The following is a 69,224-nucleotide window of genomic DNA, read 5'->3' on the forward strand; positions in this document are numbered from 1 at the left end:
GCGGGGCATACCTCCAATGTATGCTGCGCCGAGTCCTCCTCCGCGCCACAGTGGTGGCACACCGTCGTCGCTTCCCGACCGATGCGACACAGGTACACACCGAAGCAGCCATGCCCGGTGAACACCTGCGTCGCACGGTAGGTGAGCCTGCCAAACCGCCTCTCCCGCCACGAGGTGAAGTGCGGCAGGAGAGCCCCAGGGGCGCGCTCGCCGGCATGGGAACAAAGTTCCGCATGCCATCTGGCGAGCGCAAGTCCCCGAGCCTGGAGCTCGAAGCACTGGACCGCCTCCTGCTCCGGCGGGTCCCCCCGAGCCCGGCCAGCGATGCATATGCGCCTATAAACATAGGCGCGCATCGCCGCCTGCAGCTCGAAGGGAATTTCTCCCGCCAGAGCAAGCGCCGCCACGGTAGACGCGGTGCGGTAACCCCGTATGAGGCGAAGGGCCATTTGCCTCTGAAGCCGGCGCAACAACAAGGTGATGCGCCGGCTTGCCCTCGCGGACGGCGCCCAGATCGGGGCGCCGTACAAGGCCATGGACCGCACCACGCCTAGGTATAGGCGACGCACCATATTATCCGGTCCCCCGAGATTGGGCAACAGGCGGCCGAGCGAGGCCGCCGCCCTCTCAACCCGGGGGACGAGGCGGCCGAAATGCGCCCCGAATCTCCAGTGGCTGTCGAGGATCAGTCCGAGATACTTGATATCGGACTTCACCTCGACGCAGGCTCCTCCAACCCAGATCCACGATCCGGCCGGTGGCCGCGACCGAGGCCGTCCAAACCAGACGGCCTCGGCCTTCTCCGGGGCCATCTTCAGCCCCAGATCGTGGATCTTCGCGACGACGGCTGCCACCGCAACCTCCGCTCGTCGGATGGTCCTCTCGAAGGTGTCCCCGACGGTGACCACCAACGTGTCGTCCGCATAGCAGACAAGGGTGGCACCGTCGGGCAGGGAGGCCTTCTCCAGGACTGCGTTATATCCCAGGTCCCACAGGAGTGGTCCTAACACGGACCCCTGTGGGACCCCGCAGTCCACTTCCCTCCGTATCGTCCCGTACCGGCTCGGGTATTCCACCCACCTGTCCCGCAGGTAGGCCCCGATCACCCGCCTCAGATAGGGAGGCACCTGGTGTTCAACCAGGGCGATGTCGATCGACACCGCCAAGCACACCCCGCCCCGTGCCACGGCATTGTCCGAGAGGGACTTTAGACGGTCGATTGCGTCGACCGTCGATCGCCCCTCCCGGAAGCCGAACTGGCAGTCCGCCAGATCGGGGCCGACGCGGGACAGGTGCCTGGCGAGGCGGGCAGCAATGATCTTCTCAAAGATCTTGCCCACCTCGTCCAGGAGGCAAATGGGCCGGTACGCGGAGGGAGAATCCGCAGGCCTCCCATCCTTCCTTAAGAGGACCATCCGACTTCTCCTCCAGAGGTCCGGGAACACCCCGGACCTCAGGAGCCCGGAGAAGAGGCTTCTGAGCCTCCCGCCCAGGACGCTCATGGCAAGCAACCAGACCCGGCCGGGGATACCGTCCGGCCCCGGGGCAGTATTCTTGCCCCGAAGCCATTTGACTACCCCGGCCATTTCCTCCGGCGCGACCTCCAGATCCGGGGACCACTCATGTCCCTCTAGCTGAGGGACGGGCCGGGACGCCTCCCCGCTGACGGGGAATAGCGCGTCCACGACCCGTCCGAGCATCCCCGGATCCAGGCTTTCCGTCAGAGGGGACGCCCAGGGACGTAAACGTCCCATCGCCATTTTGTATGGGCGCCCCCACGGATCTCGGTTCAGAGACCCGAGAAAGTCGCGCCAGGCCTGGCTCTTCGCCTGCCTGATGGCCAGCTGCAGGGCGACCACCTTCTCCCTGTATCGCCCATACAGCTGGATAGCCAGCTCCACGTCGGAACGTCGTCGTCGACGGGCGCGGGCGTACTGGCGTCACGCGCGGACGCACTCTGTGCGTAAATCCGCTATCGCGCGCGACCACCAGTACACCGCCTTCCTCGGGAAGGCCCTGGCCCGGGGCATGGCGACGTCGCAAATCGACGTCATTACGCCCCGGAACCAATGGGCCTCCCTTGTCCCGTCGACTGGCCCGGCCGATGTTGCCGGCCAGGCCACGACGTGGGCTGCCGCCATCAGAGCGTCCTGGTCGAGGCGCTTCAGCGCCCACCGCGGCTGAGGGGCGTCGATGGGGCGGCGGAGAGGCCGAGAACAATGTATCTGTATTGTATTTGTCCTGCCTTCTTGATATTCGACAATACGTTGACCGATATGAATATATCATTGATGATTGATACGTTAATGCGGGGGGAGGGGATTTATATTCGGATCGGTTTGGGAACTGTTTTCGTTCGTGTTTGTATTGTTAGGACATTGCTTATAGCTTGATTGATTACAATTGAAGCAGATCTGTTTCTCTGAAGTGGTGAATATTCAGAGACTTGTTATAAACAAGTTTGTAGACTTGTCTTCTTCTGAAACTTAATATGTTTGCAAAATCTGGGTCTGTGATTACTGCTTTCAAGTACAGTGACTCGCATTAATATTCGGACACGATATTATTATAAAAATTATTACTCCCTTTTATTATTTATGATAGTATTATTGAATCAATAGTTATCTCATATAATAAAGCACGTCTTATAGTTAGTAGAAACATAAATTTTGTTTATTTATTGCGCATATTCTTTTGTATAATAAGCAAATCTGTTTGTCAGTAGAGGCACAAATTCTGTGTAGGGTATCGTCAAAATTAATTAAGAATGTGCTTGGAAATTTGTTCAGGACGTCGATATCGACGTATACTTGACGTCTGAAGCTGCACAAATTTAGGGTCAGATATCTCTGCTCTCAGGTCGGTTATTCTTGAGCAGAGTTTGATGTTATTGGTTCTAAATGCATTTTCAATTACTGAATTTGGGATGATCGATGCTACATTTGACAGCTCGATACGTTGGGTCGGCGAAATCATAGGACGGATTTCAATATTTGTGTTGCTGATGGTAATTGATTTAAATATTGCTGTTATGTTGCTGACAGTTTCTTTGTTATCTAGGTATGTGCATACCCTACTGTTTGAAATTCTCGATATGTATTTTATAGATCTGGGGCCTATTATTTTTCTTATGGCTAATGCATAGTCCCTGACGGTAATACCATCTACAGCATGCAGTATTATGGCTTGGTCCTTGGTTGGGGCGTATTCTCGTTTGGCATTTTCGTAGGAGGTGACTGATATAGTTTTGTTGTTAGCTCGGTTTCTTGAACTATTGGGGAGTTGGGAAGGATTCCTGTAGTCAGGATCTCATCCCAGATCTGGTCGCTCGACATTTGTATCATGATACTGTAGGAAATGAATCGGCAAATTTATTATTCTGAGTCGAAGTTTTAAATTGTTTATTTCACAAAGGCTCGGCTCGCATAAACATCGTAATGTATTAAACAATCTTCTTATCGATCGCATCTCACAGCTAACACGATTCATTCTACAGTTCGGCCAATCCTGAACTATAGAATGACCATCCATGGTCACCAAAGAATCACAACTTTATTTCCAAGAGTTAGATCTTAAAAAATATACAATTCATATTACACAAAACGTAAATAAGAAATAATAAAAATAAGTCTTACGGAATGCAACAAATACGCATACAAACACACACAAACTTAAACTTATTCACAATGCGGTATCGTTTTAGTTTTCGAAAAATCTGACACAATGTTTCATTTCAAACTCTGTCAAATTTCGAATCACTTCTGCAGATCTTGTCGATCTACAAGCAAACACTCTAACGAATTTGGTGTAAACCCATCCACTACTGCCAAAACATATATAAAACCTTTTCCACACTTCTCCGTAATGATCCACATGAATTGTCTGAAATGGTAGGTCACCTTTAGGTAAACTATGCAAAAACCTCTCCTGTCTACCACTAATTAGCTAAAATTCAATACATTTCAAACAATTGTTAATATATTGTTTAATCTTTTGTCGCATTTCCGGAAACCAGTATATTTGTCTTATGTCATCGATGACTTTGTCAATACTTACATGCCCCAAATTGTCATGAGCCTAATAATTTATATATATTTATATATATTTATATAATATATATATTGTCATTAGCCTAATAATATTATTTTCTAAACACGCGGGTACGTAAAATAACAATTTATCATTATTAATTTTTCTATTTTCCTATAAACTAACCGTCCCTTAATTCATAATGTTTTTCCTCGCTTGTTTCCAATCTATTTCTTAATCCACGAATCGAATGGTCTTGATATTGTTTAATTGACAATGTCTCTTCTAAAGTATTAGGTTCCAATACTGCGTCAAGATATCTTAGCTCGCAACTCATTTAAGTCGCTCGAACGTCCCGGTGAAATGTCGGGACGCACATTGTTGTTGTTAATCCTGAGCTCCTTAAACCGGTGGAACACGCAAACGTTCGTGAGTAATATCCTATCACTAAGCTTGTTCGACCACGGACCGTAAGTCCACAATGTTGAATCCTTCGGCGATGATGGATCGTGCACGTGATTTCTTCTGCATCCCTGCCTCGATGATGAAATGCTTTCTGACAATGAATATGGGTTTGAGATTTTTCGAGCATTTCTTGCATAATCTTCATTTCGTCGACTCCTGCGTTGCGCATCATTTTTGTTCCTACAGCTTGTTTACTTCTGAAAAAATACAAACATGCAAAATATATAAACATGTGCTAGAAAAGAACGATGTATTGCGTAGCAATTTTTAAAAAATGCGGATCTATCAGGGGCGGTGGTGGATTGTTGTTATACTAATTGACCGCGAACTAATTCGTAGCACACGATCCATTTTTTTATTCGATTGGATTTCACACCTCGTACCCAATTCATAATCGATTCGATTTCATCAAAATTCAATTCATGGCCGATATAGGTGTACTCTATTATTATCACTTTTCTTTTACTCATTATATCATTACCAAGTGTATTCAGAGTTAATAGTACATATATTTATTAAAAGGACAACCAATAGTAGTAGTAGTAGTAATAGTTGTAATCTAAAATTGTTGAAAAAGTAACTGTAGCCTCGGACAAAAATTAATTTATACTTTACTTGGGACTGAAGTTCGAAATTATCATATTTCATTGCGCCGGTTTCTTAAGCGAGCACAGGCGATAATATAAACTGTAACTTATAAATACACACCGCGATACACACCCATTATCGCCGGTGTCGTTAGAGCACACCAGCGGTAGCATACAATGTAAAACGCGATAAATGACCGTCTTTAATTGGTGGAGAGGATCACATCAAAAAGGTATATACGGGGACGATATTCAGTCGCAGTTTGTTAGTTGAAATTGGGCGATCAGTCGTTCGTGCATAACGTACATATATCTTCTTTAAAATAAAAATTATAATAAAAGTTTTAGTAAAACTTTGTACAGTAAATAAATAATCCAAGCCATAATCCCAATAAAAATAAATAATTAAATAATTAATTTTTAAAAACAAAGTTACAATTTTCTTCCTCTGTCATAATTCTTCGTCATCCTTATTATACAATAAATAATCATCTTTTCAAAAAATTTGTGTTTCCTCCTCCTCTAACATAACCCAGCTTCATCCCTTCCATGTGTTATTCATTTCTGTTCGGGGCTGGAACTATCCCAGAATGGGAGACTGTTAGTCGGAATGGTTGAACCTAAATAAACGATTAAATACATGTAAATACGTCGAGTCTTTATTACAGAATCGCAGACGCGATCAACAAATAAATGGTTTTAAGTATACTTGATGAGAAAAATTCTCGGTCTACGTGGATGGCACAAGGTGGAAAAAAACAATTGGTCCCAAATGGTAGTAGCTACTTTAGCATAAACGAAGTACATATAGGGGAGGGGGAGGATACTGGCCTAATTATTGGCACACGTGTATTGTACTGTGATCAGCGAATTATGCCCTCGTATTTGCATGTTACTTGCGCGGTTTTATTCAGTAATTTACGTATGTTAGCCGTGGCGTAATAATACAGAGCTAATAAGTAAGGTAAGAAATGTATTATGCTTGATTACCAATGAACGACTGTTTTATTACTCTTTTATACCTTTTGTCATTGTGGCGTACGTGATCGAATGCATGTACAATTATAACGGCGTACATGATAGCGCAGGTAAAAGGGATCGGATGTCCGAAAGATAGGCTGATCGAATGCGTCTCAGGTGGGCTCGCCTGGCACTCTACCCGAACTAATTTTCCTGCGTCATGAATCGAATTCCCGAATATCATGCATTATGTCGGATGGTCTGCCTAGGAGCCTGTAAAATCCCGGAGTTGGCCTCATTTTCCAGCTTGACCACCGGTCAAAACGGGAACAACGTCAAAGCATTTTTGTTTCATATTTAAAGTGCCTTATCATTTCGTCCACACAAAATTTCACTTTATTTCATTTCTTCATGTATTACGTCAAAAATACTACCATATTGTGACGTGTATTCATTTTCCATGTATATGAACAAATAGGTGTTCATGCTCAGAAATATTGAGGTTCCTTATCATTTTGTCCGCCAGAGTATTTGTAGGATTGGGATGGGCGTATTCGAAGTATAACTTTAATGACGAAATAATTTAATAAAAATGTAAAAATGTAAAGATATAAAAATGGTACAATGGTCATGTGTACATTCACGATCGAAACTGATACATATCTGCGGTGTCTCCGCGATCTTCTTTTATTTCTTCCTGGACACGTTCCTGGAATGCTGGAGAATGATCGCGACGTTCTGTTTCTTTCGGTTCAATATTTCGGAAGCTCTCGATCCTCCGGGATGCTTCGTTGCAGCATCGGTATCGCCGGTCTCGTTACCCAATATCAGCCGATTACGATGCATCTGAAACAATAGTGTAAGAATGCCCGTAAGGATACCAAATGAAAGGTAACGTAACGACCTTTGAGGTCCATTTATACAAACGTCACCGCGGTTACATCGTAAAACTCACACCAACAGATCAGTACGGTCCACAGACATGGCCTCACCGTAAGACGGCCGGGCTGACGGAAAAGTGTTGTTCTGAACTACATCTGACCGTTACCAGACCGGATGACGAGGTCCTAACCTCGCTATTAAACTAAAAGAAGAATGGATTCTACTCAGCTACATCGGAAGCTAGGCTAATCCTCACGACTTGTTTTTATAGTTGTTGACAATCGACGACTATAATTCCGTATCGGTACACGGCTGGCGACGTTTTCATCGGCGAAGTTTGCTGTACACGTGAAAATAGTAAAAGAATAAAGTCATTTCCAGGCTTATAAACATCAGGGAAGATATTTCTCACCTAATCCATGACATCTGAAAGCAGACAGTTCGAATGGATATTTGATCGCCGACCGTGTGTCGCTGCAAGGCATTCCTGTTTCTTATAAGTTTCTTGATAAACTATTTTTCGCTTGTAGACATTTAAATTACAGACAGGCTGTGGATATTATTTCTCACAAACCAGGTATGTATTGTGAAAGGGATGACTGATATGCTATTTTTGAATGTATCACTTTACGAATGGAATGGAGCCGTTCTTCATTGAATAAGAATTTCATTGGCAGAAGTTGACGTTCCCATTACGACAGTTCTAGGTACTAAGTATTTTTTTACAATAGCAGTTAATGGTGGCTGTATCATATGATTCTAGGTAACTCATATTTAACAGACATTTTATATTTTTAGGTCAATAACTCGCAGGGTACCTTATCACTTTAACAGCTATCCTAACAGCTACCTGCGATGAATGCTCAGTCAAGTGTTTCAGTGCATTGTACAATAATTAAATGTAGAGCTCGAAATGTCGACTAAAAAGTCGCTTACATGTTAAGTGGCCGCGACATTTTGAAGTCGGAAACGATTGTCCTCGTTACTGCAACATGGCTACTTTGGGGTACTGCCGATCTTACGATAATTTCTTATGTTTATTCTCAATTGATCTAATATATTCAAGATATATAACAGAATGCTTCAGGAAACATAGTGTCACAGAACGAAAACCATTTTATTTGACTAGTTCCCTTCACCTGTAATTTTCACAACCGAATCAAAAGTTTAACATCCTAAGATTTATGAAATGCGGAAACTAGCTTCTTAAATTTCTAATAATGGTTTGACGTCATTTTGCCCTATGAATCAGGTTGCAAATAAAGACGAAAAAGATACAAAAATCATGCTTTCCAAAACAAAAGAATAAACTATTATATCTATAAAACTCGACAAAATTACAGAAAAATAATAAATAATCCACTGCCTAGATACATTTACGTCTTGTTTTAAGTTTTCATGTCTTTTTTTATGCGTGCGTTGTGATTACAGAGCCCTCTTATGACAAACTGCGTATTGCATTTAACGTTAATTTCTTGGTCTGTGAAATGTATGGACACTGCACGTAATTTTCTTTCCTTTTTTAAAATAATATTGCAAGTACTGAAACATGTATAATAAGTTATGATACCTAAAGCTCATACAATTTTCGAAGTTTAGTATTTACCTAGAACTGATTACATCAAATTAGATCTAATTAGATCAGTGCACAGAAATCGACACACGGTAACTAGATGAGTGATCAGAAATTGGCACATGGTAATTAGAAAAGGCTCAGTTACTGACACATAGTAATTATCTTTTCATTTTTTAAGAGCGCAGTAATTCGATCGAAAACTGATTTTTATATTAGATTTTGTTAATTATTTTGTGTTCTTTATATATTTCGGTTATCATAAAATTTGTGTATGTATATTATATAATAGACATCAATGTTAGAGGTGTGCGAGTACGGATCAGGACGGGATCTTGAAACTTTCGAGTTTTCCGAAAATGTTTAGGACTTCTTAAAATACTGGGAGAGCGTCTTTTTTTTTTAATACGGTCCTAGTTAAAAATTTTTGATTTCCATTGTTGCAGTTTATTTTGCAAAATTTTATATTTTTTATCAAACCAGAAAAGTAAGATATGTATAGTTTGATTTAAAATTCTCTACGTATGACAGTATGTAATAGCTTGATTCTCTCGATTGCAACGATATTTCCAATTGTTGAAAACATCTTTTCGCTAGTCAATTTTGTACTAGGTACGGCGATGTGTCGTTTTGTAATAATTGGTAGCATAGGAAATCGAATGTTTTCAGGAATCTTGAATATTGTCGTCCCGATCTCGTCCCGACCCGATACACATCTTTTCATCCCGTTCCAAGCATCGGGTTTCGGGAAATCCCGAGTTCACGCACACCACTAATCAACATATATTTTAAATATTTTAAGAATTGCGATAAGGGTTAAGAAAACCATTTAATTTGTCGAAAACTTAGGACGACACTTTAATGAACACTGTTGCGCACGGCACAAAATAACCGCCGGAAGTCGTGAGGAGACGACAACGATTTATTTGTTGGACTCCGCAGTCCTCGTTTACAATTCTTGGAGCACGGCTCCGTTCGACGTATAAATTGCAGCACGGCTACGAATTTGTTACGAAGTGAAGCACGGCTTCACTGAGACTATGAAATGGAAGCACAGCTTCGTATGGGCGCATGGGCGCTGAATAATACTGGTCTATAAGCGATAACGTTGTCTACCAAAAATCCCCCGTTATCAAATTTGCGGCAGTATATATATAGACACCCCCCCGTGTCCGCTACCTTGTCGTGGTGGGGGGGCTTCGTGCCCCAATGATCCTCAAGGCTGTGCCGGCGGGGATTTTATTCCCTGGCAGGTTCTACCTAGCCGGAGTGGCTTGAGGTGAGGGGCCAACTAAAGTCGGACACATACCGTAAACCTGTGGTCATGTTTTACAGGAACGGGGGTCTTGCCTTAACCGGCCGGACCGCGAGGATGACAACCTCTCTAAAAAATCCCTAGCCCCAAGCAGCGTTGCGCGGTGAAGAGGGCGTAGCTGGAGTAAGCGCCAGCTATGGTTGGTGGGTGCACCAATCTTTAGCGGACAACCCCGGGGTACCTGGCGACCCCCCGGGCGTATTAGCCTTCCCCGGGTATGGCGGCTCTACCCGGGGTGACCTCCTTTCCGACCACACTCGTGGGAATAAGTATGGAGTCTATTTTTTCAACAACAACCGGGGAGGGGGGTAACGAGAGAGAGGGAGAGGCGTGCGACCCAGTCGTGCGCCTAGAGCGATTTGTAGAGCCGGTGTCGCGGAGGCATTCTGCCACACGCGGCACAAAGAGGCCTGCGGAGGGCCCTGGCGACTGCGACGGGGGGGAGGAGTCGGACTTCTCCGTCTCCTCCCATCACTCGTCGCAGAACGTCCCGGGCACCTCCACGAGGAAACGGGGCCGGCCACCGACGACCGGGCAATACGTTGGCCTCCAAGAGGCCAAACGTAGACAGGCTGAGGCTGAAAGAAGCCTCATAGCGGGCATTTTCGACCCGGCTGCCCCGGGGCCGAGGCCTGAGAGAACAAGCGACCCGCTTCCGGACGAGGTTGAGGTCGCTGCGGATTTCCGGGGCCGCCCGACGCGTGACGTTGCGGCAGCAGTGATGGAGTGCCTGGGCGACGTGGCCAGAATCTCCAGCGCTGCGACGGGACTGAAGGCCAGTGCGGTGCGGTCCCTCCGGACGGCGGCCCTGAACAGCCGGGTGGGCGTAGCGGAGCTGGCAGTTCGGTCGGCTCCCAGCGCCACCCGGCTGTTGGAAGCCGAAAATGCTCAACTGCGAGAGCAATTGGCGGAGTTGCGGGCGGAAGTCGCCCGACTCCGTCAAGCGGTGGAGGCGGGGCCGGCTGTTGCCGGGATGGCTCCGCCGCTGCCCCCTGGGGGGGGGGGCAAGGGGTTGCTGCCGGTTGTCGGCGCACGGGGGCCCCAGTCCCCTGGGCGAGGAGGGTCCTCGCCCCCACCCGCGGCTGTGCCAGCCGACTTGCTGGCACAGATCGGTTCCCTTATCGATGCCAAATTGGCATCGTTCAGAAGGGAGCTGGTCCAGCGGGTGCGAGGCCCACGATCGGCGGCACTCGTGCCGTCCGCCCCCTCCCTGCCGATGGACAGGAGGGGGGGAAAGAAAAAGGGTGGCAGTGGGGGAGGGACTGTGGTCGCTAAGGCGACGCAATTGTAGCCCGCCCCCACTGTTGCGCCGCCCTCCACCACACCTCCAACTGAGGTGTGGTCAAAAGTAGTTGGCCGGAAGGCCAAAAGGGCGGCTGCCGCAGATAAACCTGCGGCAGCTGCCAAGGCTGCTTTGAACCAGAAGGCGGCGAGGCGGGTGGCACCGGCTGCTCCAAAAAGGGCTCCCCTGCCGCCGCGTCCGCCCCGCACGGCTGCCGTTACTCTAACGGTACCGGCCGGCGGGGCGATGAGTTACGCCGAGGCGATGGCCACTGCCAGGTCCAAAATAGACCTGGCAGAAATTGGCATCGCCTCGCTGAAGCCCAGGAGAGCGGTGACGGGGGCAATAATTTTGGAGGTCCCCGGAGCCGATGGAGCAGCCAAGGCCACTGCCCTGGCCTCTAAGATGGCTGACGCGCTGGCAGGGACCGGCGTGAAGGTCGCGCGCCCAATAAAAAAGGCCGACCTTAGGGTGCGCGGCCTGGTCGACTCGACCACGCCGGTGGAGGTCGCCGCAGCTGTCGCCCGTGTGGGAGGGTGCGACCGGGGGGATGTGAGGACCGGCGAAATCCGGTCTTCCCCCTCTGGTTTGGGCACCCTCTGGGTTCAGTGCCCTGCTGCGGCCGCGCGCAAAGTTGCGGTCGCTGGCAAGCTGACAGTGGGCTGGACCCAGGCGACGGTGGAGGCCCTCAGCGCCCGCCCCTTGCAGTGCTACCGCTGCTTTGGCTTAGGCCACACAAGGCAGCGGTGCACTGCAGCCGAGGATCGGTCCGGCTGCTGTTTTGGGTGCGGCAGTCAGGACCACAAGGTGGCTGGCTGCACTGAACAGCCAAAGTGCCCGCTTTGCGCGGGTGCTGGCAAGCCGGCCGGCCACCGCCTCGGCAGCCGGGCGTGCCCTGCCAGCGCGAGACGCGGCAGAGGGAGGGGAACCACGACGGCCAAGGCGGCAGCCGCCGTGGCAGCTACTAATTCAAAAGATCCGGCACCCAAGGATGCCACCGTCGCGCCCGCGGGGGCGGTTGGGGCTGAAAAAACCCCAGACGCCACCGCTCCCGCGGCGGCGATGGAGATTGAGGCGTCGGAGTAATGGGGCCTACTGGCCCTATTATTCAGGCCAACCTGAACCGCTCGGTCAGGGCACAAGACCTTTTTGTGCAATTCCTGGCCGAGCGGGGTGCCGGGTTGGCCGTAGCGGCGGAGCCGTACCGGGTCCCCGACCATCCACATTGGATGGGGGACTTGGACGGCTCCGTCGTTATAATATGGGCAGGCCGGCCGGGGTCCCCGGCGTGCTCCGTTATCGAGCGCGGCCGGGGATACCTGGCCGTTGACTGGGGCGGCACCGTGGTTGTGGCGATCTACGCACCTCCGAGGTGGTCCCTCGAGGAGTATGAACAGTATCTGGACGTGGTGGGGAGATGCGTCTCTCGCTGCCAGCCACGTCCGGTGCTGGTCCTGGGGGACTTCAACGCCAAGTCTTCAGCTTGGGGTTCCCCCAGGACGGACCCGAGGGGCCGGGAGGTGCTTGATTGGGCGGCGGGACTCGGGCTCTGTCTTCTAAACACGGGCTCGGTCCATACGTGCGTGCGGTATAACGGGGGGTCCATCGTTGACCTGTCATGGGCAACGCCCCCGGCCGTGCGCCGTATTACGGGGTGGAGGGTGGCGGAGGAGGTCGAGACGCTGTCCGACCACAGATACATCGTTCTCGGCCTCTCCGCCGCCCCATCGACGCCCCAACGTCGCCCTGCTGATGAGGGATCGCCTCAGCCACGGTGGGCGCTGAAGCGCCTCGACCAGGACGCTCTGATGGCGGCAGCCCACGTCGTGGCCTGGCCGGCAATACCGGCCGGGCCAGTCGACGGGACAAGGGAGGCCCATTGGTTCCGGGGTGCAATGACGTCGATTTGCGACGTCGCCATGCCCCGGGCCAGGGTCTTCCCGAGGAAGGCGGTGTACTGGTGGTCGCGCGCGATAGCGGATTTACGCACAGAGTGCGTCCGCGCGCGACGCCAGTACGCCCGCGCCCGTCGACGACGACGTTCCGATGTGGAGCTGGCTATCCAGCTGTATGGGCGATACAGGGAGAAGGTGGTCGCCCTGCAGCTGGCCATCAGGCAGGCGAAGAGCCAGGCCTGGCGCGACTTTCTCGGGTCTCTGAACCGAGATCCGTGGGGGCGCCCATACAAAATGGCGATGGGACGTTTACGTCCCTGGGCGCCCCCTCTGACGGAAAGCCTGGATCCGGGGATACTCGGACGGGTCGTGGACGCGCTATTCCCCGTCAGCGGGGAGGCGCCCGGCCCGTCCCTCAGCTAGAGGGACATGAGTGGTCCCCGGATCTGGAGGTCGCGCCGGAGGAAATGGCCGGGGTAGTCAAATGGCTTCGGGGCAAGAATACTGCCCGGGGGCCGGACGGTATCCCCGGCCGGGTCTGGTTGCTTGCCATGAGCGTCCTGGGCGGGAGGCTCAGAAGCCTCTTCTCCGGGCTCCTGAGGTCCGGGGTGTTCCCGGACCTCTGGAGGAGAAGTCGGATGGTCCTCTTAAGGAAGGATGGGAGGCCTGCGGATTCTCCCTCCGCGTACCGGCCCATTTGCCTCCTGGCCGAGGTGGGCAAGATCTTTGAGAAGATTATTGCTGCCCGCCTCGCCAGGCACCTGTCCCGCGTTGGCCCCGATCTGGCGGACTGCCAGTTCGGCTTCCGGGAGGGGCGATCGACGGTCGACGCAATCGACCGTCTAAAGTCCCTCTCGGACAATGCCGTGGCACGGGGCGGGGTGTGCTTGGCGGTGTCGATCGACATCGTCAATGCATTCAACACCCTGCCCTGGTCCGCCATTAGGGAGGCCCTGGTTGAACACCAGGCGCCTCCCTATCTGAGGCGGGTGATCGGGGCCTACCTGCGGGACAGGTGGGTGGAATACCCGGGCCGATACGGGACGATACGGAGGGAAGTGGACTGCGGGGTCCCACAGGGGTCCGTGTTAGGACCACTCCTGTGGGACCTGGGATATAACGCAGTCCTGGAGAAGGCCTCCCTGCCCGACGGTGCCACCCTTGTCTGCTATGCGGACGACACGTTGGTGGTCACCGTCGGGGACACCTTCGAGAGGACCATCCGACGAGCGGAGGTTGCGGTGGCAGCCGTCGTCGCGAAGATCCACGATCTGGGGCTGAAGATGGCCCCGGAGAAGGCCGAGGCCGTCTGGTTTGGACGGCCTCGGTCGCGGCCACCGGCTGGATCGTGGATCTGGGTTGGAGGAGCCTGCGTCGAGGTGAAGTCCGAGATCAAGTATCTCGGACTGATCCTCGACAGCCACTGGAGATTCGGGGCGCATTTCGGCCGCCTCGTCCCCCGGGTTGAGAGGGCGGCGGCCTCGCTCGGCCGCCTGTTGCCCAATCTCGGGGGACCGGATAACATGGTGCGTCGCCTATACTTAGGCGTGGTGCGGTCCATGGCCTTGTACGGCGCCCCGATCTGGGCGCCGTCCGCGAGGGCAAGCCGGCGCATCACCTTGTTGTTGCGCCGGCTTCAGAGGCAAATGGCCCTTCGCCTCATACGGGGTTACCGCACCGCGTCTACCGTGGCGGCGCTTGCTCTGGCGGGAGAAATTCCCTTCGAGCTGCAGGCGGCGATGCGCGCCTATGTTTATAGGCGCATATGCATCGCTAGCCGGGCTCGGGGGGACCCGCCGGAGCAGGAGGCGGTCCAGTGCTTCGAGCTCCAGGCTCGGGGACTTGCGCTCGCCAGATGGCATGCGGAACTTTGTTCCCATGCCGGCGAGCGCGCCCCTGGGGCTCTCCTGCCGCACTTCACCTCGTGGCGGGAGAGGCGGTTTGGCAGGCTCACCTACCGTGCGACGCAGGTGTTCACCGGGCATGGCTGCTTCGGTGTGTACCTGTGTCGCATCGGTCGGGAAGCGACGACGGTGTGCCACCACTGTGGCGCGGAGGAGGACTCGGCGCAGCATACATTGGAGGTATGCCCCGCCTTTTCAGTGCTGCGCCGAGTCCTAAGACGGGAAGTTGGTCGCGACCTCGCTCTCTTCAGCTTAGTTGGGGCCATGCTGGAGAGCCCGAGAAAATGGGCGGCAGCCATCGCCTTCTGCGAAGAGGTGATGCTGCAGAAGGAGGCTGCCGAGCGGGGTCGCCGTGAGCGGGGGGTGCGGCGTGTGCGCCCACGCCTAGAGCCCCCCTCCCCGAGCAGATGAGAATAGGCGGGCGGCGGGTGTACCAGATTACTGGTTTAATTGCTATCCTCCCCATAGTGGGAGTGACGAGGCGGTGTGGGGTGCGGTCCCCCGCACCGCCGAAGCAAGATGATTCATGGGGGGAGTATAAATCTCCCCCCCGGGACGCGGCCGGCCACCGCCATTCCATCCTGGTGGCCGGCCAGGCGAGGGGGAGCCGCGGTTGTGTTCTTTGAGAGTTCCCGTAGCTCCCCCGCTACTCGCCAGCGCCCTAGGCCGCCGTGGGGGTTTTAGCGGGTCGAACCCCGCACTACCCCCGCCCCGCCCTTCGGGCGGGACGGGGGTGTCTGACCAGCAGATTTCCCCCACGTTAAACAAAAAAAAAAAAAAAAAAAAAAAAAAAGTATATATAGACACCTGGCCGATGTTCAAGGAGAAGCATCGTCAGGCGTCGAAGGCCGGGTCATTGCCTCCTAAGGCAAAACGCCGCGTGTTTACAACGGCCGAGGCGAGCGTTTGACGGTCGGGCCAACGCACGTCGATCGTGTTATTGTCTTGCCGCCTCGCCGTTTATTCGACAAAAACGGCGAGACGGCGTACATCGTATGTCGAACGTGCGTTGACCCGCGGTCCGCGATTCGGCCGGAACAAACACAGTAAATAACCCACTTACCCTAGTAAATAAATATAGAAAAGAAAGAATATTGCACCGAGTGGCAGACCAAAAAAATTAACAGTACAAAAACATGAAATTCTTAGGATTATTAAAAAGAAGCCAGATATAAGTGCGTCTGAGATTGTATCAAAAGTCCAGGAACGAAATAAAAATCAAATGCATACAAGAACGATTCAGATTACATTGGGCAGAATTTAAAAGCAAAATTGTGAGGAAGCAACCGTACATCAGTGAAGTGAATAAAACAAAGAGAGTGGAATTTGCGAAGCAAATCTCTCTCTGAGTCGGAGAATTAGTGTTTATAGACGAAATAATGGGTAAACACTTGAATTTTGACATATGAAAGGAAAATTAGCAAAAAAGTGCGGGTTAATTAGGAATGGGAATGACATACTATTTTTAATGGGATAACGATTCGAAACTTGCGGCTGATATGGTACGTCAATGACTTTTATGTAATACTATATGACTCCTATCGAGATCCATCCATGTAAATCGGGGATTGAAATTATCGAGCATGCAGCATTGTTAGTAGGCGTAGCCTCGCGCTACACTTGCGTCTACTTGAACATACTCGAACGACAGTGCTCGACAAGACATTCTGCAAGTCAGACGTTTGTTTCATGTCACCACACTCCTATATATGTATTTGTTGTTTGTAAGGAATTTATATGTTACGACCAACCTGTTCACGAAAAAGGCTACGCAAGGAGTGAGGACAAGCGACGCATGTGCGAGAGTCCCGCACAGCGACGTGGCGCGTCTAGCGGGTGAAAGAGTTATAATGTTCAAAATTATAACGTTCACGCGGTGGACACGCCACACCGCTGTGCGGGACTCTCTTTCTTCGTCACGACCTTTTCAGCGTAATTGTATAGCTTTGGAAGTTGAGTTGAGAAAGTTGAGGAACCAACCTACAGTGGATTTTCCTTAGTTGGAAAAGTACTTGAGCGATTTATGGAATGCTTTTTAGAAATTGCGGTCTTTTGCGGACAATTCATCAAATCCTTATCGGTTAAGGATAAGGATCTGGCGAACATTTGAATTTCTCAAGGAATTATAATTACAAAGTAATTCAATTACAATGTAATTCGATATTGAGATCGCCATTTAATTAAAATACAAGGTGATTTGTAATTCAATAGGAGTATAATTACAAAATACTAAGTATTTCAATTACATTAATTACGAATTACAATGTACTTAATAAATAAATTAAAATATTATTAATAACTACGACGTAATTATTATTTATTGGACACGGTATACCGCATGAATAATAAATACTTAACCATTAAATGATAATTAATAAGTAACAATTGAAATCGTATTCGTAATTAATAAACAAATTTTATTATTTCAAATAATTAATAAGTAATTGTTTTCTCTTTCATTTAAACTTTCAAACAACAAATAATTATACATACATATATATTATATTGTGTATTTCAATTACACTCGTGATTAAAATAATTCGTAATTGAATCAACATTCGAACAATCAACATTCTAAATACATTCGAGACCAATCATTCCCACGTTATCGCGACTGTGAACACTCTCCACTCATACAGGATTGTATACGACTATCTCGAAATGTGATTGGTTTCTTGAAAATTCGTTCAATTCCTTCTTGAGTGGTACCACTTATTACGCTTGCATAGGTCATTTTGCTTATAACACGTAATTTTTGTTTGGTGTGGTTATGGCATGGTAGTTCTAGGTAGTTTCTCACTTACTACTGAGGGGAGTTGGGGGCTCCCCTTGGCATGCCGAAAAAATTCAAAGTCGAACGAGTCACATGGATCGTAATCTAATCCAGGCTTGAATATGGGACAATAGGTACAAAATACATAATGCAAAGATAAAACATCCTTCTTTTTGTTTATTTTTAAATAAAATTTGCATAAATGTGTTTGTAAGATTTTTCTGATTAAAATAAGAACAAACATAATATGTATAAATCGGCACATCTCAATACTAATTTGTTAACCTAAAATTTTTTAACTTCTTAACAACAGATTGCTAACCTCAAAATATGTAATTAAATATAATTATTTAAAACAGTTTCAAAGTTTTGTTTATATTTACCAACTGATGAACGATGGCATTTTAAAATTTTGAAAAAGATTTGATCCATTTTGAATAACAGGTCACATGTTACAGAATTTTTTCAGATTTTTCGATCGTAAAATATGGTTACCAAAAATAAAGAACGAAAAAACAAATCGGAAAGTTGCAAATTTTTCGGAAATGACAAATCTTGTCTTCGCCATTTCAATTCTATCGGAGGATATTGTCAAAAGCAGCAATCTCTGATGTTGTCAGCAATCTTTGCCAGACTTTTTGTGGGGGTGAAACAATGTTATAAAAAATAAAAACCAAACTTTCGACATTTTCTTCATACTTAACTTTGTTAAGTATGATATTGTCCACTTAATAAGTATATTATGCAGTATGAAACGGTTTTACATTTAAAGAAACGATTATTTAACTAGGAACACGAAATTCAAGATATAAAACTATGATATGCGTGATATACAAAATCTTCGTTATGATTACAACGTCGTTGGTTGATGGTGCGAGCGAGATACGAATCTTTTGAACGCTGTGCGAGTGTCATGGGACACAACACAAATTAACACAACACTAGAAAACGACACTTATATGGTACGCGTACGCTAATAAGTTCGACGAAGTTAACGCAACGAGCTTCTGGGTGAAAATGAGTATCTTTATTTAGTTTCCTAGGGCTTTTATACAGGGGTTTGGGTGCAAAGGTCGGAAGCTGAGTCAAGGGGATGAGATGTGGTCGTCTGAAGTTCGAAGTCATAGGTGAGTCAGGTTATACGATGTTGTTGTTCACAAGTTATCGGATGAGTCAGAGGGATATGATGTAGCCGTTCGGAGATTGGATGTTGAAGTCCTCGTTTCACACCCTCGTCATTGGAGTTGACTTACTCCTGGAAGTCGTGGGTTGATCTTGAAATGCTTTTTCCGGTTGACAGGGAGACTGATGGTTTTATGATCCGTTGACCATCCCATGGGTAGCTCAGGGAGGTTATTCATTTCTATTGGTAATGCCCTTGGTGTTGGAGTGTATGTTACAGTCTCGTACTGAGTTGGTCTTGTGGTTAGTACATTTTCTTGACAGCAAATCTTAATACATAACGTTTGTGGTATAACTCTTGTAAGACAATTTGATAAACAATCGAATAATCCTATTTTGTATAGTAAATATATACGTGTTAGTCCTAATGATGCGTATCCTAAGTAAGTTAATACGGATACTATTACTTCTTCAGATCAGAGCATTTTCTATATGATTTAAACTATTTACATACTGCTTGAAATTTGGAGTTACCTTAGGTACAGTGGGAAGTCTATTTAATTTGTCAAGGTCTAGAGATAGTGCAAAATCGGGTATACTGTAATTACGTGAGACAAAATCTGTTTCATAGGTGGTACCTCCGAGTTTTATTACATTATTTTTGTAAAGAAGAGTACAATCAATGTCGCTACTGATTTTAACAGGATTTTCTAATGTGATTCTACTGTTCTCTTTACATAATATATTTATAGTAAGCGAGTTTTCCGGTATTATAATGTAAGTGTTCGGGGCATACATAGGAATGAAAGTCAAATCCTGTACATGAAAGGCTGAGAACGGGCAATCTGTTTTTCTACAGTCCATAAAGTCGGTGTGTTGTGTGGGTTGGGTTTTTTTACAGATTTTAACGAGAGGAGTACTCCTACAATAGTGATCCATGTATATTATGTCAACAGCGATAAATTGTCCTTTGGATTGTAGAGTGTGTTCATGTTTCAAAAGAGGAGCTACGAAGGTTGATCCTTGTTTATAGGGTATAGCATAAAGTTTGGTGTGTGTCCATTCGTCGTGTGTGTCCGTTCTAGTAGTGGAACGATAATAGTGTATACAATTTTGTTATTCAATATGATCATTTGAAGTGTGCTAATATCAAGTAGAGTCTGAAAGTTTCCTAATAGAGGAGTTATGTGTGATATAAGCAAATATTTTTTTAAAATGTGTCCGTAAGCGTCTAAAAATTGATTTGTTTCGATTATATCTTGTCTTATTATTCCTTTCTTTCCGAGTGTTATAGTTTCTTGTAAAGAGTCTATGTTTTCCTGAATATCTAAGATTATCATCTCGGTAAGCATAACGTAGTCGAGGTGTGCGATTTGATCGTTGAGTCGTTGGTTAAGATTTTGTTGTTTTTCAATAAATAGGGGTAGCGTCTTACTGCTTAGTATGGACCTGAACATAATAGTTTGATTTTGTACTATTTTTGATCATTTAGTATTTTCGTCAAATAATTTATCAATATTTTGGTTGATGAGTACAAGATCGTCTTCATCTAAAGTTCCAAACAAGGCCTTTGATGTAGAACCTATGATGTTCAGTATTCCTCGTTTAGATCGGCGATAGAGTATGCTGTTAAGTCGTGTAAATTTATAACTAAGACGTCTGAATTTTTCATTTAACAATTTCATATGAGCGCTGTTACATTCTTTGCAATCAGTTTTGAGAGACTCTAACAATCGTTTTACTTTAGTTAAGTCTTCTCTTATTTCTAAGGGGTTAATAACAATGTTTATTTTTATTTCGCTATGATAAACTAATACTTTCTCAATTGTTTCGCTGATTATTTGAGAGTGATTGAGTGGTGTTATTTTGAATCCTTCAAGTGCCTGGAAGGTAAACGATAGGGTTTTAATCGGTTACCGTGTACTAATAGGGTTTTGTTAGGGTTAATTTTTATCAGATAGTTGGGTTTTTTAGTCTCAATTATAGGGTAAGGCCCAGTCCATTCGGGCGAGAGTTTGTTTTTTTATGGTCGTCATGCAGTAGTACCATGTCTCCAGTGTTGTACAAGCTTTGAATTCTAATTTTTTTGTCCTGATCAGCTTTATAGCGATTCTTATTGGTCTGTATGGTTATTCTAGCGTATTTAAGGTAATCGTCGTGCCTTTGTTTCCATAATTTAAACAGTTCTTGTTGATTTAAAACAGGTGTAAGGGATATAGAGGAGGCCCCCCCGTGTCCGCTACCTTGTCGTGGTGGGGGGGCTTCGTGCCCTAATGATCCTCAAGGCTGTGCCAGCGGGAAATTTATTCCCTGGCAGGTTCTACCTAGCTGGAGTGGCTTGAGGTGAGGGGCCTACTAAATTCGGACACATACCGTAAACCTGTGGTCATGTTTTACGGGGGTCTTGCCTTAGCCGGCCGGGCCGCGAGGATGACAACCTCTCTAAAAAATCCCTAGCCCCAAGCAGTGTTGCGCGGTGAAGAGGGCGTAGCTGGAGTAAGCGCCAGCTATGGTTGGTGGGTGCACCAATCGTTAGCGGACAACCCCGGGGTACCTGGCGACCCCCCGGGCGTATTAGCCTTCCCCGGGTATGGCGGCTCTACCCGGGGTGACTTCCTTTCCGACCACACTCGTGGGATCAGCTATGGATTCATTTAAAAACAAAACTGTGCGAGGCTATCGTGCGCCTCGAGAGATATGTGGAGCCGGTGTCGCGGGGGCATTCTGCCACACGCGGCACAAAGAGGCCTGCGGCGGGCCTTGGCGATTGCGATGCGGGGGAGGAGACGGACTTCTCTGTCTCCTCCCATCACTCGACGCAGAGCGTCCCGGGCACCTCTACGAGGAAACGAGGCCGGCCACCAACGACCAGGGAATGCGTTGGCCTCCACGAGGCCAAACGTAAACAGGCTGAGGCTGAAAAAAGCCTTATCGCGGACATCTTCGACCCGGTTGCCCCGGGGCCGAGGCCCGCGAGATCTGGCGATCCGCTTCCCGATGAAGTGGAAGTCGCTGCGGATTTCCGCAACCGCCCGACGCGGGACGTTGCGGCAGCGGTTATGGAGAGCCTGGGCGATGTGGCCATGATCTCTACCGCAACAACGGGTTTAAAGACCAGCATGGTCCGATCCCTGCGTGCGGCGGCTCTGAACAGCCGGGTGGGCGTTGAGGAGCTGGCAATTAGGTCAGCTCCCAACGCTACCCGGCTGTTGGAAGCGGAAAACGCCCACCTGAGAGAACAGATGGCGGAGTTGCGGGCGGAGGTTGCCCGACTCCGTCATGCGGTGGAGGCGGGGCCGGCTGTGGCCGGGATGCCTCCGACGCTGGCCCCTGGGGGGGGGGACACGGGGCAGCTGCCGGTTGCCGATGTCTGAGGGCCCAAATGCCCTGGACGAGAAGGTCCTTCCCCTCGCCCGCGGCTGCGCCAGCAGACTTGCTGGCGCAGATCGGCTCTCTGATTGATGCCAAACTGGCATCATTCAGGAGGGAGCTGGTTCCGCGGGTGCGGGGCCCGCAGTCGGTGGCACCCGAGCCATCTGCCCCCCCACTGCCGACGAACAGGAAGGGGGGAAAAATGGTGGCGGTAAGGGGGGGCCGCTAAGGCGGACCAGAGTCAGCCCGCTCAGCCGCGGGCCGTCCCTGCGGTTGCGCTGCCTTCCACCACACCTCCAACTAAGGTGTGGTCCCAGGTAGTTGGCCGGAAGGCCAAAAAGGCGGCTGCCGCAGGTAAACCTGCGGCAGCTGCCAAGGCCGCTCCGAACGGGAGGGCGGCCAAACGGGTGGCACCGGCTGCCCCCAGGAGGGCTCCTCTGCCGCCGCGTCTGCCCCGCACGGCTGCCGTTACAATAACGGTACCGGCTGGCGGGGCGATGAGTTATGCCGAGGCAATGACCACTGCCAGGTCCAAAATAGACCTGGCAGAAATTGGCATCGCCTCATTGAAGCCCAGGAGGGCGGTGATGGGGGGGATTATTTTGGAGGTCCCCGGAGCAGATGGGGCTGCCAAGGCCACTGTCCTTGCCGCAAAGATGGCGGACGCGCTGGCGGGAACCGGCGTGAAGGTCGCGCGCCCAATAAAGAAGGCCGACCTTAGGGTGCGCGGTCTGGTCGACTCGACCACGCCGGCGGAGGTTGCCACAGCTGTCGCCCGTGTGGGAGGGTGCGACCGGGGGGATGTGAGGACCGGCGAAATCCGGTCTTCCCCCTCTGGTTTGGGCACCCTCTGGGTTCAGTGCCCTGCTGCGGCCGCGCGCAAAGTTGCGGTCGCTGGCAAGCTGACAGTGGGCTGGACCCAGGCGACGGTGGAGGCCCTCAGCGCCCGGCCCTTGCAGTGCTATCGCTGCCTTGGCCTGGGCCACACTAGGCAGCGGTGCAGTGCGGCCGAGGATCGTTCCGACTGCTGCTTTGGATGCGGCAGTCGGGACCACAAAGTGACCGGCTGTATGGCAAAGCAAAATTGCCCGCTTTGTGCGGGCGTAGGCAAGCCAGCCGGTCACCGCCTCGGTAGCCGGGCGTGTCCTGCCAGCGCGAGAAGCGGCAGAGGGAGCAGGGGAAGAAAGACCACGGTGGCTAAGGCGGCGGCCACCGTGGCCAACAAACCGAAGGAGGCACCAAAAGGTGCCATCGTCGCGCCCGCGGGGGCGGATGGGGCCAAAGAGATCCCAGACGCCACCGCTCCCGCGGCGGCGATGGATGTTGAGGCCTGCCTATAATGGGGCCCAAGGGCCCTATAATACAGGCCAACCTGAACCGCTCGGCCAGGGCACAGGACCTTCTTGTGCAATTCATGGCCGAGCGGGGTGCTGGGTTGGCCGTAGCGGCGGTGCCGTACAGGATTCCCGACCATCCACATTAGATAGGGGACCTGAGCAGCTCCGCCGTTATCATATGGGGAGGCCGGCCGGGGTCCCCGGCGTGCTCCGTTATCGAGCGCGGCCGGGGATACCTGGACGTTGACTGGGGCGGCACCGCGGTTGTGGCGATCTACGCACCTCCGAGATTGTCCCTCGAGGAATTCGAGCAGTATCTGGACGTGGTGGGGAGATGCGTCTCCCGCTGCCAGCCACGTCCGGTGCTGGTCCTGGGGGATTTCAACGCCAAGTCTACAGCTTGGGGTTCCCCCAGGACAGAACCGAGAGGCCGGGAGGTGCTTGATTGGGTGGCGAGACTCGAGCTCCGTCTTTTAAACTCGGGCTCGGTCCATACGTGCGTGCGGCACAATGGGGGGTCCATCGTTGACCTTTCATGGGCAACGCCCCCCGCCGCGCGCGGTATTACGGGGTGGAGGGTGGCGGAGGAGGTCGAGACGCTGTCCGACCACAGGTACATTGTTCTCGGCCTCTCCGCCGCCCCATCCACGCCCCGACGTCGCCCCGCTGATGAGGGATCGCCTCAGCCGCGGTGGGCGCTGAAGCGCCTCGACCAGGACGCTCTGATGGCGGCAGCCCACGTCGTGGACTGGCCGGCAACACCGGCCGAGCCAGTCGACGGGACAAGGGAGGCCCATTGGTTCCGGGGCGCAATGACGTCGATTTGCGACGTCTCCATGCCCCGGGCCAGGGTCTCCCGAGGAAGGCGGTGTACTGGTGGTCGTACAGAGTGGTTGTACAGAGTGCGTCCGCGCGCGACGACTGTACGCCCGCGCCCGTCGACGACGACGTTCCGACGTGGAGCTGGCTATCCAGCTGTATGGGCGATACAGGGAGAAGGTGGTCGCCCTGCAGCTGGCCATCAGGCAGGCGAAGAGCCAGGCCTGGCGCGACCTTCTCGGTACCTTAAACCGAGACCCATGGGGGCGCCCATACAAAATGACGATGGGACGATTACGTCCCTGGGCGCCCCCTGTGACGGAGAGCCTGGATCCGAGGATGCTCGGACGGGTCGTGGACGCGCTATTCGCCGTCAGCGGGGAGGCGTCCCGGCCTGTCCCTCAGCTAGAGGGACATGAGTGGTCCCCGGATCTGGAGGTCGCCCCGGAGGAAATGGCCGGGGTAGTTAAATGGCTCCGGGGCAAGAATACTGCCCCGGGGCCGGACGGTATCCCCGGCCGGGTCTGGTTGCTTGCCATGAGCGTCCTGGGCGAGAGGCTAAGAAGCCTCTACTCCGGGCTCCTGAGGTCCGGGGTGTTCCCGGGTTGTCTCCTGGACGAGGTGGGCAAGATCTTTGAGAAGATCATTGCCGCCCGCCTCGCCAGGCACCTGTCCCGCGATGGCCCCGATCTGGCGGACTGCCAGTTCGGCTTCCGGAAGGGACGGTCGACGATCGACGCAATCGATCGTCTTAAGTCCCTCTCGGACAATGCCGTGGCACGAGGCGGGGTGTGCTTGGCGGTGACCATTGACATCGTCAATGCCTTCAACACCCTGCCCTGGTCCGCCATTAGGGAGGCCCTGGTTGAGCATCAGGTGCCTCCCTATCTGAGGCGGGTGATCGGGGCCTACCTGCGGGACAGGTGGGTAGAATACCCGGGCCGGTACGGGATGATTCGAAGGGAGGTGGACTGCGGGGTCCCACAGGGGTCCGTGCTAGGACCACTCCTGTGGGACCTGGGGTATAACGCGGTCCTGGAGAAGGCCTCCCTGCCCGACGGTGCCACCCTTGTCTGCTATGCAGACGACACGTTGGTGGTCACCGTCGGGGACACCTTCGAGAGGACCATCCGACGAGCGGAGGTTGCGGTGGCAGCCGTCGTCGCGAGGATCCACGATCTGGGGCTGAAGATGGCCCCGGAGAAGGCCGAGGCCGTCTGGTTTGGACGGCCTCGGTCGCGGCCACCGTCCGGATCGTGGATCCGGGTTGGAGAAGCCTGCGTCGGGTGAAGTCTGAGATCAAGTATCTCGGACTGATCCTCGACAGCCACTGGAGGTTCGGAGCGCATTTCGGCCGCCTCGTCCCCCGAGTTGAGAGGGCGGCGGCTGCGTTAGGCCGCCTGTTGGCCAATCTCGGGGGGCCGGGCAATATGGTGCGCCGCCTATACCTGGGCGTGGTGCGGTCCACGACCTTATACGGCGCCCTGATTTGGGCGCCGTCCGTGAGGGCAAACCGGCGCAACACACTGTTGTTGCGCCGGCTTCAGAGGCAGATGGCCCTTCGCCTCATAAGAGGCTACCGCACCGCGTCTACCGTGGCGGCGCTTGCTCTGGCGGGAGAAATTCCCTTCGAGCTGCAGGCGGCGATGCGCGCCTATATTTATAGGCGCATATGCATCGCTGGCCGGGCTCGGGGAGACCCGCCGGAGCGGGAGGCGGTCCAGTGCTTCGAGCTCCAGGCCCGGGGACTTGCGCTCGCCAGATGGCATGCGGAGCTTTGTTCCCATGCCGGCGAGCGCGTCCCTGGGGCTCTCCTGCCGCACTTCACCTCGTGGCGGGAGAGGCGGTTTGGCAGGCTCTCCTACCGTGCGACGCAGGTATTCACCGGGCATGGCTGCTTCGGTGTCTACCTGTGTTGCATCGGTCGGGTAGCGACGACGGTGTGCCACCACTGTGGCGCGGAGGAGGACTCGGCGCAGCATACACTGGAGGTATGCCCCGCCTTTTCAGTGCTGCGCCGAGTCCTAAGAAGGGAAGTTGGTCGCGACCTCGCTCTCTCCAGCTTAGTTGGGGCCATGCTGGAGTGCCCGAGAAAATGGGCGGCAGCCATAGCCTTCTGCGAACAGGTAATGTTGCAGAAGGAGGCTGCCGAGCGGGGACGCCGTGAGCGGGGGGTGCGGCGTGTGCGCCCACGCCTAGAGCCCCCCCCCCCCCCCCCGAGCAGCTGAGAATAGGCGGGCGGCGGGTGTACCAGATTATGCTGGTTTAATTGCCCGCCGCCCGCCGCCCGAAGATGTCCTCCTTATACCGGGAGTGGGGCGACGAGCATCGTCGCCCCCGACGGCCGTCGTGACGAGGCGGTGCGGGGAGCGGTCCCGCCCTTCCGGGCGGGGCGGGGGTGTCTGGCCAGCAGATTTCCCCCACGATAAAAAAAAAAAAAAAGATATAGAGGAGGGCATGTTAGCGGGTCTTCCAAAGCTTAATTCAAAGGGAGAGTATCCTGTAGTGGAATGGATTGAGGTATTGTAAGCCATTGAAATAAGTTTTAGGTGGTCATCCCAATCGCTTGTATTTTCTCCAATACTGGTTCTTAACAAATCTTTGACCGTACCATGAGTTCTTTCCAAAGATCCATTGCTCTGTGGATGGAAACTCGTAGTCTTTATATGTTTGATTTTAAAGAGTCTTTCAAATTGTGCCATTAACTTGCTAACAAAATTTTGTCCTTGATCAGTAAGGATGTGTTTCGGGGAAGAGAATATGTAGATATAGTGATTAATAAGTTCATCAATTATAGTTTCAGCTCGTTGGTTGGGAAGTGGAATGAGAATAAGGTACTTTGTCAGGTAATCTTGAATGGAAAGGATAAATTGGTTGCCTTTGTTAGTGAGAGGTAAGGGACCTACTATGTCCATGGCTATTTTGTCGTTGGGATTGGTGGGAGTATCCGTCAAAACGGCTTCTTCTCGTGGTCGTATACGTCTTAGTTTTTGTCGTTGACATGTGTCACAAATTTTTACGTAATGTTGTACGTCGTCAGTTAAGTTGGGCCATGTGTGGTTTTGTCGAATTGCATCGATAGTTTTGTTTTCTCCAAGATGTTTAAGATTTTCATGTGTTTCTTTTATAATAGCTTGTTTTTCTTCGTCAGAGTATTCTCGTATGGGTGCGGTCGCGAGAATTACAGGTCGGTCAAGATGGTGAGAAAGGAATCTAAGCATTAACTGAATTGAAACAATTTCATAGTTGGTAAAACCGGTAGATAGTCCAAATCGTAAATTGGTTTCTTTATGTGATAGCTCGTATATTTTAATTAACCAATTTTGTTCATTGTATTTTCCTAATAGTTCTGGAGTTATTTGCGTAAAAGTCGTTCTATTAGGAGAGAGTTTTATGGGAGAAGGTGTTGGTTTAGTTTTCCAATTGTTTCGGCCGAATCGCGGACCGCGGGTCAACGCACGCTCGACTTTCGATGTACGCCGTCTCGCCGTTTTTGTCGAATAAACGGCGAGGCGGCAAGACAATAACACGATCGACGTGCGTTGGCCCGACCGTCAAACGCTCGCCTCGGCCTAATTGTATACATGCAGCGTTTTTGCCTTAGGAGGCAATGACCGGCTTTCGACACCTGACGATGCGTCACCTTGAGCATCGGCCAGGTGTCTATATATACTGCCGCAAATGTGATAACGGCGAGATTCTCCAAGATATCGATATAGCGAACAGACAGTTTAATTTAGCGCCCCTTGCGCCGATACGAAGCCGTGCTTCAGTTTTTATAGTTCTGTCGTAGCCGTGCTACACTGCATACGCCAAACGGAGCCGTGCTCCAAAAGCTTGTAATTCAAAGGACTGTGGAGTCCAAGACAAATAAATCGCGTGTCGTCTCCTCCCGAATTCCGGCGTTTTAATTTTGTGCCGTGCGCAACACCAATATTCATAAAGATCGTAAATGATAGGATTATCTGAGCTGGTAGAAGGTAAGGTGTCGTCACTGGTTTCATCTATTTCAGATGGGATATCTTCTAGAGGTTTGGGAGAATCTTCGGGAGTTCTGAGGTTAATGTTTAGATTTATAGGTTGTTGATTTCTAATTTTTAAAGGATATATGGGATATCTGGAAAGAGCGTCAGCTACCACGTTTTCTTTTCCTTTCTTGTACTCGATTTCAAAGTCATATTCCTCCAGTCTCAGTCGCCATCTCATGAGTCTAGAGGAAGGATCTTTTACATTCTTCAACCAGACCAGTGCTTGGTGATCTGTCTGAATAATGAATCGTCGTCCAAGTAAGTATTGGCGTAGTCTTTTGGTAGCCCATACTATTGCAAGGAGTTCTTTCTCAGTGGTAGAGTAATTTTGTTCAGCTGAGTTCAATGTACGTGAAATAAAGTTACAAGGTAAATTGTCTTGCGATAATACAGCTCCAATGCCTTCGTTACTTGCATCAGTTGTGAGAACAAAGGTTTTGTTGAAATCAGGATATTTGAGGATAGGCGAAGAGCATAATTTGTCTTTAAGAATTTGGAATGCTGTCTGTTGGGTTTCAGTCCACCTATATGGTTCGCCTTTCTTGGTCAAAGTAGTCAATGGTTTTGAAATTTTAGTAAAGTTTCGTATAAATTTTCTGTAGTAACCGGTGAGTCCAAGAAATGCTTTAATTTGAGTTGGAGTTTTAGGTATAGGAAAGTTTTTAATAGCTTCGATTTTCTTAGGGTTTGGTTTTACTCTGTCTGCAGTCACGATATGGCCTAAATATTCCAATTCCGGTTTAAGAAATTCACATTTATCAATTTGAAGTTTTAATCCAGTGTCTCTAAGTCTTTGAAATACGACTGCTAAATTTTTATTGTGTTCTTCTATGGTATTGCCAAAAATGATTATGTCATCCATGTAAACGAAACAGTGTTTTGAAACTAAACATCGTAAAGCAGTGTCCATCATCCTTTGAAAGGTTGCTGGACCATTTTTCAAGCCAAAAGGCATACGGTTATATTGGAAGTGTCCGTCGTTGGTGGAAAATGCGGTATACTTCTTACTATTGGAATTCATTGGTATTTGATGGAATCCGGCGGAAAGGTCTAATGCGGTAAAGAATTTTGCGTTGCCTAAATGTTGTATAATGTCGTCTGCGTTAGGTAATGAGTATGCGTCTTGTTCTGTTTGTTCATTTAATTTTCTGAAGTCTATTACAATTCGCCACTTTCTTTTGCCTGATCCGTCTGCCTTTTTCGGTACTACCCAAATAGGAGAATTAAAGCTTGAGTCAGATGGTTCTATTATATTCTTTTATAACATTTCGGAAATTTGTCGTTCTATTTTAGTCTTATGGCATTCCGGTGGTCTATAGGATTTGATATTAATGGGTTTAGGATTTTTCAAGGTAATTTCATGATCAGTTAATTTTGTACAGGGTAGAGGTTCATGTTCTAAGGAAAAAATGTCGTTATAGCTGGCTACTATCTTTTCAATTGTGTCTTTATATAATTGATCAATGTGACTAAGTCTTAATTTGTTTATAAGTTCAATGGTTCTCTCGATTGGTGGATCTGATTCATGGTAAATTTGATCGGCAGTAGTCAGAGTTTGCTCACCATTATTGATGTAGAAAATACGCCAAGGCTGATCATTAAGAGTTTTGACGTGGGTAATATGGTTGCCTGGTGGTATTTCAATGTCTTCTTGGGTTGTATGGAGTTTTACTGAAAAATCGTCAAGTTTAAGTGAGTCGTTAGTAATTTGAAACTTATATTGTTCAAGAAAGGGGAGTCCAATTATTCCATCTTCAATGAGTGGGAAGTTATTAGGAACTATGTGGAATAAGTGTTTTTGATCAAACATGTTAAAGTGAGTTGTAGATGTTAATGTATGTCGGTCATTTCCTAATTGTATAATTTTAGGGTTAGTCAATGGTGTTGTTATTAGGGCTTGTTGTTCCTTGACTAGGTTTATTCCTGCCCCTGTGTCCAAGAGGAACCGTACTCGTTGTTTACTGAAAGGGGATATGATTGATACGTGTTTAAGTTCTCCGGGTGTGTAATGTATTCGCGTTGGTCGTTCAGTTATTCTTCGTAAAGCTGTTGGTCGTTCAGTTGTTCTTCGTAAAGCTGTTGTTCGTTCAGTAGTTGGTCTTTGTTCGGCGGTTCTTGGGGTTGAATACTGTCGTCTGTTGATTCTGTTATCTCGAAGTGATTCACACGAGGTTGAAGTTTTCCGCTCTGGCGCGATTGAAAATTTTGGTATTGGAAACACTTATCTTTGGTATGTCCTGATCGTTTGCAAAAATCACAGGATAATGTACGCGGCTTGTCATATTGGATTTCTTTCTTGATGGGCATTTGTGGTTTCAGGAAAGATTTAGGAGATGGTCTTAAGGTAGGAGGTGGGTTAGATCTTCCTCTGTTGACTCTTTCTTTGTTCCAAAGTTCTAAATCAGTGGCTATTGCTTGAGCTTCGTTGAGATTTTTTGGTTTGGCGGTGATTACTAATGGGGCAATGTCTCGGTGTAAATTCATGGTATACGTCCTTATAGCCTCTTCTTCTTCTTCAGCAAGGGCTACTCGTCGGGCTGTAGCATTGCTATGCTTGTTTTGTATAGCGTACTGGAGCTCGTTTAAATTTTGTCGAAAGCGTAAGCTGTATTGAGCTACAGATTCGTTCAAATTCTGATGGGTGCTTTGTAATTGAATACGACATCCACTAGTAGTTACAGGTGTTGAGATCTGAGTTCTCAATACCTGATATAGCTGGTCGTAGTCATCAATACGATGGTATCGGATGTTGCGTTTGGCATTTTCGATGATACGTTCGGCGATAATAATTCTAAGTAAGAGTGTAGGTTCGCTACACATAGATTTAGCTGCTTTCACTTGCCTTATGAAGTCCTCTACACCATTGTCGTCTCGGCCTCGCAAGGTCTCGATGGTCCGTATGATGTCAAAGGCTGATGATAATCGTTCGCCTCGTCCATTTTCATGGCGTCTAGTAGAGGCTTCGTATGTTGGGCGCGACCTAGATAGTGTAGGTGTAGCTTCTCTTATTTGATTTACATCTGATGCTCCTTCTTCCTCTTCCGTGACTACTTCTAATCCCAATCGTCGGAAGTTTTGTGCAAATTCTTCATTTTGTCGAAGAGTTGCCTTTTCATTTTTGTCTAGCCGAATGTGAATTTGTTCCAAAGATGTTTGTAACGAGTTATAAGACTCATTTAAGCGGTTAATTTGTATCATTAAATTTTCTAACACATTAGAGAGTTGCGATGGTGTTGGTGAACTTGCTCTTGGTTGACTCATATTTAATTCTTCGTCTGTTGTATAGGCAGGAAGTGGATTTCTATATTCGGTAAAACCTTTACCTGTAAATTCGATCCAGCTGTCCAGAGTGAATGTGGCTCTCGCAGTCGCTGCGGTAGTATGTCCTCGGATCACACGTCGGCAGTTTCTTCAATCTTGATTAGCTGGATCCTGGCAGGATCGCCAATTTTTATGTCATGGGACACAACACTAGAAAACGATACTTATATGGTACGCGTACGCTAATAAGTTCGACGAAGTTAACGCAACGAGCTTCTGGGTGAAAATGAGTATCTTTATTTAGTTTCCTAGGGCTTTTATACTGGGGTTTGGGTGCAAAGGTCGGAAGCTGAGTCAAGGGGATGAGATGTGGTCGTCTGAAGTTCGGAGTCATAGGTGAGTCAGGTTATACGATGTTGTTGTTCACAAGTTATCGGATGAGTCAGAGGGATATGATGTAGCCGTTCGGAGATTGGATGTTGAAGTCCTCGTTTCACACGAGCGCCGATGAGGCTAATTTTTTTCATAAGTATTGCTCTTTCTCAATTTTTTCCAAAATTAAGTTCTTAATGTTTTAAATATATTTCGGATAAAGATATAGGCAAAACTAATTTTTGAGCATTTTTTATTCCATCGTTTATCCGAATGTATATGCTTCGGTTCATAGGTACCGAACAATTCTATCAGAAGCATATACTATAATATTTCTTTCGTCCTTTCCTAATTCGATGGGATCTCGATGTTGCAGGTCATCCTTGTCCTGCTCGCCTCTAGCGTACACATGTTCGTATCTATTGTCTCGAGTCGTCTGTTAATCATTCCTCTGACGGCTTGATTCTTATCGTCGGAGACTCTAAACGAGAAAGCCACTTGAGGGTGCCATAAGATAGTATTCCCTGTAATTGCTGTCAAGGATGGGAGAACTGTCCTGAAACTATGCTGCAGCACGCATTTTTTTACCATTGCTATCGTAAACAAGAATTTCGAAGCATTGCACAGCATATCTCGACGTATTTTGTTTCTTTTTCATGAAACCATTTTTAAATAAACCTAGACCTAGACCCTTTCTGATACATTACAGAATTTTGTCTACTTCTTCTTTGTTGAAAATTGTGGTCCAAAATAATGAGGAAGCAAAATAATTGATGTTTCTTTTTCACAGGAATAGAGAGAAGACTGTTCCTCAACAACATGATCTATTGCAATCAATGTTCCAAATTTTTCAGATTTTCTAGTAGGGTTTTATCGTATATTTGTTAGTTTACTTGGAATAAATGATATTAACGAAACTAAAGGAATCGTGAAAATAATATAAAATTTCGAGTTACTGCAGTAGCTGTGCAATGTAATTTAAGTTATAATTTTTTCCATAATTTAAATATTTAATCTTTTTAACTTACTTCTAATAAACGAATTTTATTATGTCTGACGATGCATTATTTTTTTATGCAATATTAATCGATCTCGTAGTAATATGACTGAAACTTTTGGATCGGTTAAATATATGTACTACTCGATTAAAAACATCTAGCATTTTACATTTTCGACTATTTCATTATAAATACTGTACGATATTTTTGCAGTATAATTTATGCTGAAATTCATTTGCATCTTGTAATTGCGAAACAAATGACAACCTAGCAGAGTTGTACATTATTTAGATAATAAATTATAGAAACGTTACGAACAAAAGATACTTCTTCATCTTTATGCAATATTGTGGAGGGTCCTAATAAAATAAGTATCTTTATTCGATGTGTTTGAAATAAATAATTTTATTAGTCGAGAATTTGTCCGACAAATAAAAATACCACTTAATTATCAACACGTAACTACATTGTTCCAGAACAAAAACAAATCAATATTCATAGAATCGTTTTTCAAATAAAGATAGGAAAGTGTCGAATATGTGGATGCTTGGTCTCAAGTCTCCGATTATGCTCTTTAGTTTTCATTTCGGGATAATACAGTATCTAACAAAAAGATAGCATACTTTAAAACTAATGTAATTTTCATTTATGTAACATTACAACTAAAATACTGTTTCTATATAAATTTGCAAAATACCACTATAAACATACACAAATGAAATAAAATTGCATTTCGCAAGTGTAAACAATTTTATTTAAAAAAAGAGAATTTTTATGGAAATACAGTCGGACAAAATGTTAGCACACTTAACTAAAAATTATGTATGTCCATAAATCAAGCAATAATATTGAATGCCTAATGTTTTGTGGCTTCATCTTTCCACTTATTAACAGTCGTCATTATCTACGAAGTTTCTTTATTAGTTTTTTGTTCTAATTGTTTCTTATCATCTTAAATACATTTTTATCATTCGGCAATCTTTTGAAATTATCTGCCATTTGCATAATGCATGGTTATGATTTTCGCAACAATTTTCAACGATATGATCTTGCTGATCAATCCTCGAGAAAAAATTCACGGCATCACCCTGTTGAAAAATATGTACAGGGCATTCCTGAAACTATATACAAGCGGTCACCGGGTTATTCTTCATAAAAAAGAAATGAAAAAGATATAGAGTGACTTCTTTTTTTTTAGGATTTCGTTTTTGAGAAAACCAGATTTTAATCCTTGCTTTGTACATACGCTTTTCCGGCTATAAGCGATGTACAGCGCTTAGCAAATTTTCAATCTCGATTTTCTCGAAAACTAAATCCTAAACAAAAAAATATCATTTTACACTTTTTTCATGTTTTTTTTTATTTGGAATTACATGGAGTCGCAACATAATTCTTAGTGAAATATGCCATCTCTATTTTCCACCGTATTTCCATAAAAATTCTTTTTTTCTAAGTAAAATTGTTTAAACTGGCGTAACGTAATTTTATTTTATTTGTGTATGTTCATAACAGTAATTTACAAATCTGTATACATTTTTTATTCAAAGCGTATTTATTCGTGGCGTTGAATATAATTTTCATCTTTTATCTTTATCTTTATATGAAGGCTACGAATATATTTGCGGATAACTTTTGCCAGAATTTTGAAGATTCAAACTTTTACATTCTTGAATATACCTTCATAAAGCAGAGATTGAAAACAATTATGACATCGGTTTCAGTTCGTGAAAGAATTATGGAGAATCCAAAAATTCTCATCAAACAGTTTCCATTGTTTAATGATGGAAATAAACAAAAAGCAATACCGCGTATCCAATTAAATAATGATATTTTATTCGAAGTATGCACACGTGCTATTTTATGTCCTTTATATCCGTTTATGTAACTGCGACAGGCTGACTAGAACGCGTTGTTTGACCCATCAATTGAAACAAAAAACTCAACGCACACAAAATAACTGCCGAGTAGCGACGATGTCTTCGAGCACCAAGGAGAAATGTGATAGTTGAATACCGATATTTAAAATCGATATTATGTATATAGGTCCATAACTGTTAATTTTCAGTTCTGTATGATAGCCAGATAGGATTAGTATGTCACTTACTGTGCCCATTAAAGTGGCGTCTGAAGTTTTCGATAAATTATATGGTTTTCTATGTTGATGTCTTTTATGTTGTTGATGTCATATATGTTGATGTCTTTTACATAACTACTAATTTTATTATAATTGAAATATATAAGGAACATAAAATATTTAACAAAATATAAATAGTAGTTTTCGATCGAGTTACTGTGCCTTGTAAGAATGAAAAGTTTACTACTGCGTGCTATTTGAGCCGTTCAGTGCATACATCGATTAACTCCACTTTTTGAAAAATCTTAAATTTATGTGTCAAAGCACTTGCTATAGTCATAACTTTTTATATTTATAATAACTTCCCTGAATAATAAAAATTAACACCATTAAACGGCAACATTTTTTTGGCCATTGAAAAATAAGTAATTTATTTCAGAAGTCATTTTGATTAACTCCATACCCTAATGTAATCGTTGCTTTATTGTCATGCATCAACGCTTTGTTTTAAACAGCCGAAGATGCTTTCCCCCCTCTCAATAATATTGGTAATAAAATCGCATCGACAAACAGATTAAAAAAAAGCGCAACGCAAACGGTAGTTAGTATAACAGTGATCTCGCACACTGAATGTTACTGTCTACTTCACCATTATTGCACGGCCTACATATTTTCTTGGTCTTTTCATCATTACTCCCAGATTGTTTTTAAAGAAATAAATATTATACCGTTATAACCAAGATGAGTGAGACTAATAACAACGTGGATGACGAAAACAGTGATGGTTCTTCAATACGATTTATTAACAGAAAGTGTGGTTCAAGAAGACGTTTATCGTTTTCCTCGGATTCATCTGATTGCAACAGCACAAATTTCGCAACAAACACGTTGATTGGGAGGAAAAGAAGTTGTAATCCTGATAAATGGACACGAAATTTACAAAAGCATAACAGAACAAAAGGTTTGGCATATAGGAATAGGGGAGGAAATTTAATACCTGCAAAAACATTTGTCGATATAAAATGCAGATGCCGCCAAAAGTGCAACCAAAAAATTTTTTCAAATGAGAGAGAGACTGCCATGAAGGCATTTTATAGTTTACATAGTCAGCTTGACCAAAATATTTTCTTAAGAGGTTGTATTAAAGTCAACGAAATAAAAAGAAGGCGCCCCACGAATGAAACTAAAGAACGAAGATCACATTCTTTTACATATTACTTTCGAAAAGACACACGTGATATTCCCGTTTGCAAACAATATTTTAGAGACACTTATCAGGTGAGCGATGGGCGGATATACAAATGTTGTCCTAAAGAACAAGTTACATCTTTGGTTAATCTGCGCAAAGGCCATGTTGCAAGCAATAAAATAGATGACACAAGTGTTATAAAACATATAAAGTTATTTCCAGCCTACCGTAGTCACTACACTAGAGCTCATAATCCAAGACGACAATATTTAGATCCTGACTTAAATATTAAGAAGATGTATGAACTATAAGTCACAGAATGTGAAAAGGAAAATGTAATACCAGTGAAAGAAAAGTATTACTATAATGTGTTCTCTACAAAATTTAATTTACATTTTAAACAACCATCAAAGGATACGTGTCAAAATTGTGATGCTTTGCAAATATAAATTCAATCCTCAGACGGTGAGGGAAAGAAGATGGCAGAAATTGAAAAGGAAACTCACTTAGAAGAGGCTGAACGGGCTCGCAGTCAAATGGCTGCCGACCGAATGGCAACATCAGAAAAAGTTTTCTTATTTTCTTTCGACTTGGAAGAAGCTTCGGCCTTTCCCAAGCTGACCACATCCGTAGCTTATTATAAGCGTAATTTATATGTTTATAATTTCGGATGTCATGAATTCAGTAAAAATATAAGCCACATGTTTGTTTGGCCAGAAACTGAAGGATCTCGTGGGTCTCAAGAAATTTCATCTTGTCTAATAAAGTACATAAAGACTTACGCTACAAACTTTGAAAAAATAATAACATATTCGGATTCGTGTACCGGGCAAAACAGAAATATTAAAACTGTCTTAAGTTTATTGAAACTTGTTCAGAGTATGGAAATAAGAGCTGAGTCAATTGAAATGAAATTTTTGGTAAGTGGGCACAGCTATTTGCCTAATGACTCAGATTTTGCCATTATTGAGTCACGTGCGAAAAAAAATCAAAACATTTTTTCACCAGATGATTGGTACAATATAATCAAAACATGTAAAAAGAAAGCTCCATTTCATCTAATCCAAATGACCCACCAAGATATTTTTTCAACAAAACCTTTAGAACAATCAATCATTAACAGAAAAGTAACCGTCACAGGCTTTCCAGTAAATTGGCTTAAAATACGCTGGATAAAATTAGAAAGGTCCAAACCCCATCTCATACAATTCAAATGTGATTATAATGAAGATACAGAATTTAAAGCCATTAATTTAAGAAAATCTGTATCAGGTAGACCGCAAAGTTTGAAAAATATATATCAGCCTTTATTATATCCTAAAGGCAGAACTGTGACAAGGGAAAAATGGAGAGACATGATGGACCTGCTAAAATACATTCCTCCTGTTGAACATGATTACTATAAAAACTTGACAACAAATCGAAATGACGAATCCTCACATCCAGCTGATGAAGAAGACATTATTTATAATATTTCTGATGAATTAATTACAAATAATATAATATAACAGAACTGTGAACATTCATTTTTATGCAAAAGCTGTAATAAAAATATATAATAACTAACTTTTTCTGTAATAAAAAACTTAAAAATTTAAAGACTGAATTTAACTTTACTACTTTTTTTCAGTTGCCAAATTGATTAACTCCACCAGTCACATAAAAGCTGTAACATTACTGACGATTATTTTTTGTGGCTATTCTTTCTTATTAATTTTATACAGCGTCAGATGAAAGCTATATCTGTATTTATGCATTCTACATTATATGTGTGAATCTATATTATAACAGGAATTTTAGAAAACAATGTACATCGTTTCATCGCGTTTCTCAACTTTTTCTTTTATGGAGTTAAGCGATGTGTGCACTGAACGGCTCATTTACTGAGCCTTTTCTAGTTATCATCTGCACACTCATCTAATTACTGTGTCAATCTCTGTGCACTGATCTAATCGCTATAAAGAGTGCTAGGTAAATACTAAAGTTCGAAAATTGTATGAGCTTTGGGTATCATAATTTATTACACATGTTCAGTACAATCACGTATAGCGTATACACATTTCACGGACAAAAAAAGTAATCTTAAATGTAACACGTAGTTTGCTGTAAGAGGGCAATTTGGTAGAGTTTTTTGAATATAATAATTTATTTTTTTGTTTTGTGGAAAGCATGATTTTTGTATTTTTTTTATCTTTATTTGCAAAGTGATTCGTAAGTCTTTTAACAAAATCAGGAAAGAAGGAAATTCTGCGGCTGGAAGAAAAAACACTGCATGTCACATGTTTTCACTTTCGAGATGTTTGTCCTTTAAAGTTCTGGTCACCAATTCCTTTCTTGGTTTTCCACTTATTGAGCTTATCGTATTTGCATAAACTGAAATTTCTTGAAATTGTAATATGTTGCGGTATTCTCTACAGTCACTGAATTATGCCGCGAGATCTAGGACGCTCGGAGCGTGGGCTGAGTCGAATGGTGCCGGCCCTGAGCAACGGCGAGTGCGCGTAGGGTTTGTGCGTCGTGCCGAGCCGTGAGTTTGGGGAGTGGGGAATGCCTCGTTTCTGGCTGAGGAAGCGATCTGCCGAGAACGAGGATCTTTGTCGCGTAGACCGTAATGTTGGGTGTTTGGAAGAAATAAGTATAACTGTGACAATTCGAGCCGAGATTAATTCATACGAAATGAAGGAAGATAGCCGCTAAAGACCATAGGGCAGCAGGCGAAATAATAAAGGACAGTGCTGGCAACAACTGGCAGCGACCGTTCTAAAGATATGTCAAGACTAGTGACCGGCCAGGATCCGCATTCGTAACTGGGAATTTCTGATCAGTTTTTCGGTAAGTCTCATTATCAGTACGAATTTCTTCATTTACATTTCGATGGCTCGGACACCTTCTCTCGGCTGGGCTAATTATTCGTCAGTGCGAATTATTACACGCCACGTGCGTTACGCATATGGCGTCTTGAGAAAGCTTGCGAAACTGGAAGCACGTGTCTTCCACGTGGGCAATCGCTTCTTGCGGATATATGGCGTCGCGGCCATATTTATTTATATTAATATTCGGACAACTTTTAAAACGCCATAACTTGCTTAGAACTGGACTGAACAACTTGAATTTTGTTATTGCTTAGAATGATTAAAGAAAATAATATATGATGAAATATATATAACGAAGATTTAAGAAATGCATTTCATAGATCTCGGTAATTTATATGCATGTTGAAAATTTCAGCGGAATCGGTTGACTTTGGTATAAGCGGTAAACAATTAAAGATCGCAAAAATCGCAGTTTTGTCCTGATTTTTAATATTTCTGTCCAATAATTGTGAGAAATTGCTGTTTTAAAATTTGTTTAATGCTCGTAACTATGACCTTGCGTTAACTGATTTCGATGAAATTTTCGGCATGCATGTAACTTATCGAGATCTACAATACGTATTTTTTTTAATTTTCGTTATAGGCATAGAAAAGTTAAAAAACGAGAGTTTTTCAGTTTGTAACTGGTAGGTTTATTTTAAGTGCTCACCTTTTCCCACCTCTTTATACACTACGTTCCACTCTCTTTTCTTACGATGTTCCTAATATATTTTCTTTGCAATATGTAAGCTTATTTTCTAATAAAATGTCGCTTTATGGGCATGTCTTGTATTTATTTCTTTATTTCTAGATATCTGAAACTGTTTCTTAAGTTGTTTAATGTAAGTATCGTATAACATACTGTATAGCGTACCTGATTATACATTCACTTCAGATTGATCCTCTATAACTTGAGATATTATTTTATTGTCGTTAAGAATATGAAATCCTTTATCATTTCCATCATTTTTAATCACATTTTCTACATCGCACTCTACGCAGTGTGAAATGCACCTTGCAACATTATATATATAACTTTGTGATTACAGTTTGTTCGCTATCTGATCTTTCATGCAAAGATGAATTACTTTCACCGACTTTTAGAAGCTGTTATTCATTTTTATTCCTCTATTTGTGTTTGCTGCATCACCTTCTTTGCATTTTAATATGTTATCTTTATAATTTTTTTATGATATATACAGTAAATCTACCAATGTTATATTTACGAGACAAGGAATTAATTGTTTCTGAAGCGTCTATTAATTTCAAATTTTTCTTCAATACAAAGCACCACTCTTTTTCTCTTTTCGTTTGATTTGTGTGAAGACGTAATGAGAATATAGTTTCTGGACGAATCACATAGATACAAGTAACTGAATTAAATCGTTACTTATCTTACATTCTATGCAGGAAGACTATGCTAGAATTTCTAACTAAGAAACAAAAACAGTGTGTTGTATAATGGGTATGAAGCGTAGACTGGAGTTGGATAAGAGGAGCATCGTTCCTGACATCCAATTGTTGGTAACGGGTTACTATGTTGGATAAACACAGTCCAGATAAACGGTGTTTTACTAGTTCTTGTACTAGTTGTTCTATCATTAGTATTTATTTAAGATTGATGTCGTTTTGAAATCTCTATTTTATACGATTTTAAGATTTGTTTATAGTATGTATTTTTTTTTGTTGCAACTTGAACGTCCGAATTATATATAATATATATTATATATTATCAAATATTTCAAGATTTAATGAAAAGTATTTGTTTAATATAATGTTTTACAAGTAGTGTATAAACAAGGATTCGGACCTGGACAAACTAATCTAAATTGGAATCGAAATTGCGTAGGAACCGTATCTTATTAGGCTTCCCTCAATTTATTTTCTTTATTACATCACCGCCCAATGCTTCATCCTGTAGCAAATGATAAAATGTCATGGTTAATAGTAAATCAAAGACCTATGCATATAAACTGTGAATTGTTTAATAGAGTTCGATGATGTACCTGCGCTGTTGTCTGTTTTTGAGTTGAAGTAAATTACCTCTCAGATGTTATACCAACAGAACTTTTATGATTTTCATTATTTTTATCGGTTTCTTTGCTTTTGTTACATGCTCCACTGCCATTAGCTTTATCTGTTTTTTCCGCTTCTTCTTCATCGTTACTACTCTCTACTGACAATAACTATTATCTCGTCATTATTGAAGGGTTTTACCGGTCTATTAGCGAATAATGTTTGCATCTATAAAGTAGCATGCGATTATTCAATCTGTCAAATCTAATAGTATATTATCATTTTTAAATGAGTTTGTTTGCAAGTATACATATACTTCTGTCTTTTCTTTTTGTGCTTCCTCCTTTCTCTTATCACAATAATTTTTAATTTCTTTCCTGATATTTCCAATATCTGCAGTTGTTTCAGTAGTTTCCAAACATATCACAAGTTCTTTTATTTCACGACTATATGTAAAGAATTAATTGTAACAATACAATCGAGCTTATAATGGCAAATCAATATTTTGAAATATTACATTGTATATGCTTGACCTCTGTAGGTTATTAAAAGCGTTAGTGTTATTTTTGTTAACAAATTTACCTAATGCTTTATTTAGATCATTCACTGTTAGTATTGTTCATAGGTTTTTATTTTCAACCAAACTGGTGTCCTTTTAGTTTTGCTTGTATGTGGTTTCCACAAAACCTTAATTCTCCTAATTAAAAAACCAAACAAATTTTACCTTCGAGCACCTTGTAGAATATCGCAATTTTTGTTTACCTCAGTATAGCTCATAATGTCAGTCGTATCCTGGAGTACTTACCGGAACTTCTTGTTTTACAGAATACAATTAATTCGTGAGAATTAGCAACTTTATCACAATATTTCTGTGCCAATCTAAAATACACATATTATTTATTTCCATTTATTACTTGTATTCGTTAATATACTAATAGAATCTTACCTGGTCGAATCGAACCGTTCTTTATTTTTCAAGTAAATTACTTTCAATCGAATATACGGCAAGACCGGTTGCTTCGGGTGATTTGACAATTGTTCCGCGGTACTAGGAATCAATTCATTTTCTATGCGTCGGTCGACGATATTAAAAACTGATTCTGATAGCAATCTATCATTATTACTTTTTATATTTGTATCATTAAGGACCAGAGTGTCAAACACAAATGGTCTAACGGTTTTTAATTTCAATTTCTTCAACTTAAACTTATTACCGTTTACGCTAAGTATGACAATGCGTTTGGCCTTCGATTCGCCTTCGCATAAAGAAATCGCAATCTGTAAGTGCGTTTCTTAAGCAGTAGTTTCTTATTTTTCATGCATCATAATTAATAAATAAATCTAAAAATATACCTGTTTGAGAAATGTAGTATTGTCTTTTAGAGATAAACACGTGTATGCTACAACATTCCTGTTCCCCTCCCCACACAACAAAGTCAACAAAAGAGGGAAGATGGACTTCCGAAGTATATCCACGTTTAAGACATGGTGCACGTTTTTTTATGTAAAACAAACAAATTAAAGCATTTCACCTATGAATGAAAATCATTTGCATTAAAAAAAAATGGAAAGACCTCTCAATACATATAGGGATCTCATAAGTTCACCTTAAAATCGTTCAACATCCGTATTAATTTATCATCGTTCATGCAGCTTAAACCAAAAATTGCAACATTGTATTACCCATTTTTATCATCAGTGGAGGAATGATCATTTTAGGGGTGGCTGTCCATTTTCCAAAATAATTTATGAAACCAGACACAGACAACAAGTCCATTTGGCCCATTTATTCCACAACCTATAATTCTGATTATAATTACTAATGGCTGAATCAATGTTGAAAAATCACTGTACTTAAACTATTGATATTATATTTCTTACTTGGATGGTCATTTTTCCCGTGAATGGAAAATATTAGCATGTCAATATTAAAATTTGGATCCTAAAAATTTACAGTTTTAAAAGTACAGTGTGGGAATGTTAATTCTGGCTCGCTCAAAAATTGGATGTTAATTGCTCTGATGAAAAGACAATAATTAATATTTGTCGTACTTCAAATACCATCTTATATTGATATTATCATATCTTGCTAACCTGGGACCCATATAGTATTTATTTAACAATTCCATACATTTTAATTCATCAGAAGTTGTTGGTTTCGCATCGTGAAATAAATCTCCACAATGAAATATAAGGTCTACATTTTTTTCTTTGCTACATTGAAGTATTTCTTCAAAAGTATTAATGCTCTCATCCGATGACTCTCCTGCTTGTATAAATTAATTATTTGCAGTATATATGTGCGTGTGTTGCTGTCAACGGCCATGATGCTACCACTGAGTAACCACATCAATGGCCTTGCCATTTTTTAATTACTGTAATGTCTCCAGTTACATTTCGAAATATGTATTCTTCGATGCATTCTCGGCATCGACTAGTGTTTGATGTTTCCAGGATTACAGAACCATATCCTTCACAATGACAATCTGCCTCACTTCTGTGGTTTCCTGCGATGGTATGCCAGCAGCCTTCAGGAAATAATTCTCTTTCTTCTGCTGCCACTCGAGACCAACATTTTTCACACAATTTGTATTCTTCAGCTTCAAACACGAGTTGCATTTTCCTTATACATTGGCATATTAAGAGATCCTCGTGCACCTCTGGATAATCAGCGGGATTTACTTCATCCTGAAAGTGATTCCAATTTTTAATTTGTGTCGGACGAACTATCGAAGACGAAGGAGTGTTTTAATTTATCCTGATGTTTCGCGATTAGGTGTCTGGTCGCATCTGTTTTTAAAATTGCATTATTTATATCCGACATCTACTATCTCGTATGGCCCGATGTAACGTGGATCGAATTTACTTGTTTCAGGTTCTTTTTACACATGGACGTATTACTCCACCATAAGTTATGTCGGATTAGCTCACTTATCGTAATTCCCGAAGATTAATTCGTGGGATGTGAAATTCGTAGCTTCGTGGACGGAGGTATTTATATGAAATCATGGCAAATGGTAAGTAGAGGTCCCATTCTTCATATGACTCGATGTATTGTTTTAGATGTTCTGTTAATACAATATATGGCTCCTTTTTAACGATCCATCTCGGCAACATGTAGCATTAGTTTCCCAAGAAACTAGTGTTTTCATCTATCGAAATGGATTTTGGTGTCTCACGTATTGCAATGAAATGACTCGCGGACGCGTCAGCTATTATCATGGCTTTAATATCTGATAAAACAACTGCTAACCAATACTTTTTTAAATTGTCTCGCATAGTTAAAATGTAGCGATTTCCATTGATTGTTTTTGGAAGTAGTCCAAATGTGTCGATGGCAAGTTCGTCAAAAGGTTCCAGAGATATTGATATTTTTCTTTTAACCCTTTCGGTACGGAGGACCTGGCCGCGGTTATACATTCGTGGAACGAGGAAGTTTTCCGCGAGAGTGGTTGCACTGTCCGACAGCGTAAACCGCGAAAACATGTTTTGCGGCATTCATAGAGATCTCGAGCGTGATTGACACTAAACTTTTCATTCGGACCGCGACATCGGTGACTGATGCGGAATTTAACGTGTTTGAAAAACATTTCTAAAATGTTTATACTGCTTTGTCGTAACCTAAACCAATCCTCGGCAGAAAACCGATTTCGACGGTATCTTATCTCGCGGATCAGACGGAAGGACAGACAAAACAGGCATAGCGCTTAACGTTTTAAAATCATATCTTTTTCTTTACAGTACATTAATTAAAGTAAATGGCATTGATATAAATAATATGGTCCAATATTACAAAATTAAAATAAATAACAAAATTAATAGTGTAACATAATAAATAATAAAAAACTAATAGTGAAATATAATCAACGACAAAACTAATAGTGTAACTTGGTGTGATAGTTTTCGAAACAAGGGGAAACGCGCAAGCCCACATTACATTGTTCGCACTGATACTTGGATTCACGTCTCACACCACCAGCCGCACATACAACACATCTTCGTTTTCGATCTTTTTTCCCCGACTGATATATCGAAGGAAAATGTCCCCCTGTGAGCCTTGTGGGATAATTACTTCCTGACTTGCTGCACCGATGATATTCATGATTCTTGTGTTATTTTTCTAATATTTCCTTAATCAACTGAAGGTGAAATTTCGCCATTGAGATTTGTTTTTTTGTGGTGTGCTTATATAGGCAGTATGCGTTTCACACGCAAATGTCGATCAAGTGGAAAAAGTATTTGCGATACCACTTTAAACTTTTGCGCGCGCGCGAGTTGCATCGATAGTAATTATCACCATATCTGATTTATCGATTGTACCCATTGAAGAGTTATAATCTATTACGCATTTGGGCTTCAGAATAATTTCATTTTTTCTTCACTTCTTAGGTACTTCTGAAATTTCTTTCTATCAAACCATTTCATTGCAAACAGATTTTCAGATGAGCGGAACACTGCCTCTCCTTTTTTCAATTTATCAGTTATTTTAAGCATCTCTTTCCGTCTTCTTTGCACAGTGCCACAAGCGTTCGTACTTTTTTCGTGGAGTAGGTTGAACAATATGGGACTGGAAAACCAGTTGTCCAGATAAATAGTATGGCCTTTGTTTAGAAAAGGTTGCAAAAGCGACATTACAATGTTCCCTGGCTTTCCAATATATTGATATTCGGTAGCTACAGTAGCACTAGCCCCACAATAAATGATTATATCTTGGATATAATCCGTCTTGCAGTCACAAAGTAGGAATGATTTTATACCAAACCTACTCCTTTTCGAGGGAATATATTGTTTAAACGAGAGACGGCCTTTGTAGAGGAGTAGACTTTCGTCTATACATAACCGCTGGTATGGCTGAAATGCATTGATAAAAAGATGTTCGTAGCATTTCCACTACTTCATTTATTTTGTGTAAACGATCGGCAGTGTGGCCGACTATGTCCATAAAATGCAACATTTTCAATAATGAAAAGTAGCGATCTCTACTCATAATTTTACTGAAAATATCGCTTCGGAGAATCTTATCTTTAGACCAATATTCATTTAAGGATAACTTTTTGGTTCGCGTCATTAATAACGACGCAGCAATAAAACAATATAATTCATCCACTTCCATCCCTTCTGAAGCGTTCAAGTGATATCTTTTGAGCTGTTGACACCGGTAATAGTTTGTTTTTTGCACAATAAATTTAACTAAATCGTTAGAAAAAAGCAGTCTGAAGTAGTCCAAAATTCTCGACGAACGATTTAAATTGTTCCCTACTACTCCCGAATGATGTGGCGTAAAATCATGAATTTTTGGACTAAGCTTCTTTGATGTCCATTTGATGCTAGAAGGAGTATCAGTTCGTACTTCAGGCTCTACTGCTTCTTCAGATACCGAGGTGCTAAGTACACGTGCTCGATTGTTCCTCCTTTTGCGAAATGCTAAATTATATTGATTTTCTTCATCAGAATCTCTTTTGGAATCAATGATTTCCTTTATCCATTGTTCTCCTTTCAAGCGTTTTACACTCATCCTGAAGGGAACTAAATTCAAATTGTAAGTTATACATTAAAAAAATTAACGATATAAGCAAACATTCCAATTTGTTTTTCGTAGCTTATCTATATATTATAAAACATATATAATTAAGGCACGCTATTGACTGTTACTAATTATATATTATAATGGAACGATTAGAACAGCCGGGAATTTTAAACACAGAATAGTAAAGTAATGTGTACTATAGAGAGTAATCATACCCACATAACTTTCCGTTGGTGCTGTTAACGGTGCCCACATAAAGTGCCCACATAACTTTCCGTGGATGCCGTGAATAGGCGGCGGTAGTACTGAAAGGGTTAATTGATTTAAGGTTTCCGTTACACCCTCGTGACCTGCGATTAATCTACTGCGAGCTTCTTCTATTAATTTTCATCGAATTTCATCTACTGGTGTGACAATGTTATCCGTGTTCGTAGGTTGTGGCAAAACTGGGCTAATATCTGGTTCGTCTCCATCAGTTGAACTGCTGTTCTCCTGGGATTTAGATTCGTAATCAGGTATAGACTAAGTTATACTTGGTTCACTGATCTTGGCAAGTGAGATTAATGGTAGATGTAATGGCGTAGATGAGGCTCCTGGGAGATTGTAGATGAGTGGAGTTTGCATCATTGTTTCTTCTAATCTTGGCTTCGCTGTTATCACAGTTTCATCTATTGAATTGCGTTTGCAAATGATGCTTGGGTCGTCGATGTGGTTATTTCGCTATTTGGACGTTTGGCTCTCATTGAGAGTGTGGGTTGTGGATGACTTAAATGAATTTAACGCTGTCTTAAATTCCCACGTTTTCGACGTTATGTTCGACGTTCTTTTCCTGTGGCTGAATAATTATTCTTGAGCTAATTTAAAGTATGTGGAAGATAAGCTGTGAAAAATATGTCAGGAATGTTCTTCGTATGTCACACTTCCAGTGAGCATTTTCTATGACTTCAATCAACTGTCTACTTGACATTATTAAAACCCCAGAGTAACTATGAGAAGAAAATAAAATAAAACATTTGTCTACAAACTCCTATTAAAATTTGGACGAAACACGCCTAAGTATTCTCCATGTTTTTTATTATGTTGACTTATATGACTAGACATTTTCAGAATAATAGAGAATGTTACTTTTCATCTTTTGTAATACACTGGTTTATATACACTTGACTAAACCAATTTCACACTAACCGATGATTTTCGAAAAAGGATTTCATAATTTTGGTATTTTAAATAATGTTGTACACATAATAAATCTCATAGGTGTACTTTAAAAGTAGCTGAGAAAATTCTTTTTAATGATAATATAATAATTTAAATCTCTGTAGTTTCGGGAAAATACTCTTTATATTATACTATGTTGTAATGCCACATAGTGTTTGTTTTCATTAGTTTTATTTAATCTGATCTTATTTTTAGTAATAAATATTTAGCGTTATTTATAAAACTTACATTTGTAGGATAGTAATGCATAAATGCCAGTTGAAAACGTGATCATTTTTTTATATCATTATACTCGAGGTAGGAAAGTTAATTCTTAATTCTATCAATTCATAATGAGACTTAATTCTGTTTGTACTATGCACAGTATTGAACTATAAGAATTATACATATATCTGTTTGAACTGTTCAAACGAACACGGTAACATACAGTGTATTTGTATGTATTATAATAAGTTTGCTCGAAAAAATTTGAACGCAAATTGTTATATTAAGTTTAATGTACAATTCATAACTCCTACTATCGTATAGTTTAAAGCTAACGAGAAGACTTTTGCGACGAACATGCCCGCACTGTTTATAGTCATCTCCTCGTCAAATCTGAATAGTGCATATAGCGGCTTGAGTACGAATCATGCATAATTAAAGTGTGGATAGTAAAGTATTATTATACTACTTTCATGCTTACTATAGCGAAGACAACCTGCAAAATTGACATCACTTTTTTCATCACTTTTTTAAATCGTGGGTTTAAACATCAATGTAGAGTATTATCAGAATCTGAATCATAATGTTTTATGTGAAATATTATATAATAGAATGAACCATCTACATCTCACAGTTGTATGTATTTACGTAACCGGAGGATGAAGTTTTGGAAATGTGTAGTACCCGGGAAGGCTCATAAAGTGCAGAAATAAGTTAAATGTTCGACAATTTCCAAAATTACTAGTTTGTTATTCTTCTCAAATTTCCAAATATGTTGCAAATGTATCTTTTCGTTGGGAAGGATGAATTGGAGGAAGGATTGGAAGGATGAATTGGATAGTGGACTGTATGATACAAAACGCTGGTGTAATAACGCTAAATATGTTTTAACCAATAAGATTCGTACAGAGGAGGTTATAGATGATATACAATAGAATGATGAAATGTGATGATGTGTCGTGAAGGTCATGAATGATACGATTAAGCGATCAATTTATGGCTATAAAGCTGTATCGAAATTTGCAAGCGCAATCGATTGTAGCGAAGCTAGGCTGCAAGCGCAAAAGTATTACAAGCGTAATGTGAATTGCGCGCACAAGAGCAGAGAAGAATTTCAAGCGTAACTATATGTATCTACGTAACAGTAGCTGATAACTGAGATGACAAATGAAAACTAGCCACGGTCGCGGTGTGAGGGCCTATTTATTTCGTTGTGAATATTGAAAACTAAGCAGCACTGAATGTTCGTTACAGTGCACGAGAGCAATGTCCTAACGAACAACGTTGTATGGGAAACGACGGAAAATAAATAATTGTCGCGCTAGAATTCTTATGCATCGATCCAAGTGATACCAGTAAAGAGGAGGTAATCGACTGGCGATTTAAAATTGATCGATTTGATTTTAGACACACGGGGCTATTTTCTTCAGTGCACTGGATCTGTATTGGAAAATTTATAGTTGGGTCGGGTTGTTGCTTGACAAATTTCCAATATTCGGAATCAGCAACGGAATCGCCAACATCTAATTTCACCACAAATGAAGAGTTGCATTAAATGGAACATTCAGATTGAGAATACTCCATTTTTTATTACTGCAGAGCTGTGCATTCTTGGTAGTTTGCAGGACATTTCTTGTACTCTACGCGCCCGAAATAACTAAATGTGTTTCTGTAATGGTTATAATATATGGAGGAAGAAAAGCAGTACAACACCCACTCTTACGTTATTCATCGAAACCAAATTATTCGAAATGCATTAATGTTACTACTGCAGCTTGGTTTCAGTAGTCGAAGACAACTATGGCTGGGCTATTAATTAACTCATATCTTTCGATATTAATTATAGGTAAATATAGCCATTTTCTTAAAGCATGGTCACAACTATCAACCTCAATTTCCAAAGTATTTCGAAATTTGGTTCCAAAATTTCAAATAGTGTGATATACATAACCAGAAATGTAACCTGCAGTGGATACATTCTCAATAAACCGGCAACAAATATTAATCACATAATGAAAAATACCAAGATTGCACGATTCCTACTAAACATTCAAGTGGAAATATAGAAAGCAGGAATTTGTTTGCTTGAAGATTTACGGCTTTAATCATCAGCAAAAACCGATTGGATCAATATGGAGATTGAGTGATGCAGTTTTCATGCCAAGATTCACGTCAGTGTTTAGCAGATATCTCGAAGACTGGTTCTTCTGCTTGAGACTTTGTATGGCGCGATTGCGGAAGTAATCAACAAGAAAAGGAAGACTACATTGATCTGAATTTCGATGTACTTTTGGAGCAAGGATTTCAGATTTGATATTGGATCTTTCATACCGAACTTTCCTGGATTTGGTTAACAGTCTGAAACATTTACTTCTCGGGGTGAACAGGATCGGAAGTGATTGTGCGAAGTCGTGTATATTATCTATGAATCAAATTGTGCAGTAATGGCACTAAAAGTCATGTAGAAGCAAACTTGAAATCTGAATCGGTAATTTTTATTTACACGTCATTATTTGCTGTTGCTTTCCATTAGTTAAAAACTTGCAACCATATTTGGATAACAAGCAATACAGCTTCAGAGGATTGATTGCCTTGCTACTTATTTCTACATTCAAATCCTACTGCCACTAGAGATATTGCTTTCTTGAGTACGTTGATCAATTTACTGTCTGCTTCCGATTCTGACACGATTAAATCAAATACTCTAGATTTATAAAAATCCATGTTTATATGATCAATTTGGAATATTCATTCGATGAAATTGATAATGCAGATTTTCTAGTTGTAGCAAATTTTGCGAGGATATAACCTTGTTGTTGTCTATTAAGTAAGCTGCAAAGTTAAAAAGTAGGTATGTCGAATCTTTTCGAGCAAACTCAAGCATTTATAGTATTACAGAGTTAATGCAATTAATAAACTTATTTCTGAGGTTTTTCATAGTAGTGTTATTGGTTTAAACAGGTCTGTGATTTATATCGTACAGTATTTATCGCAGTTATTCTTGTGAAATGAAATCGCGTTGTATATTATGTGCTTGAATACGAACGCTGTCTATTTCGAACCTGCAATTTGGTACTATCACTGATTGTGAGACACTGCATTGGTTTAGGTTGAAGTATGGAAAAGACTCGGTCAGGAAAGTAATTTTTCATTTTTATTGGAGGTTTTGTAAACGTTTTTAAAAAAGACAGAAATGGTAAATGTTTATTGTTTACATAACAGTGCAATAGATTTCTCGCAATATTTTGGGTCGTAACATTCCAATTTCAAAAAATCCTTCTCGCTAACATTGTTTCTATGTGAAATGAAGTTATTTGCATAATTTGGGCTTGATCGAGTTTCGGAAATGCGTTCGAGACTAGTTTCGGAATGACAATATTTTTTAAGTAATTTTGACATTTTCGAATTTTGTGAACCTCATAGATTATTTAAAACATTATATTTTATATAGGACAGTAATTTAAATAGTTAGAATATTCAAAAATCTTATTTCTCTTTAATCAAAAATAATAAATTATCTTTGATATAATTAATCAAGTTAATGCGAATGAACTCCTGGGGCGAATTTTACTTCTCTATTATATCGTATTATATAGATGCTATTTTTATCGTTGCTATATAGGATGCTCTTTTCTACTGGTACGTTTCGAAATGTGGTTCTGATGTTTTCATGACACTCAACAACTATCTTCTACCATCACGGAAGTTGTCGAGTCGTCTCATCGGATACAGATAACGGTTTTGATTGTGGTAGGCTTCAGCGTGGTTCGTCGTGATTTGGTAGAATGACATCATCCATTGGTTCGTTGAATTCCAAGAAATTTCTGAGAATTTACCTTGTCTTGGTATTGGAATTTTAAAGTCTAATGAACATTCGTTGATACGTAATACATATGTGGCATTATTGTTAATTGTACCATTATTTGTTAATTAAATTTAGATCTTACATGTGCAATTTTCAATTTGTTAGTGTGTACTATACGTAGATTACCTCCAATTAGTATTTCTATTCGACAAGATTTCTACAACTTTGTGTGGACCACTATATTGGCTACAAAATTTTCCTATTTTAGACTATTTCATAAGTTAAATTAAATCTAATGGTTCATAAACTTCTTTAATTAGCAAATTTGAATTTTGTCGTCGTTTTCTATTTAACATTTCACCATAATTTTTAGGACTAGAATTTATTATATCGTTCGTCGATAATTGTTCGACAGGGATTTCAGGTTGTGACGGTGCTTCTTGAGCTTCGGGAGTTGGGATGCGTAGATTATCTTCTCTTTGAAACAAGGACGTTTCTTCTATCCTTGTCCTTTTTCGTACTGGATCGAATATCGGCGAGACCTTTGACGAGACAGAAGATGCTTACCTTTTTCCTAATAACGGGTTGTATCTCGAATATCCATCGTTCGTTGTCTCTAGGTCCATGTAGTCGTCGATGAGAAGGTTGAGGGGGTTGTCCGGTGGCAGATACACACGGCTGACTAAAGGGTTCGACCTGAGGAGCATGATGCAGGCGTGGGTCCCCAATATATGCCATACCGGGAACGACATCCACTTTCTTCCTTGATAATTTCCATCAAGTTGATCCATTTAGGGATGGCTTCATATGATTTCGAACAATCTTTGGAGAGGTGAGGCCTTGCGCATTTAACACGTTCCGGGGGCCGATTGCAATTAGAAGAATAATGGCCAAAAGCTTGGCATCTGTAGTAACTGAGTGTGCTTGATCCTGGACATGTACTTGTCCCTGGCCCTGAATAGGAATTTAATTTTGTAAATATCCTGGTTTGAGGTGCCCATTGAGAAGTTGACTCTGTAGACGGTTGAGTCTTCAATGAGAAAGCAGGCTGTGGGATTTATTCCTTGCAAAATAATTTGTTGGATTATTTCCTCGGGTGTGCAGTTTGGAAGACCTTTGAGGACCATTGCCATTGCTCTTTCGTTCTCGATTGTGAATATGTAGAAGGTGATATTTTTAGCTTGAAGACCTAATTTTAGTTTTTTGAAATCTTTGATGGTTGAAAGTTAAATGTGGACATTCTTTCTGTTATATTTTAGTGAAAAACTGTTGCCATAATAGGCAGTTAATTCTTTTTCGAATTTATCAGCTGAATATTTGAGAAGTTGTAAATATAAATGGGAGGTGGTTTTTGTGTTGGAGCCTCCGGATTTGCAACAATTTTTTGTCTAGAATCGTTTGAAGTTTTACAATGTGTTGTCGAGGCGTGTGGCTTGGCAACAGCAGATGTATTGACTACGGGCTTGTTGTTGAAAGAACTAGCGTTACTGGAGTCGTTTGGATTGTCGAGCGCGGTGAAAAACGCGAAACGATTATGAACAGGAATGTTAGGAAGAACGGGGAAGTTAATGTTGAAATCATTTGAATCTTGATCGGTATTATTACGTGCTGGTTTGAATTTAGTACTGGTGTTTCGGCCGCAATAGTTATGCCCGCTAACTCGCGACCTTGCGTATGACACCACCGTTGGTGTGTTCCGATGTGCCGCTTGTCAGGGTCTTCTGAGAAGTGAGGTCCCTTCCGTGCGCCGTGCCCGTAGTCGCCGCTGACGAACGACGCAGTTACGCAGAAGGGGGAGGGGGCTCAGCGTCTAGCACGTACTCCTTCGGGGGGCGGAAGTCTGGCAAGCATGCGGGAAAACCCAAGGCCTGCGTTTGCACCTCCGAAAACCGTTAAGACGGTCCGCTCTTCTCGCTGCTTGGAAACCTCGGGTCCATGACGCTCCGGCTCCAAAACCCGTTGGAAAAAATACGCAGGCCTTGCCACCCGCTTGCCAGATGCGAATCCGTTGTCCGCTGCGCCCACAATGGTGCTATAAATCTTGTTGGTCAGCGTCGCCAACAACTGGATTCAGCTATAATGTGTTTTTTTTAGAATTTTTGAGTTTCGTGTTAGCAGGAGATTTTTTTAGTAAAAGTCTGGATTGTGTTACGTCCCGCGAGTCTCGACGCATAAAATATATAATATATCGCGCGATTACCGCGGCTAAGACGTAGATCGCAACTTTTGGGGCACGCGACGCGGTTCTTTCGCGTATCCACTGGGCTTCACGAATAACGCGCTGCGACGGGTGTACAATTCAAACTCTAACCTTTATCGGAGAACCTAATTTGTCGGTCGATCGCACGCCGGTTCGCAATGGTCCTCAGGAATTTCGGGGTGCTGTTCGCTCTCTCAGGACGGCCGTAGATTGATGTTCGGTGCAGACTCCGGTGGCTGGATCGGCGACGAAGGTGTGCGAGATTACCTCGATGACGCGTTCAGAGTACTGGTGCTTCGAACGATACGGCCCGTAAACAAAAGCTTTCGCCATCTTTCTTAGTTGATGGCGACGACCGGCGCGTTTCGGCATTCGTTATTTGTTAAGCAAGAATGTAAGAAGGACGGTCTTATCCCTGCTGCGCCCAGATCATTCGGGGTGAGATCGGTACAAGCGCTTTGGGAATAATGTCGTTAATTGTATTACGCATTCGTGCAGATCATTCGGGGTGAGATCGGTACACACGAAGGCGGAATAGTTTCTAAGTGAATATGTACGAATGTATTGCCGAGTAGGGAGAGAGTCTAGGTAATTAATGATTGTAGAAGTAGTAATAACTAAAACATATTCTAAGATATTAACGATACAAGGACTTAGTTACTAACGCGGTGATTTGAGTTTGAATGAGACTTTGAAATAGAAAAGAGACTTGAGTTGAATTAGGGGAATGGCTTGCAGAAGGAGATGACTTCCCTCGCTGGAGCCCGGAACGAGTCTGATCGGTTGTGCGGCCGCTCTGAGCTCCTCCGGTCCTCGGCGGCCATCTTGCCGGTAGGTCCTGGTGGGGAGTCGTTGTGGTGGGGCGGTCGCCGGAGTGGGGCGGCCGCGTTGAGCGGGTGACGTCAGAACTAGGAGCGTGTCTTTGACGCGCTCGGGCGGTAGATTCGAGAGGTACGACTATACTAACTTATGTTAACGTGGTTATATGCTATACTCGATATCGCTAACTTATTCTATACGTGTTTCGTATAATATGGTCTTACTATTACTACTTATTGCTATTCGGGTATATATGTATGTATATATATATATAGGCTTACCATAATTACGAAGAGCCAAACCGGGACGCAGAAGAGAAAGGGGCTCATTTTCATTTTGCTTTTCGCTTAATTTGTGTTTTTCATATTTGAAATGCAATCAAAATTATTATGAATTGAAAACATATTAATAAATGTGAATATATTTTTTATTAAAAAGAAAAAGAGACAAAGTACAATTAATACAAACAACACAAAAAATTTGCCCGGTTTTATTGTTCACCCACGCTTGCTTTATATTTTTCACTAGAGTGCACTTTCTTCAGAATCGTTTTGTCGTGCTTAATTTTGTCATAAAATTCACTGCATGACATGTTCAAGTTGAGTTTGCACGTAAGCAAGGCTTCCACAACGCATTCTTCCATCCTCCCCCGATCGTCAGACCACATTTTTTTTATCTGTGAAAAAATTCTTTCCACTGGCGCTGAAGTACCGGGTAGACACATAGCAAACTCCACAATTTTTTTTAAATTTGGCACCTCAATATGCTGCTTGTGAAAATGGGTGAATAGCTGGACCCATTTCTCGGAGTAATTAGCTTCATTAGAATTTTGGAAGAAGCTTTTTGCCAATAACACCTCATCAAACAGCTCATCAATCATTATTTGGGTTTTCGATTGAGGTTTTTGCATTTTATTTATATTTTCTGCTGCTTTTTCGATTTCACTCCAGTTGAGCTCATTTTTCAAGCAGATCCACTCAAAATCTTCAGCTCCGTCGAAGCTCTTTTCCCACAATGTTAAATACGATATGCAGCGCTCATAAAAAGCGTGAACGTCACTCATGAAGTTTTCGACATTTATGGACTCTTTCAATTTATTTAAGAGCTGTTTAGCTGCTTGTGGAAGAAATTTGTTTTCCATCCTGTTTTGAAGATTGGTTTTTAACTTTGCCAACTCCATACCTACATCTGTCGCCGTTGAGTTAGTCTTCTCCATAGACTCAATGGTCTTGTTGAATACATTTAACTGTCCGAGCACAAACCAAAAATAAAGTGCTCCAATTTCTGTTGTGAAGAACTGTCGCAATGCGAGCGGACAGTTTACTTGAGCAAGAAAATAAGATTTCAAGCCTTCGTATAGCTGCAGGATCCTTTCCACAGCTGGTAATAAAGACAGAAATCTTGTATTTCCATGTTTCACTAATTTTTTGTACTCGATGTCAGCTGTCTCACAAAACTCTTTTAAGTTTGTGACGCGTACAGTATATATACAAAAATATTTGTATATTTTAACAACGATAGCCTCTATTTCGACAGGCAGACCATCAACTGCATGTTGAATTGTATTGTGAATGATGTGTGCGCTGCAACCAATGCCTTTTATGTTAACGCCGAGACCTTCCTTGAGCCTGGAATAGACGTTGTTGGTGCCCCGCCTGTTTACCCCTCCGAAATTCGTATTACAGTTATCACCACAGAAAGCAGCCACCTTGTTTTCTATTTCGTGTCTTTTGATTATCGACATTATGTGATTTGCCAAGATTTCAGACGTTTCTCCGACGACAGATCGAAAATCGAGTAACTTTACAGATATACCTCTCACAGGTACAAAGTACCTCACAACTATTGGTGCCAATTTAACATCATGTCTGTTTGATGTATCTGTTGAAATGCTCAAAAAATTGCATTCTTTTAGCTCATCGTGTAGTTCATCTCTTGCCATCGGTGCGATCACTCCCGTGATGATCGCTTCGCACTTGGTACGCGCAGACCCGAATTTGGGCTCAAATAGCTTCGATATTAATTTTGAGAAGCAATCAGATGTTTTAAAACTTATATCGTGCATTGCTGTATGGAATGCAAAAGTAGCTTCTTTAGCAGCAATGGAAAGTTCATTTTCTGCGGGTTCGACATTTTTGAAAAACGATGTTATGGTAGATGAGCTTGCAATGACACGTACGCTGGCCTTGTGTTTCGAGCACTTTAGATGATCCTTGATGTCCGCTCTTCCACCGTGTGCTATTGAAAACTCTGATAAACACTGTTGACATTTCACTCTGTCGTTATGACCGCAGAGCTTTTTAAGAAACGGATAGTCATTTTCAAGTTCTTTTGTGAATGTACAATTTCGTTTTGGCATGCTGGGCCAGGAAAAATCGTACGATAAATATCTGTTTCGACGAAAAAAAGTCAATACAATAGACACTAAATACAACACAGGCGGGCGACGACGACGTAAAAAAAAAAACTGAACGCAACACGGTTTAATAGTGGACACGTGCAGTAGACAAGCTTGCATGTGCACAACTGACTGAGGTAATAAACTTTCACACTCACGCACGCAGTCGGTATCACTCGTTCTCGCTCGCTTTTGTTTCGTCTTTGGCGCGGGTGGCACGGGCGGCGCGGCGGGGCGCGGGGGAACGATTGGTTGGGGTGTCGGTGCTGTTCAAGTTTGACCGGGACGCCGGGACTGGGATCTCAAACCGGGACGTATGGTAAGCCTACCGGGACGCCGGGACTGGGATCTCAAACCGGGACTATCCCGGTCAAACCGGGACGTATGGTAAGCCTATATATATACATGTTCTTATGCGACTAATTCAATACGTCGGAGGACGTAACACCCCCCCCCCCCTTGGGAAAAGAAAAATGACGCTGGTTATTTTTCTTCCTCGTCTGTATCGGTGAAGAGGGATGTTTTCTTATATGATATGAACTTATTAGTACGTTTGATAGAGTTTTCGAACTTCTTAGAGTCTCTAGTTATCGAGTCCATTGGCTCTGCCTTACTAACTAACACATTGTCTATGGGGATGCACTCCGTGGTGGTGCACTGAGGGGCCACTTCACTGTCACTTTGTTTATTCTTTAGGTACAAGCGTACGGGCGTAGCGTCATCCTATACCAGGTTCCATGGATTTTATATGTCGATGGAATCAGCTCATTGCATATCTTCTTCGTTTCGGTTTTTGTTAGAATATGCGTTCTCGGTGTTAGGAAAAATGAGTCGTTTCTATATGTGACGGGAAGCTCGGCCGGGGAAATGTGAACCAGTGATATTGTGTTCCTGAGCACTTGTTGTTCCAATACGCATTTCTGCTTCATAATATCTTTGTAAAGTGCGATTATTTGGGATTTGAGGTGCTTTTCGACGTATATGAATTTCGTGTTTACGTACGTGAAGATATCTAAATTGTTGATTCTGGTTCTCGAAATGGATTTAAATTTTCCTTCTCTTTCAGTTTCTAATAAAAGGATTTTCGGATGTTCCGTTGTGATGAGTGTATACCCGCAGATTTGCGTGCGTCCTGTGCTTGTGGGAGCGAAGGCTGTGTCGCCCGAGGTCACTGTGCACGTCGGAGTTCCGCGGTGTTCTTCCGAGAATACTTTTGTTGCTCTACCTTCATAGAGAACTTCGTACTTGTTGAAGGGGCACCGATCCAAGGGCAGGCTGTTCCAGAATGTAAACCCATCTTCCGGGTCCATGCAGTATTCCTTATCGAGGGGGCAGCGATGTCCAGTAGGCAGGTATATTTGGTTAGAGAAGATCTTGACCGGAGTGTTGAAGCTTTTAAGGGTTATCCTTATTATTGCCTGGACCTACCACCTTGTCTCATGTGCCGAAAGGGTTGTGCCGCCGCACGTTCCGTCTTGCAGGATGGATCCGGCCAGGGTAATGCTTCTAACTGTTGTGCTGTTACTCATTAATCCGGCCAATTGTCCGGCGGGGGGTAGGATTAGTATACCTGAACTATGCATTGTTTTGCAGGTATCCCGCGGGGTATTAAGGAGGTATTGTTGGCGGCCGTTATTTACTATGGACATATGCGAGTGCATTCCGCAGTAGTAAATCGTACGGTCTATCTCCACTTTGCACTGAACTGCCGTGGCTTCCTCGAAATCGACTAGTTGAAGCAATTGTACACTCGTATTTTGGATCGTTGGTTTGTCGTCGGCGAGTTCGCAGGGGGGTCGGTCTACGGTAGAGACGGTAGTGGTATTCAGCGTTGAGCCTCCGCAGTCGTAGCCTATTAGGGCCGTGGCTGGTCGCAGGATGGCGAGCACGAGGAGTGTCTGCATCTTGACGGTGCTGGATGATGAATGAAGGGTCTCCCGGAGCTCGCTCGCGGTTATGTATTGTCTCGAGGTTGCGCTGCTATTGTTCGTGGGCGAGGTGGGGGAACACGTCACTACCGCGCACTGCATTCGAGTCACTGGACTAGGGGCGCGTTTCTTCCGTTGGCATGTGGTACAGGCATTAACGAAATCCTGTACCTCCTTCTTTAGGGTCGGCCAGTAATATTTTTTCCGGATTCGTCTATAGGTTTTCGTGATTCCTTTATGACCGGCGTAAGCGGAACAATGGTTTTCGTTTATGATTTCCGGGCGCTCGTTCGAAGGGGATGGTGAGGGGATGGTGAGGGATGGTGACCTTATGTTCGCAGGCGAAAATTTGGACATTGGTGTTGGAGAAAAGTTCAATTAAGGATTTGTAAATCGCCGTCCAGGTTGTATCGTCTATTGTCGTTTTTGATATGCTGAAGGAGTCTAATTGGAGTTCTGTAGTAACGTCTAGGATAGATCTAAGAGAGTCTATTACGTCGTCGTGCGATGCCGCGTGGTGTTGCGTCGGTTTTATTGGGAGTAGGATTAAATTTTTATTACCGATGTTTAGAACCTTCGCGCGAGCTAACGTAAGGTCTTTAATTTTGGGGATTTTCCCGGAATTGTATAGGTCTGTCGTGCCTTCGTCGATCGGTAATCCGTTCATTGTGATAAATGCTATTAAATTGTCGTTCCTCATGATGAGACGGTCGCCGTGTGTTCGTAAGTATCCTCGTAGTAGATGTTGCGGGGGTGTCGTAATGTTCGAAAAGGTCTCCGTCGGTTTCAGATTCCGAGTCGGGGCTTGATGTTATCGCCATCTCGGCGGGTTGTTGGATCGTCGGGATTGGTGAAGGGGAGGTACGAGGAGACGAATCGCGTGCAGGAGTCGGGGATCGCGATGTGGACGGAAGGAGTGGCCTATTGAAAAATGGTGGTTGCTACGGCGTCGTTGGAGGGGACCGTGGTGAAGGCGGCGGAGAAGAATAGGAGGTGGAGGGAGAACTTGGCAATGGCCGACGGCGGCCAATGATCGGGGAAGGCCGTCGCGAGGCGGGGACGGGTGGTTTCTTGACGGCGTCGAATATACCAGACGAGTTGGAATCGGTGGAGAGCGGGAGAGCGGACATTGGATTTCGTGATAACGCGTCCGCGTTGAGATTAGTCTTGCCTGTTTTATATATAATTTTGTAATCGAATTCTGCTAGCTTGAGACGCCACCTGAGTAGCCTGGATGTAGGATCTTTGACTGAATTCATCCATACTAAGGGTTGGTGGTCGGTGATCAAATTAAAACGGTGTCCATATATATAAGGCCTGAAATACTGTGTGCAATAAATAATCGCTAGGCACTCTCTCTCTATAGTTGAATAATTAAGTTCCGTACCATGTAGCAGCCTTGAAGCATAGGCAATGGGACGATCTTGCCCTGGCTCGCCCTGACTGAGAATACCGCCGATTGCAAAACCCGAAGCGTCTGTGGTGATATTGAATTCGCGGTCAAAGTCGGGGTACTGAAGTAGTGGCTCCGTGGTCAGAATTTCGCGGAGAGTTGAGAAAGCTTGTTCCTGTTCGTATTTCCACGCGAATTTTGTGTCTTTTCAGTAACGTCGTCAATGGTTTCGCGATTTGAGAGTATTTCGGGATGAACCGACGATAATATCCCGAAAGGCCCAGAAATTCCCTAAGCGATTTTATATTTTTGGGGACTGGAAAATCCTTGACTGCCGCGATTTTCTTAGGACAGGGCTTGACGTCTTCTTCGCCTATGACGTGACCCAGGTATGCGACTTCCCGGTGCAGAAAAGAGCATTTAGAGGGTTGCAATTTTAGATTCGCTTCGCGGAGCCTCTGAGCTAGTTTGTTGAATTTCGATTTGTGTTCCGAAAGGCTCCGTGCGTAAATAACGATATCATCGAGGTAAACAAATAATTCGGTTCCCTGGAGGCCTGACAAGATGCTGTCCATGAGTCGTTGGAATGTCACGGGGGCGTTACGAAGACCAAAAGGCATGCGTTTGAATTCGTAATGGCCGTACGGTGTGGAGAAGGCAGTTTTTGCTGCGTCCTCCGGATGCATTCCAATCTGATGGAAACCACTAGCGAGATCAAAGACGCTGAAGTATTTTGCGCTCCCGAGCTGGTCCAAGATCTCCAGGATGCTTGGCAGCGGATACGCGTCTGGGACGGATTTTTCATTTAATGCTCTAAAATCGACGACCATCCGCCAACGTTTGTTTCCGTCTGAATCCGCTTTTTGGGGGACGATCCACAACGGGCTATTGTAAGGGGATTTAGACGGCGCGACAATATCCTGCTCGAGCAGTTCCTTCATTTGTTTGTCAATTTCTGCGCGGTGAATGGGGGGATAATGGTATTGCTTAACGTGGACTGGGATGTCGTCGGTCGTGATAATTTTGTGTTGGACTGCGTTGGTTTTTCCCAGGCGCTCCTCTGGGAGGTGAAAGAGATCGTGGTGCTCTTGAATTAATTGCTTGACGTGCAATTGTTCCTCCTCGCCGAGGTGATCCAGACTTATTATGTCGGTGATCGCCTCGTAGCGGGATTTATGAGGTCGAGAATTTAGACTTAGTATGGACTTGGAATTAGAATTGGCATTTGAGTTAGATTTTGATTTAGAAGTTGAAAAAAAATTCGCGTTTTCCACGGCATCTACCATCTCTTCCACCCCCTCCAGCTCCATGATCGGCATGTGGAGGTCGATAGATTGGTCCGTGGTGTTAGCGCATCGGATATACGCGTATCCGTCGGAGTTTCTCACCACACAGTGGGGAATGAGTACCCCTGGTGCAAGTTCGCGACGGCTAATGTATCCGACTTCGGGTCCCGTAACGGTCCACGCCCGGTTGCAGCGATGACGCCTTTATGACGTTCGGTTCCGCACCGGTGTCTATCATCAGCCTTGCGTTACTAATTAGTTCGGGGGACGCGACGATAATATGTGGCACGGCAGAGGTGGGTTGCAAGGTTATTCTTGCGACTCTTCGGTGTTGGTCGGACGATCGTTCGACATCGTTCGGATGTTTTGGTTGCGATAGGTTACCTCCCGTCGGTCGCTCGCGGGGGTCTTGAGGCCTTGCCCGTTTCCCGACTGTTGCTGAGATTTGACGCGGTTGTTGTATTCACGTTTACGGCATTCGTGTATGTCGTGTCCTGGGTTTTTATAGTAATTGCAGTGTTTATTTGCCGAAGGATTACGTGAAGGGTTGTTTATGGGACGCGGCCCGGATGCGTCAAGGGTCGTTCTTGTATACCTAGGATTATCTCGGGTCGGGGTATATGGTCGATCATAAACATTAACATTCGGCGAACGCTGACTCACCCGTTGCGTCACCTCGCGATAGGATGGTCGAGGTACCGGATAATTTGATCTCGAGGGTTCGGCGTATCGCGATGTATAACGGTTGTGTATATTTCCGCGGCGGTCATCTGAGAATCGTACTTCGCGGGAAGGCGGACGTGAGTAATACTCTTTATCGGCCTCTGCTTCTTTGAAGCAGTTTATCGCGGTGTCGAATAATACCTGGAGTCGAACGTGCTCCAAATATCTCATGCTATAACGGAACGTGGGAATGACGCCACGGAGAAAACTGCGTTTCGTTAGTTCGTCGATGTTTTCAATATCCGGTCGTATCCGGTCGCAGTCGATTATCGCGTTTCGCAAATCTTTTATCCGTGCGATGAAGTCGAGGATGTGTTCGGATTCGCGCATTCTAATATTTGCCATTTCGCCTCGATAATGGTCTATTGTGTTCGACGGCCCGAATATATCCTTTAGGCGGTTGCAAAGGCTCGCGACAGAGTTTACCGTTTTATCCTCGATGGCTGTGTAGGCGCGGCCTCGTAATTTATTAATTATCAATTTGGTCAGGGTGAATTCCGCGTGAGGCGGCACGAGATTTCTGGCGCGATAGCACGCTCGCGCGAATTGCCAAACGGGCAGATTTGTAGCATCGAATTCGGGAACAGCGTTGCATGCTGCGTTCATGGTAATTCCCGTATTACCGGAATCCATCGTAGGGATCGGGAATCGTTCGCGGTCGTCGAGCGGTCTGGTCGGGGAGGATTCTCCATTGTTGTTAGCGGTATTGATCATTGTTAGATCGTGTACCGTTTCTTTATTCGAACGTAATGCTTCTATTTCTTCGTGAAGGGCGGCCTTCTCGTCTCCAAACGCGTTCTGCCGTTCTGTTAGCTTTTCTTGAGCGAGATTGAATTCAACTGACAATTTATTTCTTTTCTCTTCGAATTTCGCGTTCTGGGCGTTTAAGCGAGCTTCACGGAGTTCTAATTGCTTTTCTAGTTCTACGAGTTGTTCCGCGGTTCTCGGGGTTTGATGCGAACGTGTACTTCCAGCAGGCGTCGACATCGTGAATTATTGCGTATCCCACCGCTGTCACCAAATTTGTTACGTCCCGCGAGTCTCGACGCGTAAAATATATAATATATCGCGCGATTACCGCGGCTAAGACGTAGATTGCAACTTTTAGGGCACGCGACGCGGTTCTTTCGCGTATCCACTGGGCTTCACGAATAACGCGCTGCGACGGGTGTACAATTCAAACTCTAACCTTTATCGGAGAACCTAATTTGTCGGTCGATCGCACGCCGGCTCGCAATGGTCCTCAGGAATTTCGGGGTGCTGTTCGCTCTCTCAGGACGGCCGTAGATTGATGTTCGGTGCAGACTCCGGTGGCTGTGTCACGTCCCGCGAGTGGCTTCCCGCAAAAATATATATTATTCCGCGAGAACGCGGAATCAATACGTGAGCAATTAAAATGATCGCCTTTAGTTCACGCGACGCGTACCGTTCGCGAATAACAGGGTATCGCCTACTCGCACGCGCAGGGATAGGTAACGCGGGCACTTACTATTGTCGGCGGGTCTCGTTGCTGGGAAGGCTCGTTCGCTCGTTTCACGTACGCTGGCAGCCTTGGATCTCCTGCTGGAATTCTGCTGAGGTTGTACGTCGGCTGTGGGATGTCGATTTCTATCAGCTGCGTCCAAGGATAGAGGTGGCGTTGACGTGGTGCAGGATATTCGCGGATGATATGAATTTCTACACGGTATGAAAGTTCGCCCGTAACTGAGTCTACTCGCGGGCTATGACCGATTATGCTAATGTCTTGACTCCTGTGATTTACTCGACGTTCGTACGGAATCTGCGCATATAAACGGACGAGTCTCTTCAACTGAGCTCTGCGCCCTGATTGTAGCGGCATAGGTAATATTAGCAGTAATTAGTAAATATCGAAATGGTCCGCTCTGTCCGGTGGCGTACAGGACTTGTGGAGAAAGCCCGGTACACACGCTTTCTGAAGTTGTAATTCGAAATATCGTAATGATTCTGATAATTGGAATTGGGAACGCAGAGGTTATTGAATGAATTCACGTTCACTGCTTCTAAATTAATATATATTCTAATTTAAAACTGGAGTAAGGTTACAATGCCTTAACACTATACGCAAGAATATTGGAATTGGAAATAGAATTATAATTTGATTTCAAAGACAAAGAATTTGACGGCCGCGGACGACCGGACTTCGGTGCGAGAAATGCGACTGTACTGGTCGGGTCCCGGAGCAAGAGTGAAGCTGCCGCAGGCTGCAATGAGCTCCCTCGACTCATGGCCGCCGGTCCGCTGGTGGGGGCAGTCCCGGTGGTGGGGGCGTCCGCCATGGTGGTGGATGGCGCTGGAGAGGGGATGCCGCGTTCAGCGGGATGTCGTAGTCCTAGTCCGCGCGCTTTTTGTGATACTTAGAAATATTTCGCTTAGTGTCTAGAGAGAGAGTATATAATGTGGTTATGTTAACTTATTCTATGGTACGTTATAAAATAGATACATGCTAACTTATGCTATAGTCGGTTATAATATGCTTATGTACTAGTTCGCGCGGAGCACACATCATGCACACTCACACACATACATACTAATACAAACGTCGAGGACGTAACACCTCCCCCCTTCGCAAAAAAAATGACGACGTTAGGAGTCATTCTTTTCTGAGTCTCGTTTGCATTTCTTATAGCTAATGTATTGTGGTGTTTCGCTGACATACAGTTCAATTGAGTCGCGTTTATTGTCTTTACTGTCCATGTTCTCAATCACTTTGTCGTTCGCACGATTTTTGTCACTGGGCATATTTAATGTCACGCATTCTAGGGGATTTGGGTTTACGGAGCACTTCTGCACTTCACTGTCACTATTCTTGTCCTTCAGATACAGGCAGAAGTGGGCCAAGGCACTCCAGCAGGCGGCGAACAGCTGCAAACTCCATCCGTATGCCGCATGGAGGGCTATCCCGTTGAGAATAGTGTTTATTATAATTTTTATAATTCTTAGGGTCACGTAGATTCCTATGACGCCGGCCATTGCCGATCCGAATTGTATGAACCCATTCCATATGTGCTTTCCTGTGGATTCCGCGATCTGCTGCAGGGTATTTTCGTCGAGTAGGTTGATCATCCTGACGGAGCCATCTGCGTATTCTCTGCCAGACGCTCCTTGCGCCAGTGCATCGACGACCGCCATCTTCTCGATTGGGAACATGATGTGTTCATTGAGCTTCTCGAGGCCTTCCCTGGAGTAGATTCCTCCGTTGGCGAGATTCGTCGGATCTGTGTATTTCCACGCGGAAGCTGTTAATGGCTGCAATGGAGGTGGTGCGACGCTCTCCACTGGATTTGGCATGAGCTTGTACCAGGTACCGTGGATACAGTAAGTTGGAGGTATTAATTCGTTGCACGTTTTTCGTGTTCCTGTTTTGACCAAGATTCTATTCTTTGGTGTTAAAAAGAAAGAGTTGTTTCTGTATGATACAGGAAGTTCATTGAAGCAATCTTTGGTCTTTCTCAGGGAGCACTGGACTGGCACACATTTAATTATATGTATGACTTCTCCAGCTGGGAGGGCCATGTATCCCGGTTCTTTGGTAATAGTAGCTGCTACCTCTGCTGGTGAAACATGAACCAAGGAAATTATGTTCTTCAGGATTTGCTGTTCGAGCTGGCATTTTTGTTTCATGGTGTCTTTATATAGCGCCACTATCTGGGATTTGATATGTCTTTCGACATAAACGAATTTGGTGTTCACGTAAGTGAATATATCGAGATTATTTGTTTGAGGTTTCGACACCGATTTAAATTTTCCTTCCTTGTCTGTTTCCAGGATTAATAATTTTGGGTGCTCGGTTTTTACGAGCGTATAGCCACATGCTTGCGTACGGCCCGTGCTGGTCAAAGCGAATGCCGTGTCGCCGGATGTAACTGAATATAGAGAGGCAAGGTTCGAATTTTTGTTAGACACCTTTATTGCTCTGCCTTCGAACAACACGTTATAGTTGCTCATCTTGCAGGGATCTTCAGGGAGGCTGGTCCAGTACGTGTAACCGTCCTCGGAGTCCATGCAGTACTCTTTGTCTAGTGGACATCGTTGGCCGCTGGGTAAGTATAACGTATTACTTGATAGCTTGATCGAAGCCTGGAAAGTTTTTAACGTCACTTTTATGACCGCTTGGACCACCACATTGTCCCAAGTACCGTACGGGTCGCTGTATGCCGTTCCTCTGCAGGTGCCGTCCTGCTGGATCGATCCGGCTAATGCGAAGCTTCGCGTCGTGGTACTATTTCTTCTGATTCCCACGGTCCCATTTGACCGGTGGGTGGAAGGGGTAGAATTCCTGATTCGTGGATGGTCTTGCAGACATCCCTCGGGGTGTCTAGTATGTATTGATGTCGCCCATTATGTACTACGGATGTATGCGAGTGCATACCGCAATAATAGATAGTCCTGTCAACTTCTATTTTGCATTGAAATGTCGGAACGTCTTTAAACTCGATCAATTGGAGCAGCTGGATCGTAAGGTTCGTAGCTATCGGTTTCGAATGCGTATATTCGCATTTAGGCGAGTCCACAGTCGAAATTGTGGTTGTATTTAGTGTAGGGCTGTTACAGTCATACCCTATCAATGCGTTGGTTAAACGTAGGAGAAAGAATACTGAGAATATCGTTGCGGTCTTCATGGTGTCTGCTCTGGTTGTAGACTGATGGTTGCTGCGGAGTTCCCCGGCGGTTTTATATACGAGATCTTGTTTATCGTTCGCGATAAGGGTTGGTGGGAGTGCGTGAATCACTACATTTACATTCTGACGTGGCGCATGCTTAAGTTTATCCGTGTGAACAATCTTTGTACCTTTCTTCATTCTTATTTTAACATTCTTGTCACTCATACATTCGATTATGGTAAACTGGTCCGATGTATTCATCATCGAACTTATCGCGTTTGGGTTGTTTAAGTAAGTATACTTTGTCTCCGACGACAAAGGACTGTGCGTTGGTTTTCCTATCATAGTATTTTTTGGATCTGTTTTTCGCGGAGGTAAGATTATTTTTGGCGTCTGTCAGGGTCTCAGAAATTTTTGTTCGTAGGTTCTCTAGATAAGCTATGTATGACTCGTCAGATGATTATAGGGTTTGCTGACGGAGTTCGTGCTAGTGTACCGAATACCAGTTCGTGTGGAGTGTAGAGAGTGCCCTCATGAACACTTGTATTATAAGAAAACATTGCGTGTGGGAGCCACTCGTCCCAATCGGCTCTGGATACATACTGCTTCAAATATTCTGTTAACACATGATGAGATCTTTCTATGGAACCATTACTCTGAGGCCGGAATGCCGTCGTCTTAAATTGCGTAATTTTGAATCGTTTTGCAATGTTTTTCATTAGTGAACTCAGGAAGTTCGCTCCTGATCTGTTAAAATTCCCTTAGGAGCCCCGAATCGGCAGATGAAATCTTTGATAAAGGCGTCCGCGATCTCAATCGCGGTCGCGTTGTGCAGCGGGAGGGCAAGGGAATACTTGGTGAGGAGGTCCTGTATGGTTAGAATATACGTGTGGTTCTTTGAGGAAGTTGGAAGGGGACCTACGATATCCATAGAGATCTTTTCGAAGGCTTTTCCGGGTGTATCAGTGATCGTCATCGGTTGTCGCGTTTTGACTCTAACTAATTTTTTTCTTTGACAAGTTTCGCAATTATTTATGAATTCAGTCACGTCCTTTTTTAATGTACTCCAATAATATTTTTCGCGGATTCTCCTATACGTTTTTGTGATTCCTTTGTGTCCGGCAAAGGAAGAGAGATGATTTTCTTTTATGATAGGAAGTCGTTCGTTCTCCGTCGGTATAATGACTTGATTCGCGCATGCAAAGAATTGGGTATTTGTGGTCGCGAATGTATCAATGATTATTTTGTAAACGGTGTGCCATGGGATGTCGTCTAAGTTTGTCTTTGATATATTAATTGAATCTAGCTGTAATTCGATCGTCACGTCAAGTATTGAGGCAAAAAGTTCAAGTAAGTTTTCGTGCGTTGCGGTATGGTGTTGCTATGTTTTTATTAGGAGCAAAAGTAGATTCTTAGTACCGATTTTCATTACTCTGTGGTCCGGCAGAGTGTTAGTTTTAAATCTTTTGGAATTTTTCCTGCCTTGGACAGGTCGACAGTGCCCGGGTCTAATGGGTGGCCGCTGGTTGTTACAAATGCAGCGAGATTATCGCTTCGCATGACTAATCTATCCCTAGTGATCGTTATGGTCCTTCCTTTTGGGGAGGCTGGAGTATTATAATTTTCGAATATGTTTTTGTTCTCGTCTGTATCTGTCTCTGTGTCAGTGTCCGGACTCGAAGTTTGTTTTTTATTCGAGGGAGAGAATACTAGTGTGTTTTCCGTCGGAGGGGAATTTCCTCGTGACGTGGAGGGTTGTGGCGATGTGGGGCGGGAACGTGGTTGATTAGATTCGGATGTCGTAGGAGAATTTATTGCTGCCGGTCTTGATCCGAGAATCGGGGAACGGGCAGGTTTTCTAACGCTATCAAATATGGTTGAGGAATCTGAGGAAAGTGGGAGTACCGTCGCGGGGTTTCTGGACAACGCGTCCGCGTTGAGATTCGTTTTGCCCGCTTTATAAATCACCGTGTAGTCGAATTCTGCTAATTTCAGT

The 69,224-nt window shown here is 44.0% G+C and overlaps 2 protein-coding genes and 1 long non-coding RNA gene across 3 annotated transcripts; 1 reads left to right on the plus strand and 2 right to left on the minus strand.

Annotated features, from left to right (window-relative positions):
- Positions 1–16,136: 16,136 nt before the first annotated feature.
- Positions 16,137–21,006, minus strand: LOC143261649 (uncharacterized). Its single transcript, XM_076527940.1, has 3 exons — positions 20,283–21,006; positions 19,158–19,226; positions 16,137–16,162 (listed from the first exon to the last, which is right to left on the minus strand). Exons 1-3 carry the CDS (start codon positions 20,470–20,472, stop codon positions 16,137–16,139), a joined length of 285 nt encoding a protein of 94 aa, XP_076384055.1. The 5' UTR covers positions 20,473–21,006.
- Positions 21,007–38,662: 17,656 nt separating this feature from the next.
- Positions 38,663–60,561, plus strand: LOC143261656 (uncharacterized). The gene is made up of 4 exons (XM_076527947.1): positions 38,663–39,069; positions 43,981–44,122; positions 58,531–58,773; positions 58,870–60,561. Exons 2-4 carry the CDS (start codon positions 44,113–44,115, stop codon positions 59,007–59,009), a joined length of 393 nt encoding a protein of 130 aa, XP_076384062.1. The 5' UTR covers positions 38,663–39,069; positions 43,981–44,112; the 3' UTR covers positions 59,010–60,561.
- Positions 40,327–42,444, minus strand: LOC143261658 (uncharacterized). The gene is made up of 3 exons (XR_013035746.1): positions 42,052–42,444; positions 41,911–41,984; positions 40,327–41,802 (listed from the first exon to the last, which is right to left on the minus strand). It is a non-coding gene; the product is annotated as an uncharacterized LOC143261658 (long non-coding RNA).
- Positions 60,562–69,224: the final 8,663 nt, after the last annotated feature.

Source organism: Megalopta genalis, unplaced genomic scaffold (assembly GCF_051020955.1).
Source record: "Megalopta genalis isolate 19385.01 unplaced genomic scaffold, iyMegGena1_principal scaffold0060, whole genome shotgun sequence".
Taxonomy (NCBI): Eukaryota; Metazoa; Arthropoda; class Insecta; order Hymenoptera; family Halictidae; genus Megalopta; species Megalopta genalis.

Bases quoted from the DNA above. Each gene is read 5' to 3' on its own strand.
- LOC143261656 (XM_076527947.1), top strand. The intron at 58,774-58,869 runs GTAATGCTTCTA...ATTGTTTTGCAG, and splicing joins GCAGGATGGATCCGGCCAGG to GTATCCCGCGGGGTATTAAG.
- LOC143261649 (XM_076527940.1), bottom strand. From the start codon at position 20,472: ATGAAATTGTTAAATGAAAAATTCAGACGTCTTAGTTATAAATTTACA. The intron at 19,227-20,282 runs ATACTAAATGAT...TAACTTACTTAG, and splicing joins TGATAAATTATTTGACGAAA to GATACGCATCATTAGGACTA. The intron at 16,163-19,157 runs ATTGTCTTACAA...TTCCTCACAATT, and splicing joins ATTATTCGATTGTTTATCAA to TTGCTTTTAAATTCTGCCCA.